Source organism: Coturnix japonica, chromosome 4, assembly GCF_001577835.2.
Source record: "Coturnix japonica isolate 7356 chromosome 4, Coturnix japonica 2.1, whole genome shotgun sequence".
NCBI classification, from domain to species: domain Eukaryota; kingdom Metazoa; phylum Chordata; class Aves; order Galliformes; family Phasianidae; genus Coturnix; species Coturnix japonica.
Window position 1 is genome coordinate 19,926,867 of NC_029519.1, and position 72,089 is coordinate 19,998,955.

The window sequence follows — 72,089 nt, forward strand, 5'->3', positions numbered from 1 at the left end:
TGGTTTGATGGAACTCAAACCAGAAGACTCTGGAAACAGAACAGATCTAGAAATAAATTATGCTATTCCTATTCTCTGCAGGATTATTTTGGTCTGTAACTAATAGTTTGTGCTTTCAGAAATTAGTATTTCTGACATATTTGGGCTTTATTAACACTTAAAGTTAGTAGGATTATTTTGAGATCTTTTTTGATAGAGTGCCCTTAATCCACATGCAACATGTTTCTGTGAGTCATTTAATCATTGCAAATGATTTTGTGGTCCTAATGTGTAAGTAGTTTCACTGAAATGTGCCATGAATTTTTTTCACATTAAACCCAATATGGATGCATTCATACATCAAGCAGTGTGTTTCTGCCAAGATTCTTCTGCCAGATTCCCACTTAGCTTTGGACTTCTATTTTTCAGTATGATTCTTCTCTGCTAATTTTAAACTGCTCTTGATATAAGATCACTTCAGGAAGACAATCATCAGAAGTACACGCTAACTTGCTTCTGCAACCATCCATGCAACCAGAGAGCCCAAGAGACACACATCTTACAGTACTGCTCCTGAAGTTACTCTTGCTCCACACTCCTTGGCTCCTTTGCACCCTTCTCCGCTGTAAACTGCTCCTTGTATCTGTTGTTTCTCTTCTTTTCTTTAGAAAGAAATTTCTAATCCTCAGTTGCCAAAACTAGTACATCATTCAATGAATGACAGCTCATATATGTAAGAAGGAAAACTCAATTTAATTAAAAACTTCCTTAAATGTAGATAGAGAAGGTAGATAAATATGAAAATAAGTGAATGGAAAAGTCATAAAGATCACAGAGCTGATTATCTGAAGGAGATGCCAATATGAGCGCAGTGAACTCTTCTAGTAACTTATTGTCTGTCACTATCTCCAAACTAAAATACTTAAAGATTCTTTCACAATTAAGGTGTGTGCCTCTCTCCAGTAATAACTTTCCAGATAAACAAAGATTTGGACTTTTTGCCCTTAATTTTCATCTTTACATTTAGAGGGTTTTTTTGTTTGTTTGTTTGTTTTCACATCTTGTTCTTAAATTGGCCCCAAAGTTTTGCTTTTAAGTGATGACTAACTGATTGAAAAAAGCATATGTTCTTATGCTGAAGAGAGCATTGACATAAATGCCACACTGTGGCTTTGTGAACACTATGTAGAGCAGGGCCATTAGATGCTAACAAATTCTGCCAGCATTTGTTGTCCCAAGTCATTAGGACTATTTCCATCCTTGAAACAAAGTTTGCTTCCTTTGCTTCATTGCTCCTGCTTACAGAAGTTACTTCAAAGAAAATGTAAGGGAATGGTCAGCTAAAAGCCAGCATGCCTTCCCTTGTTTGTTCTGCCAAAGACCTACTTTGACTGAACTACAATAGGTCAGGCATGTCTGTAGCACTGTCCTTCTTCAACCCACCCTGAAATGACCAAAACACACACAAGGAAGAGGGATAACAAGGGTAAAACCAGAGAAAATAGAAAGTAATAGCATGATATAAAGTAGGGATATTTGACAAGTGCTAAATTGCTTTATCAAAACATTAGCAATTCCAAAATGACACAAAGTAATATTAATAGAAAATAGAATGTGCACTAATTTCACTAATGTAGGTGCATAATGTATGCATCAAATACTAAATAAGTCCTTTGGGAAAAATCTTATTTCCAATACACTTTTGATAAGAGATATATAAAACACCCTTAAAATAAACATTTTCAGAGGTCAAAACTCCCAGTGGCCTTCATATCACCTATTAGTAGTGATTACAAATTTTCGTGCTGGGTGTTACACTCTGGACTTTTAAAAATCAGATCTCAGGGTGAGGTCAGTCTAGTAACAGCTTGCTCACATAAGGTGAGCATGAAGAAAAGAGAATTAGTTTTATTACGGTTGCACAGAACTGTAGTAGGAAATCTAGAATCCTTTAATTAAATTTTGATGTGACATTAATTAATAAATATATGTAGCCACCTATAAAACTAGAATAGCTATTCATTCTTCTCCAGGATTTTTGAAGATAATTATCTTCAAACTACGAAACAAAAGATATTTCAGAAAATATTTTTCAGGCAGATTCTAATAATCAACATATGAAAGAGATTACTTGTATTTGCACTGGTTTTCGTCTGTAGTGTGTTTTACTGTTATGTTTTAAATTTATTAATTAACTTCTTAGCTGATTTTTTTCTGGTTTTCTTGCCTTTTCTTTTTTAAATCTTACATGTGTTCACTGATAAAATGTAAAGCATAGAGGCAATCCTCTATTTTTGAAGTCTTAAACTAATCCTACATTCTTAAATTCTTGACCTTCACTTCTATTGTTAAACCTCGATTCTCAGGGTTTATTCGTGAATTGTAAAACATTGATCTTTTCCCTTATGTTTTAGTTTAGCTGCAAGAAATGTGTCTGCTAATAATGGTAACAAAGAGTGTTTAAAGGCTTATCTACTTGCATTAGAGGCACCTCCTAGATAAAATGGTAATCTTAAAGAGGTCAAATCTATAGGGGAAGGAAAAGTTTGTGTATGCTACTAAACACAGATAGCTGTAAAGCAATGATAGAACATCTCATATAGACACTGAAACTTCTTTCCTTTGACTGGGGATTAAGTAAAGGTCAGATAGTAAAATAGACAGAATTAAGTTTATATCTGAAGCATTCATTTTTGTTTCTTTGTTTTGTTTTTAAACCAGAAAAACTTCATAGTTGAGATATAAGGCAAGTTTTTTTTTTTTTCCTACATGAAGATTAGACTCTACCTACATGTCTAAAAAGTTGATCTGTTTAAGAGCAGAAATTATGATTACCTTTACAGTACGGTATGATTTGCCTTTCCAGTTTTGTTTCCCATTTTGAACAGTGTTGTTACCTGTTTGACTCCAGACTACTTTCAATCTAAGAATCTCAGAAAAAAATGTAAATTATTATTATTGAGAAATGTATGTAGATTACAATGACCATCACTAAGCAACATTTTAAACCAGACTTTCTCACGGGTATAAATACCTTCATGAGCAGATCTCCAATCAGCTTCAAAGTTACTCATGAGTAAGCCTTCACAAAACTTATCCCTGCTTGTCAGAATATTTGTCTTAATCTAATTATTTTATTTAGGGGTGAAACATTTTGAACTTGTTTGACTAAATATGAACTATATAAAGGTTATAATTCCCACGATTTTGAAAAAGGTGAATATGAATTAGGAAGACCTAAGGTTTCATAATTCAAATCATGTTGGCTGATCCTTAAAAAGCACACTTTTTTTCCTGATCAGTGTATTTGAGTATGGATACCTAGACTTATAATTACCTGGCATAGAATTTCCTGTCTATACCAAAATAAAATTAACAAGCATTTTTATGGTTAAGGAACACAAACGTTCTTCAAAGAACAGACTTGAAGTAACAAGTCACCAAGACTATTAAATTCTTTCTGAAACAATTAAACTACTTTAAAAACAGGTAAGATTTATTTTACTTTATTTACTTATTTTGCATCTCTTCTATTCTGATATACTGTCTTTTCCAATCTAACTTAATTAGTGGGATGTTTATATCTCTCAGTACTAGTAGCTAGCTTTTCTTACTTGTTTTTCCACTTACTGCTTTTAACTACCACCTTCTTTTTCCTCAATGACGTATTTATATGCCACTCTATATTTGTTTCACTACTCCTAGCCAAACTTATATAGTTTCATTTTATTAAATACATTTCTCATTTCCATGTTTATCTTGAAGGTAGAGATATCTTTTCCTTACACTTAGATCAAATTTAGACTGCTCAATTTTTAAGAAGGGTGAAGAAAATTGTACATAATATTTCAGAGTAAGTCTCTCCAAAACAAAACAAATTCCTTCTTAAAAATAGTTGTCTGATGCTTCCAAAGGCTTTGCATTTGTGACTTCAAGTAATCTCTGACTAACAAAGAGAATCTAAATTATTTCTTCACTTCTACCTGTAGTACTTCCATCATGTTACACAAAACGTTGCTAAATTTACATTTTGAACATTGAACTACTGAATTTTGTTCTACTATTGAAATGCTTAACAAAACTCACATCACATCCATTTCTGTACTATCAACTTGAGTGCATCATAAAATTTCCACTGCCTAGGCATTATAACACATGAACAAAAAGAATTTAGCTAATTTTTATGCTTGTGCTAATATTTATGCTTGAGTTTCATTACCATCCTTCTAATAATCCAGCAACTGTCTAACCAACACAATCTCATTAACCATCTTGTGTTGTTGTCTTTCTCCATATGGTATTATATCAAATGTTTGGCTGAAATTAGATTAAATCTATTGAATTTCCCTGTCTAGACAATCATTCAGTTGTCTTATCTAAGTACAAAGTCAGCCTGACAAAATATAACTTTGATAAACTGATGTACTATTTTCCAATAGTTATTCATTTAAAGCTATACTTTAGGTATTTATTCAGAAGTCTTCAATACTATTGAGAAAAGACTAATCAGCTTGCATGTACTTTTTTATAGGCTAGGTACTATATTTTTCAGTCATATAATGTTACACCAGCCTGGCAGGCTCATTATGCATCCCTGATACTAACCATTGACTTCTCAAGCCAATTGTTTTGAACGTCAGGAATTAAGAATATCCAGTTCATGCACTATTCAAACACACACAATTTTGTCACTTTTCTCTAAAAAAACTTTGATTGAGACTGATTCATTTTATCTGGCCCTTGTTCACTGTGTAGCGTACCAGTACTCTCCTGTCCTGTATTTTCATTTATATTTCTCCCTTTAATGACTACAGAACCTACTTCATCAGCTGGAGGCACAACCTTTAAACAGTCTTCCTTAAACTGTTGGTTGAAAAAACACTTTCCTCGATGCTTAAATGCATTGACAGTGGTTATTGCAGACAGATGAAAGAATAAGGCAAATTCTCTAGCTTAACACATTCTTCCACTATTCTGGGAAGAAAATCTAAAAACATTTTTTTTTTGCATGCTATAGAACTCAGACTTCAATACTATCTTCCTCTCTCCTTTCAAAACAAATACATGTAACTAAAAATCGGTAGTGTTCTTCATATACTCCAGTAAATCTATAATACGGCAGACTCATTTTCAAAAATGTCACCCTTACAAACAAGGTGTTGATTCATTTTTGGTTTAATGGTATTCAATGAATTCTTTAATGCAAGGCTGGAATTGAAATAAGTGTATTTTACCTTTTAGAGCTCAGAATTATCCACAAGAAAGTTCATTTCTCAGGATTGCATGGTGAAGTGCAACCATGCTGGACTTCCCTGCCCCTTCTTTCCCCCATTGTTTTTTTTTCCTGGTTTTCAGTATACTGAAAAGGTAATACTTAAGCAGTTGTATAAATCTTCATTTATAATGATCTCATTCTAATGACACTCTAATAAAAATATAGGCTGCAAGTTGTGCTTTGAAAATCTGGGGAATCAGTGCTTTCATAGAATAATCTTAAAAAAAAACCCACTTCTTAATTATTAAATTTTATTATATTTTGGGGAACTGGTTGATTTTATTTTGAAGATCCAGTAAAGCAATGAAAAATATCCTTTGGCAGCATACCCTTTTATGTTATCCAGCGTTTCCAATTCTATTTTCATATTATTAATTAGAGTAATCAGGTTAACTTGGGCATTTTTCTTCCTATTCATTTTAAGCAAGATAACATGCTCTAGTAGAAAGAATGAATACTTATAAATCACATTAATGTATGGAACAAAAGACATTAGAAGTATTACTTTGAAGTTAATATATCTTTTTAAAAGCAAGTCTCATATCTTCTCCTGAAGGATAGTAAGAAGATACTTTAATGATTTAAGACCAGATATTCAGGGAAGTCGGATCTATTTGCCTTTTGTAGGATGTTAGGGGGAAGTTCTTTACTAGGAGAGTGGTTAGGTTCTGGAACAGGCTGCCCAGGGAGGTTGTGGATGCCCCGTCCTTGGAGGTGTTCAAGACCAGGTTGGACAAGGCCCTGGGCAACCTGATCTAGTAAAGGTGTATGTTTGGTGGCCCTGCTAGGCTGGGGGGCTGGAACTACATGATCCTTGAGGTCCCTTCCAACCCGGTTCATTCTGTGAAAAGCACTGGTGGCAAGGTTGGCCTTATGTATCTTTTCTCATCCTCTAGTTTCCTGACCTGCTTTGACAAATGTATACAAGACTTTATGGCATTAAAATGATGGCACGAGTTTGAAAACTATTATTCTTCTGATCAGAAATAAGTTCTTATGGTCAGGCTATCAAAACAGCCAATAAAACTACAGCAAACAATTTTAGCTACTTGAATATTCTTAAATGCCACTACAGGAATGGCCTGCAGTTATTTGTGCTGCACACATATAGTTTTATTGTCGTAAATATTGCTGTCAAAATATTTAATGAATATACTTCATCCACAGTGCTACTTCTAAACATCATGACCTAAATCAAAGTACAACAATTCTAGACTACTAATGTCATCAAGAATCAAATTTTATTTTTCTCTGCTTTTGCTAGATAAAGAACAGAGTGAAAGGGAATAAACCAAAGAGCTAGTGTGCCCCCAAACAGAAACTGTTATTTATCCCTTTAAAAAGATTAGAGTGCATGAACTGAAACAGCAGAGCTAGTGACGTAACTGCAGAAGTAACTGAAAGTCAGCTTCCCTAAAACTGAGGCATGGGAAAAACAACCACGCATAACAATACCATCTACATTTTAAATAATAATAGTACTGTAGGCTAGGAAGAAAATTTCATGCCACAGCCTATGTGTTTCCTCAAATGTCAGGTGTACACCTTGGAAAGGTATAATGAACATCTTTCCGTGTCGTTGAGGAGGAACAGGAAATGAGTCCTCTCTGGATACTTAAGGGCTCCTTTCAACAACCTGTACTCTTAGTCCTTACACTGATGCTGAGCTATGCCTGGCAGAGCTTCAATTTAATATCCATGTCAAGAATGAAAAATTATCTGACAAGATTTAACTTCTACAGATTGCATTTATAGGCTGTGAATAAGTAATCCAACGTGTTCTTGATTGATTAGAATTTGAAAAATTGCAATATAAATGTGACAACTTCTTCACAATAATTTCCTTGTTTGGACACTTGTCAGGTAAAGTGACTACTGTGGAAATAATGTAGCATCTCAACACACACCACCTTTGTGTTTAGGCTTCTTACTGTATCATCTTTCAGGCTGGAAGGGGCACTGAGCAGCCCTACCTAGCATATCTAGATGTCCATGTTCATTTAAGGGGAGTTGGTCTGGATGAGCTTTAAAGTTTCCCCTCAACTCAAGTCTGTGACTCTTCTATCCCCTTAGTATTTATTTACTTCATTCACAATGAATAGGATATGTAGTGTGATTTATATGTATATATTTTTATAGGTATATGTATGTACATGTGTGCCTATATATGTGTTTATAATATGTGTAATTCTACAGTGATTTCCTGGTTTGACAGGATGTAGTTTCTATACATTTTCTTAGTATAGGTTTCTAATCTTATTTTAATAGATGTTGAGATCTTAATTTAAAGAAGGAACAAGCAGAAGCTATGTGCATTTGATTTTGTGGAAGGCAGGGGTTTGACAAACAGATGTGAAAAAAGTAGTAGAAGAGTGGGAAAAAAGATTCTCATTCACATACTTTTTTTTCTTTTTCTTTTTTTTTTTTTTTTTAATTGAAATTCTGGATAATTCCTATGTATCCTACTTACATTTAGGCACAGCTCACATTTACTATGCATTTTGAAACAGATTTGTAGAACCAAAGCCTCCTTTATCCTTAGTCTTGCTGTCTTAGTCTCTATTCTGATGAAGCCACAAAAACAGAATGCCAAAAAGCCTTACCTTTGTGTTGTATTATCAAATATATACACTGGTTTTTGCTGCCAACTCTTCTGCCTTGATTCTGAGATCCAATATGCTGACAGCTCACATTGGCAAGGCAGCTATTTTCCTCATGCACAGGTAAATGAAGTGTAAAAGTTTTCCTAGTAATTTAGTCATGCAATTATTTAGACCATGTTGCAACCCCTCAGTTATTTAGAAGAGGTTTTTCACTGAAACTCAATGAGTAATAAGAGAATGATAATGCTGAGGATCACACTTTGAAACACAAAGTTGACTTAGTTTACCTATTCAGTTACATGTATGTAGAAATGAGAAATACTTAGAATAAAAACAAATAATCATGTGTTTGTTTATATTTTAATATCGGAATATCACAGTGTATTTCTCAAACCTACATACTTGCTAACGTGTCTTTCACTTTCAAATGTTAATAAATATGTTTTCTGTTTTAATCTGTGTACATAAAAATTAACAGTACAGACTAGGAGTTTCAGTATTCAAAATTAGTTCCATAACTTAAATTAATAAAATCTTATTTTTTAATGCTTTTGAAAATATGAGGGAAAGAGAAATGATTGAATTCAATATACCTATCTACTGAAGCTTCACTCACCAACAGCCAAACAGATTAAATATAACACATTTTAAAAATACACTGCCAAACTACTGGCTGAGTAGATATATCACTGGACATATAGAAATGCTTTTCTTTTTTTAGAAAGGAAAATTAAAATCAGAAGCAGGAGTACAATTTTCTCACAAGTTCTACCATAGTTCCTGACAGTCAACTTCTCTGCTGAATCGGTTAGCAACCATTCATTTCTCAAGCAGATACCATGCACTGAATCCAAAAAGCAAGTACAGTACCATGAAAAACAAGATAACGGTCAAAATGACAAAATGACAGAAACATTCATAGCCACGCTCCTTATAAACAAGACCTCTAGTCAAACACTAATGCCAGATGGTGATTGTCTCAGAAAGAAATAGAGGACTGCCTGAATTCTTTGACTGGAAATGCCAAGTTATTAAAATTGCAATACTATGGCAAATGTAGTTTACTCAGAGTACTACGTTTTTACTTTTATCAGTCATCATCTGTGACAAAGGTACCGATGTCACCTCTCCTCGGGCTTCAGCAAGATGAAGACATTAGTCTTCAGTCCTTTTTTATAGGTAACCTGTAGAGGTGAACAACGTTTACACAGAAATAACCATAAACTGGTGCAATCAGCTATGAAGAAATGCCCCAAAGCTTGGGCAAAGCAGCTATGCAGTTCTCCAATTTAATTGGTTCTGCTGAAGGAGATACACTGTATTGCTTTTTATTTCTTCATGGAGTTGTGTTTGATATTCCAGTGCTCTCTAAACTGTATGAAAGCATGTCTTAAAAAACAACATGTTATTAAAAACAACATGTTATATAGCCACAACTGTGACTAAAGGATCACAAATGCTGCTTTCAGTGAAGCAGGCTATACAAGTTCAATACTTCAGAACAAGGTAGATATTTAATAAGTTAAATAAATGCTCATAACATTGGTGTAAATGGTTAATTGTTTCCTGTTTCGGACACACAGAAACGCATAGATTTTAAACTAAATTCAGGAATAAACCTACACTCCAAAAAAAGCCAATACACTCTCATACAGCACTTACCAAGGAAAATTAACACATGGCAGAATCTTAGTGCAGAGTAGTTTACTTAGACCTGCAATATTTCCTAATCCATCCTCACTTAGTATAAACACCAAGGGGACTACATGTGGAATACCTAACACACTGAGAATTCTCATGTAATTTATGGAACATATCATCATTAATACTCTAAATGCACTTTTTAACAGGTTTCCTAAAACTTGATATTGATATGTATGATATGTATTTGACAGTTGTCTGTAATATGAAACTATATATCTAAATTACTGATGTATAAGTAAATATATGAATGCTTTTGAAGTAGACTGTGAGATCTAATGCAGTTTTCTATGACATACAATAGAACATCCATCACATCCATGAGGGCTTTTCCAAGAAATGATTAAATCTTAAGGATTATGCATTTAGCAGAAAGTGCAGCAAAAAAGATCCCCGTGGTTAGGATTAGTATGAGTGGGAACTACATGGGTGATTCTTAGCATACAGCAACTTAGTTATGACAAATGTTGGTGTACATCAACCTTTATTACAGTCTAGAAGACATCTGCTATACAGAGGCAGATTTAACTCAGATATACCTCCTTCTTCAATAGCTGCACACATGGCAGAACAGTTGGGACCCAGAACGCAAATAAGTCGCAGACAATGCTTAAACTGGTATTTGCTAACTCTCAAGCCCCTAGGAATTCAGAGGAATCTACACAAGTAATATAGAAGCTATTCCAATGAAGGAGTGGTTAAAACTTTCAAACAAACAATTTAGATGGCTAAACTGAACTGAAATGAAGAAAATCCTACAGACTTAGGAAACTGAAACAATTTCTCCACAACTGTACGTGAAAACAACATATGCATTTATCATAGAAATGTATAGGCTGGATTTAACAGAATTTTATCTGCAGTGTTGTACAAGACTGCAGAGATGGAGGTCTGTTAGATTTAGGAGCTAAATTGCTGATTACAGGAAATCACTTTTTTTTTTCTTTTAGAACACAAAAGCAAAAGAAAAGTTGCAATACTAAATTAATTTTGAAAATACATGTCATAAAACTGATTTTTTCCTCTCATTCTATCTACTATCTACATGGTAGGCCAAAATCAGTTCTGTGGGCTTAGGACAATAACATGATTTTGCTTTGTTTAAGAGTTACCAAAATGTTTGCTTTAATGAAAACTTTTTTTTTTTTTTTTTAAATTGCAGTTCAATTTATCATTTGTTCTCTAAGATAACAAAAGGCAATTTGTAGTTGGGGAATTCCCTGTTTATAATGTGCAAGAGATACTAACTCAAGTCCCTGAGGGAACAGTAGATAGAACTACTTAGTTGTGGTATGATAACTAACCAAATCTTAATAGAATATTGTATTGACATATCAGTATAAACACTCCTGATGGACAACTAGAGAGAAGGTAGAGAACATCTTTTCCTAAGATTTCATTTAGTTCATAAAGCACTGTACAGAACAGACAATAAAGCTATTTACTTTCAGGTAAGATGTTCACTGCAGCCATATTTCTCCATTTCAGAGATAGTGAAGCAGAGACACAGAGCTAAAATTTTACTGTTGATGGCTTTTCTTTCTTCCTATTTACTTTTTTTGCTAACTTGATGCTTTATTTTCAGCCTCAGTAAACGAAGCTGATGGTTTTCAAAGGAAAAGACTTTTTGGAAGCTGAGGAAAATAATATATATATATATATATATATATTTCAGATAACAAATGAGAGAAAACTCTCAAATGCAATTTGTTGGTTTTGTTTCTCATAAGGATATACCTAAGTAGGTGCACTCTTAGCAGCAGCTGATCAGACTTACTGATTTGCAATTCATTGTTTAAAGGCATTGTTACCAGATATAGAAAGCTGCTGTTCTCATTGGATTTTGAGATAAAAGTTATTCTCTGGTCTTTCTATTATTGTTCAAATTAAATATTCTTCAAACATCTCTCTTAAAATTCCCTCTTTGTTAGAAATATTTCATACTTGGAAAGATGAGTGAAACAGCTCTGTCACTATTTCATTTGTCACCCTCCCATATCATCTGAATTAAAGGAAAGGGCAGATCCTGAGGGAGAGCCAAAAAATAATAGCTCTTCTTATTTTGCAAATGAACAGAAAAAAAAAAAAAAAAAAGATCAAAGTGCCAAGGTTTAATAGAAGAAAAAGTTTAATTGAGAGAAATGCTAACCTTCTCTCAGCTCTAATAATTTTGAAGGCATTTAGGCACCCTTTAAATCTTTCTATGCTCTAAAATGTCTGAGTTTAGCATGAATAAGTGGATGCTGTGGTCTCTCCTTTTTACATCAGTTTCATCAAATCTGTACTTCAACAGAAAGCAGAATTTAATTTAAGAAAATAAAAGAAAGAAGACTTGCTCTTCTTTTTAGTTAGACGAAATGTCAGAATCCTTTCTACTTGAAAAAAATAGAGACTGTTCTAGAAATGTCATCTATGCAGTTTGAGTTCACGTAAGGAATGTGAGAAATGTTATACATCCTACTTAGATTGACTTGGAATTTTTTTTGTTTGTGCTTTTCTTTTTCCTGTGCTCTAACTTTTGGTATTATTTCTGCATCTGACATTACTAAAAACAACAACAACAACAAAAAATAAATAACAGCAAGAAACAGATCTATGTGAACAGGGAAACTTCACATAGAATCAGAGAATTCATAGTTACCAGGGTTGGAAAAGGCCACCCGTGATCATCTTGTCCAACTATGCTCCCACCACCAATATTTTCCCACTAACTACATCTCTTAGTACAAAATCTAAAGGTTTCTTCAACACCTTCAGGGATGGTATGGACTTTTTTTTTCTCCCCACAGAATTATAAAATTCTTAGAGTTGAAAGGGACCTTTAAAGGTCATCCAGTTCAACTCTCCTGCGGGGCACTGAAGCTAGATCATGTTGCCCCTGGGCCTTAAACAGCCTCACCTGGATAGTCTCCAGGGGTGGGGAATCCACCACATCTTTAGGCAACCTGTTTCATCCAGTGCCTAACCACTCTCACTGTAAAATTTTTTACAACTAAACTAAATCTACCCTCTTGAATGATTTGCCCTTGTTGTATCACAACAGGCCCTGCTAAAGAGTCTGCCCCCTTCTTTCCTGTAGCTTCCCTTTAGATATTGAAAGGTCTTTTTGGTTGTGGAACCAGGGGGATGAGAGTTATTGATTTGATTGTCTCTACCTCTATTGCTTACTTTGGCTGACACTAGGGACTACACTACTCTCCTTGCTACGAAATTCTGGCTCTTTCAGGATATTCTGATGGTGCGTTACTAAATTTTTACAGATACATTTCTATGTGTGCACTTGAATAGCTGCAGAGCACAATGTCTTTCTAGCATTCAGTAAGGAACATTTGTCAATACTGAAAAGTTTTATTTGCTATTAGATACTTAGCATTTCTCAGAAATACTGTATCTACTACTATAAACAGTTTAGTCCATAAATAAAAGAGCACTCAGAATTGTGGAGGATACTATGTTAACAAGCAAAATACTTAAATAAGAGGAAATGTCCCAGAAATAGTGCAACAAAAGAGGTTGAAGTCAAAATAAATGAGGAAGTAGAACAAATATCACTTATACATTCTTTAAGATATATGTTACCTCTTCCATCAGAGATCAAGCTAGACTTATGCAGAATTTCCCTGATTTTCCCAGCCAAGTTTCGGCAAAAGACTATATCATAGTGTAGCTCAGACAGCAAGATACAAAAGAGACAAGACAGGAAACAGCCCAGATCCTAACAGTAGAGCTCTCCCTCAGTTTACAAAAGCATGTAAATTAAAATAAAACCTTGATTTAGTTATTAAAAGGCAGGACCTCCATCTTTCCTCTGTTATTTAAAACTTGCCAAGCACTCAGAATGAAGCCGTTTACTTTACTCATTAAGCATATATTTTACTTAAATACAAAATAATGTAACTGCATGAATTCCTATGTAAAATAAATTTCCATAACATTACCAAACACGTTAACATTATCAAACACACATTTCTGGATACAATATCAGAGACTAGGAATCACAGAATGTCAGGGAATTGAAGGGACCTCAAAAAATGACCTAGTGAAATCTCTTTCCAGATCACGAACATCTAAATCAGGTCATACAGGAATCATTATAAAGGAAACAGATTTTTTTAAAAATAAATAAATAAATAGATAAATAAATAAATAGATAGATAAATAGATAAAAGAGTTGGATTTCACGTGTGAAGTTCACTCACATATGAGTATCACCAGAACTCATTTTCTTCATGCTACCATTTCCTCACCATTATATTTCACTTAAATTGTCCAAATGTTAAGTTTGTGAAATTTTAATTACTTCTGTTTTCTATGAAATCTAGATGTTACGCAGCCACAGCAGAAGCCTTGTTCCCATAAAAGCAAAAAAACAGTGAAGACTATGGAGAGCTTACCATAAACTTTTTCTGAACTGCAAGTTCAGAGAGAACTCTGAAGACCTGAGGTGATGAGAGCTGGACCAGGAAAAGTATTTCTTTAAGCAGCAGCATCTGCAGCGAAAGAACAGCTGAGAATCAGTAAAAAGCATGTCATGACAAAGCAAAATCCCTGTCCTGTTGTCTCTAATTTTGCAACTTATATAACTGTATGTATACCCAGCTTCAAAGCCCACCATTAAGCTTCGGGGAGGCAGTCCAAAGTGTCAACTTTCCATGGCACTGTCTTCCTCAAACAGTGAATTTTCTTTCAGGATGGTTTCAGTTTTTCTTTTTGTTTTTGTTTGTGTGTGTGTGGTTTCTGTTTTTTTCCCCTCCTATTTTGACATATTACTGACACCTATAAGAGTTTTGTTTATCTAATACATTGAATTTAATAAAGAGATATATTAATTTAAGATCCAAAGATAATTAAGTACATTTAGAATACTGGGAACTGCTCTGCCATGGCCAGTACCTATCAATGATGTCTGTGAATTCATTTTGCTAAATTCCACTGAAACCTCTCAACTTCATTTTTTTAATACCATCATAAATAATCAGTAGTTTGCTCATTTCATCTCTCTTCTAGATCATTCATGCAAACACTACATTAAACCAGAATGGTTCTCTTTCAGTACTCAAGCACATCACTCTTAATATTTCACCCTTTTCAAAGGTGATAAGTTAGTTATTCAGACTTTATTTTCCATGTTTCATTCTGCTTCTGACCTGTGACATAATTTTAGCTGCCCCCTTACAACTAGTCATTTTTAATGGCTTCTTATGAAAGATTTGCCAAAGGCTTTTTGAAAGCTTGCACTTCTACCTACCTCCTTCTCTCACCATTTTATTGACACCCTCAAGGAACCTTACTACATTAAATCAGAAGCAAATTTTTTTCCATTATAAAAACCAACTTCCTTGTCATATTGTAACCCATTAGGTGTTCCATAATTTTATTTTTAAATTCTTACTTTACTTCAACTGAATTATTTTCTAAAGATAGATGATTTCAAGGATCTCTGCATTCTCCTTTCAAGGGCAGATTAAGTATTCTCTACCACTGAAACTTAATTTAATCAATCTTTGGGGTTAGGTTTGTTGGTTTTAGAAAAGTTTAAGTCCCTTCAATGCGTTCCTCTAGAACTTTTGGATGTATCCTGGAAATTGCTGCTGCTTAATTCATAAGTTGTTTGCAGAATTCCTGCTTTTGATACTTCACTCTCCAGTAGTGTCTTGTCTTAAACTGCTGAAAAAAATAGCATTATTTTTCTCAAAACCAAACATGAATACTTCCAGAAGATGTGTTTAATAGGCAGGCATTTAAAAATAGCACCGCTGTTCCCTTTGATCACATAACAATATTTTTAGTTACATGGAAAAAAAAAAAAGAAGGGGACAGTATTATTTCCCTCCTTTTCCATTTCTCTGGCAAGTAATCCTCAAGTTTCTTTTACATGATGCACCATAAATGAAGAAAGACAGTTATGAGAGTTCTTTTGACAAGTACTGGTAGTACTCACATTTGCTCTATTACGTTGCATGTATTATTGGATTAATATTGCACAAATCACACATGTCACCAAATAGCTGTTTTATTCATTGGGAAAATAAATTAGTCAAAAATTCAGTATTTAATCTGTGTGAGCACATTCATTTTCCTAAAATATCTTTAAAAGTCTTTTTTTTTTTTTTTTTCTTCCCTCTAGCACTGGTGAAATTAGTTGTGGAGAGGAAAAATGCCTTACACATTTCCATTGGAAAAAATTTAATAACCCAATTACTAGAGTGCCATCACATATCTACCTTTCAAAGTATTTCTTGTCACTTACTTAATATTTCATAACATTCAAGCCAAAACAGAACATGCATATTTATTTCAAGTTGGTTTAGGAATATTATATCCTGTTCAAATTGCATTAATTCTAACAATAATTATACTGTGTATCACCTAAAGAATATCATATCTTGCACAATAAAAAGCAAGTTCTGAACATGATAAAATCTTGTTAAAGGCTTACTCTTCCCCAACACAAACTTACAAATTATTTTAAAATAAATGCATTATTCATCACTTCTATTCAGAGTGCATTGGAACAGCGACCTAAACTATAAGCTATGCATGTTAATTTAATGACTTCTTTTGGAAAAGATAGAACTGAAATATGTTTTGGAAATGTCACATCTTGCAGTACCTTAGGAAAGATTTTGCAACAAAGAAGAGTCAAAAGACATTATTTCTGACTAACCTACAACTACTACTACAACACAAAGTAGTATTGCACTCAAAATGTTACTGATTATGGAAGTTACAGTAATGCATTTTCAAAAAAAAAACCACAAACTTAATAAGAAATATATATTTTACCCCTTTCTATTGTCATAAAGAAACCGTTGCTAGAAACTTTTAAATTGTTTAATATGTTTAAATTAATGTTTAAATGTTTAAATTGTTCTTTGGATTTCAGGAGTTATAATTAAATAAAGGCAAGCTACTGAACAAGGATAAGCCTTTGAAAAATGTATCACATTCATTCATCCATAGTACAACTCTCTCCATGGGCCAAGTTTATTTGTGTAGGGTCTTGAAACACAAGACTAGCACAACACTATCTGCTGTCTGTGTATTCTCTTTCAAAATGAGATGTAGCTGGTCTGGGAGTCAACTTCCCGGAGAGCTTTAAAGCTCCCTAAACACCCGAGAACCTATTGTTCATTAGCCTCTATTTGAAGGTCTACTACAGTCATGTAACACAAGTTAGACTACAGTGCTATACGGGCCTAGTACTACTTTCAACTGCAGCAGCACAAACTAGAACAGAATTCACTTTCAGCTCCTATTGCCATTAAATGCTAAAAGCCTTGGAAGACAACAAGACTCCGCCATTGAAAAACAAGCATTGTAATCTCTGATATTTCTATAATGTCTGACAAAGGAGTGCTAGATGGACTTAAATTTGTTGTTTCAAGGTTCCTGGTCTCCCTTATTGTTTGTATGCTTTTTAAAGAGTTGATTAAAAAAAGCTCAAGAAGTAACCACTTGGAACAAATGAAAGCCTTTTATTTCTCTGTTTAAAACAGCAGTAATGTCAATTATATCTCAGAGAGAGGCATATTATCAATCACAAAAGTATAAGAGAACCTGCATCTAATTTATGAACTGAGCCATAATAAGAGCGTTACAAAATAAAAATCACTGTGGCTGAAGATTAAACCATTTTAGTGAGTGAAATAGTAACTCAGTATGGGGACCATTTCTAATTACTGTTGTCAGTTTTTAATACAACCACCAGGATTAGAAAATATAGCACTGGTCACAGCAAGTTTTCTTCAATAATTACTTTGGTGTTGGGAAAAGGCATTCTTTATGAGGCAAGCAAGAATCCATTGTTTATCCTCAGTGTAAGGTACAACACAATCCAGCAAGGTCTTTAACCCTAAATCAAGACTTTAACCCTAAATACATAAGCAATTTCACTGCACTGAAAAGTCTGCCTGCAGATAATCTTACAAAAGAATTGACATGTTGGCTTCTTTAGATGAAATCAAGACATTTTTTCTCCATCTGTTGTAAAGTGTAAAGGAAAACTGATTACATATAAAATAGCATGGTAAGGTCCACTGGTACCAAATCACAATGTCTTCTTTAGCTGCAAAGGAGCCTGGTGCTCTCACCCTTCATTCTTCTAGACAGTCACAATTTGTCAATCAAAATGTGTTGGTAGAAAGCCTGTAACTATTCCCAGATTAATAGACATTTTTGCCAGAGCTCTTAAACACAACATTTCCCACCAGACCAGATGGAAAAGGGCCATTTATTTATTTAGAAGTACTGAAACTTTACTGCAAGGCTTATTTATTTTTGCTCTGTTTGACTGTAAGTCTACTGTTACAGGTATGTCAAGCACCACCCTGGCTAACAACTTGCATTCCAACTCCACAAGTATGAATGTGCCTCTGGCAACCATAATCTTCTATCACAGAAGTATGCACTGGGTATTGAATTAACATTAAAGACAATATAAAAACATTAAGATAGATTTTGCAACACACAGTATGGGTCACAATAGGATTGAATTTGCAAGCACGAAAGAAAAGATATGCTAAATGAATGTTTTACATGAGCCCATACATTCCACAGAATGCCTCATAAGAATCATAGAGTGACTGAGTTAGAAGAGACTCTCAAAGGCCATCTAGTCCAACTCCCCTGCAATGGACAGTGACATGTACATCAAGCGCTCAGAGCCCTATCCAGCCTGATGGATGATTTTATTGGTTCAGTTGTTAGCCAGCCTGTATAAAAAGCCAGATATTAGTCACTTTTTTCCTCTTATATGCACATTCTATACCTTGGACTTATTGTGACATGCTTTCATAATCCTGAAACATGTTGTTATACTCAGTCTGTTGTAATATATGAAACTACTAAAACTGATCATGCAAATTAGAATGCAGTAGGCAGAAGAAAAAATCCCAGGTGAAAAGTTCCAGATCATTAGAAGTGAAAGAATCCCTCAAAAATGCAACTGCAAAAGGAAGGCATACGAGATTCTTTTCTTATTCATAGTGCTGCTCCATTTGTAAAACACTAAGTATGGAATTCTAGTGAACCTATTATTGCTGCCATTTACAGTCTGAAAAAAAACATACTAATTGCAGATGATTAAGAGAGTATTCAAAACATATTCACTGTTTCTCCATGAGTTTTTCTCCTCAGTGTTATCATATCATAGTTAATAATTTCCAGTGCATTTTTGATTTTAATGAGCTTCTTTAATGAGGAAACCTATTAACATTCACACTTGGGAATTAAAGGTCACCCCAGCCTATGAGCAAATGAATCTTATTCCCTTTGGAAACTATTAGAAAACCTGTATATGCCTTTGCTGATAATCATTGTAGCATGAGAAGATCAGAAAGTTTGATGTTACTATGCAAACAAGATGCTTGCCACACCTCGTGATTTACCTCCTAATTAGTCTCCTTTGTTTTACCACAAGAGGCTGCTGTTTCATCATCTGCACTGGCAGACTGCAACTCCAAGGCAATGCCTTCAGCTATATCCTTCTAACAAGATTTCAATTTAAAAAAAATAGTTGTGTAAATTTGTGCAAGAACACAAATGTCTTCAGTGCAACAGAAGTTTAAAAGAAAAGAATCACACAATTTTCACTCTTGATTGTTACCATGGTAACACAAGCAAGAAGAATATACTCTCTTTTTATATACCAGAAAAGAGAAAATAGCCACTAATTGTAATTGGTAGAGGACCTTCTAATGTGGCTTGTTCTTCCACCCATAATTTGGGCAATAAATGCTGATAAAGCATCAGACTACCTTGTATAACATATCCTTTCAATGTTTTTATTTAAACACAATCTAGATGTCCAATACTCCAGAAAGCATCCATGAGTAAAGAGTGGCTGAAGTGATAATATAGCCAATTCAGAGAGTAAACACAGAAAGAGTAGGACAGTAATGGAGGAAAGTTTGCAGCAAGAAAAACAAAACAAAAGCGAGGTGAGTAGGCTGAACCTTACCTGAGTTTCAGACAGGAATACAATTTTGATAGCAGAATATATAGGAAGGTTTGGAGCATAATAATCAGAATAAGTCAGGAAACTTGCCACAATTTTCTACTTTCTCCTAAAAATCTATTTCAAGATAAATCCACTGTGATCTCCAAATGCTTTGTAATATTCTTGCCTGCAGGTCACTGCAACCTAAGTCTCTGAGGTTAACTTTATTTGATTTCCCTCTCTACCTTATTTAACCTATGAGGATTCTCTTTAAGTAATCCAGTTTCCTTTGTTTTCCCCCCACCACTATATCTGTGCTTTGAGTTCTCTACTTAAACTTCCCTTCCTCATATGTGGCAGTCAAACACATTTCTTCCTCTATGAGGACTTGCCACTTTCATTTAAGCTTCAAGCTTCAGGTTGACAAGCATGCAAACACAAGCTTAATTTTAGGTTTAAACTTCAGGGAGATTAAATGTCGTTCCAGTGGTTCCTCTGAATTAGGACTTCAGATTCACAGTTACACATGCTCTTACAAGATGTTTAGACAAACTAACAGATTTATATGCATACATTATATATATACACACACACACACTATTCATATATTATATATATAATATATGTATGCACTATATAAAGAGATAAAGAGTTTATTCCATACCTCCATTCCTTCTTACTTATCTCCAAAAAAGCATTAGTAGTTGACAATTTATTTTCAAGAACCAATTCAGCAGATGATTGAAGATGTGCACTGAACATGAGATAGAGATAGCTTTATTTGTTTGCTTTTACTAGTATTTATTAAATGGAGAAAAAAAAAACCCTAATATTAGTAATCATTCAGATGAAACAGCCAGCTAAGCCCAATAGCTGCTCTTACAGCTTCATATTAAGTAATGCAATAATGGCTGTTATTCCTGAACTTTGTACATAGCTGTTTTCTAGGTCATTGGACATATCACCAAAATAAAAGCATATATTTACTTTATATTTGCATATAATGCATAATATCATATTACTCATATTTGCACATAACATTTGGCAAAAAAGAAAAACAACACAGCAATATAATTTGAGTCAGAAAAATCTCTAACTGTAAATCTTCGTCTTGTTATATTCACTAGATTTCTCTTCCAGAATAGATTTATTTTATTTTTACCTTTGCATCTTGATGTTCTTGTTTTGCTTTTAAAACACCATATGTGAATTGGCAAATTGGTTATTTGCCCCTCATAGTGAATACACTTAGATATGAGAAGTAAAATTAAAACCCTTTTGAACTTGAGCATGGCTTACCTACATTGCATGGTAAAATGAATGTAGGACCTAATCACAGAATATCCTTATTTTGAAGGGACCTACAAGAATCATCAAGTTCACCTCCAGACAAGAGCATAAAAACGTCAGACCCTATCCCTTAGATGGCTGTCCAAATCATGTGTCCAACATAACGTTAAGCGTTGCTTAAGTTGCACAGAATACGATTGCATTAGAAACACATCTCACAAGATATCAACTATTAGAAAGAGAACTCCTGCATTTTTCAAGGCATATTATTTAGCAGCTAAAGGAAAATCTGACTACAGTAACAAAAGGATAAAAATCATAATTCTCTATTACAAAAAAAAAAAAAAAAAGAACGGACTTTGAGATTTTTATTCTTGAAGCAGGTTCAATCTTTGCACTCAGTAGCTCTAGGTCAATAAATGCAATAGATATTTGACATTTTCCTTCACTGTAGCAATAAGACATCCTGCATACACACATGATCGCTAAATAAATAAATAAATAATGCCAGAAGAATAAACTTGTTTTCCCTGTTTTCCCCACTAAAATATTTCCATTAGCAATATGAATAAATTGTTGAAAACGGTAAAGAGGAATAAATGAATTATAAACTTGTAGTCGAGGCTGAAGGTGATTTAAAACTCAAGTGGATCTACATATTAATATATTTTTTTCCCCCAGTGTGAAGTGAAATAACAACTTTATGCCATACTGCAAAATTGATCAAATGGACCTTTATGGACATCCAGTTTTCAGTTTTTCAGTGAGGGCTTTTCACCCTTTGCCTGACATAATTGTTCTACATAGGATTGCCTCAACTACAGTTATATTAATATTTTTATCCTAGTAATCCCAAGTCAATTTTTAAGAGCATTTGTATGAGAAATAGATAGCACATTAAGAACTCCACCAGCATCCACTTTCGCACTGATACTCCAAGCAGATATACTTCAGTATTTGGCACCAGTTTAGAATAGATATAACACAAGGCAGTCAGAAACCCACATTAACTTCCCAGCAACTTTCAAAATTACACTTACATGAGAACAGAAAACTGAGTCATTTTCTATTAAGAATAAAAATGACTTCATTTTGTTTAAAGGAAGAAAAATGAAAGAGGAAGAAGAAATGACCTCTGACAGATATCAGTGAAAATGCATGCATCTAACATGACCATTCTGACAAGGAACAGGAGCTGTAGGTAGGACAGACTCTCTCCAGTTACACATAATCAAAAATGACATCTGAAGGCTTGCTCTCACAGACTCTGTTTTGAGGCAAAAATAAACACTCAAATGGGAAAGAACTTTTTAAAAAAAAACAGCTATATTGTCAGATGCACAAAATTTTTATTCTTTAAAAGTCAAGACTTCATTTATAGAAGCTTTCACAGAATTGAACGGAAATATAGACAGTTTCTTCAAAATTGAATAATCTCTTGAATAAAAGGAAATCCTGAACTCACCAATCATAGGGGTTGGAAGAGTCCTCCGGAGATCACTGAATCTAATTCACTGCTAAAGCAGGTTCTCTGTACTGTTACAGGAAAGCGTCCAGGTTTTTAATATCTCCAGAGGAAGAGACTCTACATACACTCTGGATAGTAGAGAATGTGGCCTAATCCACTTGACTTCTGTCTTTAGATATTTACAAGCTTTGATAGGTTCCCTGTCAGCCTTTTGTTCTCCAGGCAGTTCAGTCCCAAATCTCTCAGATGTTCCTCATAAGGGAGATGTTCTGGGGTCACAGTCACCTTTGCAGCCCAGTGCTGGACTTGAAGATCCCCATCATTCTTGATCTGGAAAGCAAAGAACTGGACACAATACTCCAGATGTAGCTGCATAAGCACAGTACATGAAGAGGATCACCTTCCCCTTTGTAATGCACCCCAAATTCTGAGCAGACCATGGACATATTCTAGTATTTTTACTTGGGGAAAAAAAAAAAAAATACACATAGTACTCATAAAACACCTGCATTTCTCATTATGAAGAATTAATTGTGTCTCCAGCATAGCTGGCTATGAAAGCCCTCTGGACAAAAGAAGGAGAAACATTTTTAGCCTTTTTCCTTGTCCCTAGTTTTCTATATTTAGTTGTCCCTTATAGAAGTCTGAAATATTCTGAAAATTCTGAAAGGAGCACCAAGCATTGTGTTCAACAAAAATCACTAGTTCATTTCAATGAGAAATGACAAACATCCCTCAAAATCCCATCTGTATTTCTTTATTTGTCATCAGCTGCTCAAACTTATAGTGATCTGCACAGACTTAACAGTGCTGCCAGTCAGGAAGGTATTTGGTAATGCATGATCTTTTAGTACACAGAAAGTGACTCTCAAAGTTCAAGCCAGAGGCACACAGATTTATTGATTTGCATTCAGACCATTATTCCCTCCTCTATTTATCTTATCAACAGAAAGGGGCCTGATAGCTATCAGTTAAGCAGGTGCACAGGGAGATGTTTCTGGCTGCAGTCAGTTTTTTATCTAGTTTTGAGCCATATAAAGAAACTGCAAATTCAAGAGTAAGAGGTTTATAGATGAGGAATCTGAACTTTTAAATTTCCTCACCTGTAAGATTTCATCCAAAAAATGTTCTATACAATAGCTTTAGCATAATAAATCTGGGCTTTCACCTTGCTATTTTTGTTTAAAAACAAAAATAAAACAAAACTGTGAAACCAGGCTAGAACTGGCAACCAAAGGTAAAGACAGATTTTGCTGCCATAACTTAAAAATACCCCCCCCCCCCCCCTTTTTTTTTTGTTTGTTTGTTTTTAAATTATTGTAAGTATACTTTAGACTTACTGGGAGTCAATGTTATTTACATTTGGAAATTATTCTTGAACTCAAACCTGAGTGAGTTTCTTAAAGACAAATATTTAAATTTAGGATTGACAATAGTACAAACTTGCTATTACAAAGGAAATTAACAATAATTACAATACAGAATTATGTGTTAGACTGCACATTCTTCTCTCAAATCTCCCCTTAAACACCCTCAGAATAATTAATCTACTTTAAGGTCTACAGTAAATATTATGAATGTCAGACCCTCAAAGGTCACTGTAACCTGGAAAAACAAGTGCATTTCTTTAGTGGATGAGTAAAGATTATTAAAAAATTGGAGAGCTACTGTGAAGTAGTCAAGGAAACCAATGTAAACCAGTCCCAGCAGAGACAGATGCTGTCTTCTACACCCTTATATGCATTAGCTATTGATTAATTGTTTATCCTGATTTCCTTCCTTCCTAAACTTCTTTTATGAAACATGACATTATACAGGATATGAAGCAGACTATTAAATTTATTTCTTTATTGCAAATTTATTCAGACGGATTAGCTAAAACCTTCATTGCAATATACAACTGAATTCATTATGCCTCTGCTAGAGTTTAACTCAACCATAAATGTATGGAATAAACTATTGATCTTGAAATTAGACTGATTTGCTTTCCTTGAACAGCTCAACTTTTCTGTCCCAATCAGTGCAGGTAAGAACAGCTTCAGCTAAAGATTTAATTGATAGAAACACTTTCCCGGTAAAACAAACCGCAAAAACAAACAACAACAACAAAAAGGGACAATACACATGTTGATGAAATGCTTGTAGTTATGGAATAGATCAATTTACTGAGCACCAAATTAGTTCTTAATCTCTTTTTTTCTAGCTTAAAATTGCTTTTATTTTTTTAATTTGTAATTTATTTTCTAACAAATTGGTAAATTCTCTTATTCAGAACAATGCAGTTACAAAGACTAGACAGTTCTATGTTTGTTTTTTTTTCATAATATAGGACATCTTTGGAATAAACTAAAAGAAAACAATATATACTTTTAATTGACACATTAATTCTTTATTGGATCTGTTTGCTTTTGCCTAAATCTATTTTAAAAAAAAAATAAAAAAATCTCCATTTTATTTTGAGCCTAGCTCTGAGGCTTTCATGGCTTTAAATTTTCCAGACTCTGAATATACTAAAATATTGCATATTCATCAATATTTTGGACAGAAAAAGTCATCTCTCACCTTACCTCTAAAAATATCCTCCTCACAATTGGTAAAATATAATGGGAAAATCACACTAATGTAAGTTTTTCATCTGTGAAGGTTATAGGCAGTACAGGGAAGGGGACATTACCTCATTTTCATGAATTAAAAGTTTTACTGTATCTCTAGATACAACACATCTTACAAGTTACCTTCATTTTTGACAACACAATATCACAATGACTACCATTCGTATGCATTTACATAATGAAAAATTTAAGAATCCTGGGACTGATACTCAAGAATACTGATTTTATTTCTCCTAGTCTGGTATGTTGCTACATTGTGGCTTTAGGAGAAAAACACTGATGATATAGAATCATAGAATTACTCAGATTGGAAAAGACTTCAACGATCAAGTCCAACTGCAGCCTAACCATATTACCCTAACTCTAACAACCTAAATCATATCTCTGAGCACCACTTCCAAATAGCTCTTAAACACATCCAGGGATGGTGACTCAACCACCTCCCTGGGGAGCCTATTTCAGTGTTTAACTACCCTTTCCGTAAAGAAGTGTTTCCTAACGTCCAACCTAAACTTACCCTGATGAATAAGCTTTTGCTGAGCCGTGTCCTACAAAGCCAAGTATATTACAATTTGTAGCTTCTTGAACTGTCCTGCCAATAAGGGGACCCAGGTTGGAGTACAGGGGTGAATAGGCACAAGTAGTCAAGTTAGGACAGAAGCAGGGACTACTGCTGCACAGGGACTGGTTGTGCATCAGCCAGTGAGCTACTGCATTGTGCATTACTTGTTTTGTAAGTACATATTATTATAATTACTATTATTGTTTTCCTTTTCTGTTTTAGTAAATAGTTTTTATCTCAGTCTAAGAGTCCTACTGCTCCTTCCCCCCCCCCCCCTTCAATTCTCTATCCTGTCCCCCAGCATGGGATGCAGGAGTGAAAGGCTGTGTGGCACTAAGCTTCTTGCCGAGTTAAACCACAATAATTATTCACAGCCAAGTCAGACTGCAGAAGATAAAAAAAAAATTTGATTCGACACTATAAAAATCTAAATTCTATATGCCATGTTACCCCAGTAATTTATATTTTTGAAGCAGTCACAATCTATAGAAAGCAGCAAAACTAGTCAGGAGTGTTGGAGTTTTGGAGAAAAATGACAATTTTTTCTAAGGAACTATCTTTGTCAGCTCAGATTCCAGTGCAATTTTTCTGTGGAGATATATATTTTATAATGCAATATTTTCTACACAATAGTAGCTACACAACTAATCCAATCATTGAGCTTAAAGGGAAAAGTTCTGCACACACAGTATACCTGAGATTCACTTCAGAAACTAGTCTAAACAAAAACCAGGATAATTTGGAAGTATCAGAATGACAATCACAATTACATTAGTTGTTACCAAGTACTTTAATGAAAATAATCCTGCATATCAATAAATAAAAACATACTTTTGATCTGTTTAAATACAAGGTTAGCTCACACACTATAGAACTAATTTATGAACTGAACATCTGTAGGCAAGCCACAAACAATGCAACCAAAAAGAAAATCAGTAATTCTGTTTTGAATAAACTTGCTTTCCCTGAGCTACTTTAATTTCTCAAGTGTCATTAAAACTTTCTCTTGCTTGTTAACTTTACGTAAGACCTTATCACATTCATACCTAACAACATTAGCATACTGTATTAGTATACTAACATTCATGTACTGTCACCAATTCCAATTTAGGACTTTTACATTATACCAGTCACTTTTATTCTCATGAAATAAATTGCTTCCAAGCTATTGGGGTTAACTGTTTTTCTCCATGCAATATTATTTTTTTTTTTTCCTCCCAAATTCCTTCACACAAACAAGCGGCTGCAAGTCGCTTAGTCTCCAACTAAGAAAATGACAGAGTAAGAGCCTGCTCAAAGAAATCTCTGCTGTGATTTTGAGGAAGGACACCAGCAAGAAGACAGCTTGAGTAGCATAAAACTACAGCTAAATTAGAGGGTAGTGACAGCTGATGTGTTGAAACACACAACACACTTTTCCAGCCAAGCTCAATTCATGAGTGTGTCTTACCTGGTTAGATTTGGGCAAAGTACTTATTTCACATCATCACCTTCAAAAAGGGCAAATGTCTCCTGTTGTGTTTGCTTTCATATTCCTGTTTGTAACTGTTGTTTAAGTCGGTATTTAATTTAAGAAATCAATTTCCTATATAACACATAATAAAACACAGCTTAAAAAAAAAAGAAAAAAAAGAAAGACTTAGTAATAAAAATGAGCACTGGAACTTCCAGCCACAGCCCCTCACCAGGTGCTCAATCACTAGTTTGTGTTGTGACCTAACAATTCCTCTACAGTAATATTGCAGACTTTTTTCTCTTGTAATGCTGAAATATTTATTCTATAGTTAATACTACAATTTGATGTAAGAGATTTTAAAGATTTTTGAAATGATTTTGAAAATCTGCAGCATCTAATTAAAGTTCCATGTTACTCAGAGCAGCAAAACTACTGAGAATGTAAATTTCACAGTTCCAAAAACCAATGCATTTTCAATACTTACATTACGCTGCATAGAAAAATCAGTATCATTTCTTAAACTATCTATAACATCACTTGCTTACCTTGGTGAGTGTTCAGAAACCTCAGTGTGAATGCTGGGAAATGTATCTTGAGGCATTTTTAGCAGAAGAAATAGAAACTGCATGAGCAATTCCTTTTATAATTGCTCAGTACTTAAAAGTGTAGCAGTACATTTCTTTTTACATAGCTTTTCAAAGCAAAAAGAACATAAAGCATTAGAAAAAAAATTGTGGTTTGCATCATCCTCAGAAACCATGAAAACAATAACATTCTTCTCCCTAAAACACCCTCTCTCAATCTTCCTGCATGTAGGTTTATTTTTGTTTTTTCACCCTACTATAGTCTTAGTTATTTTTTACATCACAGGTACACAAAACCTTAAGCAAAAGAAAACAAAAATATATAAATAAAAATAAAACTAATCAACATCTCCCTGATTTTCCAAAAGATATCGCCCTTTTACAGAGCCTGTTTACACTGCAAAAACTCTGGCTATGTGTATACTTCAGAATGTACCTTTCCAGTATTACTTATAAGCATGAATTCATTACAGATCTTCTGTCATCACATGTAAGGAGAAAAAATGTGTTTCTGTTTACTCGTGGAGTAGAACTGATTTGGACCCACAGGAATACACCAGTATACTGAAGATCTCACAAGTTACTGAAAAGGGCAAAGGTCAATGATGTACAAAGTCAAATAAATGATCCCACTGCTCCCCTCCTCTCTTACTCCTCCACAGCTGCAGCAAATCCGAAACAACATAGCTATGAACAAGAAAAAGAGGAAGGAAGCAAGAAAAATGAGAACAGGTTTCCTGATGGGTTAAGAAACCACACCATGTGAAAAACCCAGGTGTAGTGGACATGCTAAGTCACAGCCTGAACCAGTGATTGAACACTTGGTGGGAATGCAGGGCCAGCCCAGGGCAGGGGAGCTCAAGTTCACGCAATGCAGCTGAGTGTCTGGAGAGGGTGGAACCAGGATCCACAGCTTTCCAGACTTCATTTAAGGGTTGGCAGTGGAGATGAGAGTATTTTTTGTTGGAGATCTCTACCTACCTGGGGTTTATCAAAGGGAAACAGCTTTTTTCCTTTTTTTTTTTTTAATATATATCTGTGGTTGCTGTGCTTGGGACTGTTTACATTTTCTGTAGCTGAAGGCTTTGCTACCCTGACATTCTATCCTGACATACTTCAAACTTTTCATCCTGTTATAGCACTACAGTAGGGTCTACAGATATGTGTCAGTGAGTAGGTGAATAGAGAGATTAAGACAGCTGTCAGGTTAGACAGCAGGTTTTTTTAGTCAAAGCTTTCCCCATACAGTTCCTGCTGGCCAGGCTTGCAGCAGTAGCTTTACCCTGTGGCTCCTGTACTGTATTTGAAGTTCTTCCTGTTATGTTTTGGGGAATCAGCATTGAAGAAGTTCCCTAGCATTTTACAGCATGTTTTCAAGACACGATCCTCATCTAAACTGAGGCACTTCCTACAAATAAGTTTTATTTCTACACTCCATTTAAAATTCTCATGTAACACTGATCAAGATAATCAATGCAAGCTATATTCATTGTCTTCTTTTAGGTCATGGTGAAGTTATGAGTTATGGTAAGTGTGGATTTCTAAAGCCAACTGAAAAAACAAACTGTACAACACCACTGAATAATTTATCAACCCAGTATATATATGAAGCTACACTGAAACAATCACTGTGACAGGCTTGACGCCTCTGAGCTGTCTTCTGCAGAGCCCTGGCCACAACATGGCTGGAGAGGGTGAGTGGCAGGGAGGAAAGGCTCAGAAGGAAAAATCCTGCCTTTAGCCAGTTAAAAGGAATGAAGTTTAAAGGAAAGGAAAAAGAATTCTATTCAGTGTAAGGCCACTATTTTTTTTTCCTAACCTTTCATTACTTTAATAGGAAAAGATAAATAACATTTTAATATATGCAGTATAGAATACATTTCATAGAGATACACGACCTGTGTGTGAAAAAAGTTGTTACTAGTAAAGGTGTTTTCTACATGGGCAATTGTAATCATAACAGAGACTCCATTCAGAAAGTATGTACAGAAAGAAGCTAGATAAACAGGGATGTCTCTAAATGATTTTTGCTTTCTTGATAAGAGGACAATCTGTGTGAATGCTAAATTCAGCTTACTTACCTTGTTGCAAGGTATAGATTAGTAGAAATATGGCACTCATTTCAAACGGAATTTGAAGGTGTGAAGTCATTGCAAAACCTAGAACAGATTTCAAGAAGCTACAAATGCCTTGCTCACCTCCCACCTAATGAAACCCAGAAACACTCTTACTACAGACCTATATAATCTATGACTTATTTAAGGTTTATGACTTTGGCACTGATTTTATAACTTGACATTAAAACCAAAAAAGAATAGCCAGCATCTTTATCTTTGCTATCCAGGCAGAGAACTAACCTGGAAAACTGTGAGCTTGCTTCTCAGAAAATAGATGCTTAAAGGAAACTTCTCACATTTAGCATTATAGAAGTATGCAATTTACTCTTTCTTTCTCCTGGACTATCCTTTCTATCACTTGTATTTTAAAATGGACTATTAATATATATAAAGAGAAATAGAGAAAGCATGCTTCAAATAAATATTTGTCGTATTCAGTGTCTGAAAAAGCAAACTGCTTGATTAAAAATTTCCAAAGCAGCTAATGGACAATTACTTAAGAATTACATGTTAACCAGTGGCACAGCCAGTTACAGTGAGCAGATTACTGTTTTCTTTTAGGAATGAGTCACCATGGAATATCCTGCGATCAGGTTTTTTTTTTCCTCTGATTTTACGTAGAGAAGACTTATTTGTGTAACAGACTTGATTATCCAATTGCCATTTCACAAGGTCTGTCATAATTACATAACTTAAGCAATTTGAGAGGTTCCAGCCAACCAAGGCCTACGGATCAACTAACTCCAGTGAATATCAGAATGTGGCATCAGAATGCTTTGTAACATTACAGTTTAGGCCAGAGTCAAATTTTCATTACAGAGAAATAAATTCTAAGCTGTGAGTTTGATTCATGTTAGACAGTAAAAATGTAACAGCAACTCAGCAAGGGACTTTAAAAACACTGAGACCATTATGCTTGTTCATTAAAATGAAACATTAAAGAATGCAGTACAGTTTTTCATAATAGTAAAACCAGGAAGCCAGAACAGTTTAAAATAAAAGTTTTCCCAAAAGGTAGAGAATGCAACTGAAAGTGGAAATTCTTCTATCAGAGTAGTTATTTTGGAGTATAACTGGATCCTGCAAAAGTAACACTGAAGGGACACTAACAACAGCATAGTCTTATAACTGCAGACAAAGCAATGAATATATCTCAAATTAAACATTTTTTCCAATTAAATTCTATAAAATATGAAGTAAATGACCCTAGCTGAATATAAGAGAAGTACTTCTTTTTTCTGGAGCTTCTCATAGTAGAAGCATTTTTACAAACTGAATTACTGCTTCAGAAAAAACAAACAAACAAAAAAAAACCACTCCCTTCCATATAAGCCTGCTAGTTTCTTTGATGTTCAGACACAGAAGAATTCAATGTGAATGGTGTTCTGTCCATGATGTGAGGCCACATTATGACAGTAGTACTCCCAAGTACTAAGACAGATGGCAGGCAATGGATGCCTGTATCTGATATTTTTAGCACTATACATTATGTATGATCATTTGATGGACTCTTACATAAAGGAATAACAGCAACAATTTCTGAAAGTGTTTAAGATGTATGAAAGCTTTATCACTGAAATGCTGAATGGCAGCAGGTCAAGAATAAAAATTTTAAGGTCACCTTTGGAGAAAATTTGTTTGCATAACTTTTTCAGGTAATAACAGAAGTAGAATCTTTTAGAAGATTTAATAATATTTGCAAACTTTTTCTTTTAGGATTCATATCATGTATGGTGTTCCAGTTCGAACATGTAAGAAACGTATGTCTTAATACTAAAAATGAAGTCCATTATTCTTGCAGAATAGCTTACTAAAAAAAGAATTATTCATTTATGAAAAACAGTGATTTTTTCCCCTCAAAATTAAAGGCAGTCAAAATCATTTGATATGCTTCTTGGTGCTTTCTTTAGTGTTCACCTTATTATTAATACTTTTCTTCTTTCTTAATCTTTCTAACTTCATCCTCTTTTTGGAATTTGAAATCTCATACATAATCTCACAAAAATTGAATTAGTAGAAGTCTGAGATTAGTGGCAGTTAAAGAACTACATGGGCAATTAATTCTGTAGTTAATTTGGTTGATAACTAGACAAACTTTTAAAGAAGGTAAATTCAAGAAGACATCTGATGATGACTGCCATAGGAGGGTGAAGAAAGAGAAACTGCTTCTTTCTACTAGTTAGTACTCCATGCCATTTTTAAACTGGTATTATGATCTCTGCCTAGGAATAATGCCAGCCTAACAGATGGCCATAAGTACTGCCATTCAGAGGAAACCAGTGTGTGCATGAGCTTTGAGGATTTGGGTAATGTTCTTATACAGGGGATGTCTGAACTGAAATTGCAGCCAGACGTTCTTTACAGTTTTAAGGGTGTAAAGGTATACAAATGAGAAGATTAATTTCTTTTTTTCTTACAGTCCTGACATCAGACTACTGAAAGATCCAGTTTTAGACTTTGTCAGATCCAAATCTGCATAGATTGCTTCTCAAGGCCAATTATTTTAGGCTGCCGACCCAACGAGACCAGCTACGCACTTGTCCTGTGAGTGATCCTACACTGGCCTTTTGGTTTGGAGTACACACAGGCTGAAAACTCCTCAGGAACCCACACAATTTATGCTGCACCATATAATTTTCTGACCCTAGGTCATAATCCAGTTAGGAAACTGGAAGGAAAGCAGTCGGGTTGATAATAACTCAATTTTCATCCAATAAGCAGTCTTCATACAACTTGTTTAAGTGTCTCTTTGAATAAAAAGTGTCACTACAAAAAAATGGGGGGGTGTTTCTTTATCTGCTCTGACCAATTGTAGCATAAGATGAGATGTACTGCACTCTACCTTAACACATGTCATACAAGTAAGATTAGACCTGGATTTCTTGGTTTCTTTTACTTTCAAATGTCTACAATAGTAACAGTCTTAAAACATATTTTAATTGATAACATAAGACATGTGCTTTGTCTCACTTGATTTCATACTAACTCTGTTACCATTTCTGATATTTTAATTCATGTGATCACATAGTACTTTTTAATCTGTTTTTCATGTTATGATTTCAGTCACACCTTTAAAAAGTACAAAGTATCTTGCAAGACACATTCCAAGAATGTGGAGCTTGTTCTTTTGGTACATTTTTCCTTATGTTCACAGCTTTCCCCAAAACAAACCAAAACAAGAAAATTAGAAACAATATTTTAAAACTAGTTCAAGATATCACAGCCATCTTAAATGTGTTAATCATTCATAGCTACATGGTGATCATACAGCACTACTGTCTAAACATGAACTGTGGCACTTAAGTTTGAAGACAGAAAAAGACCATCTAAAAGTGGGCAGAAGGGTCTATTTAGCTATGTTAACTTGTTAAAAGGTGCTTAGAACAGAAGTGAACTTACTATGGAAATTACAGATTTCAAATGCTGCTATAGATCTCCATTAGTTTTTTTATTACATCATCAACACAACACCCCTTTACTCAGACTTTGGCAAGTATAAGAAATTCACCCTTATTTTGAGGGGTCTGGAGCCCCTCAAATTGAATATTGATTCAAATTGGTCTGAAGCACAGCCTAAATTGAAGGCTCAGTTCTATACTGGTAGAGTAGTGAGTCATTTAGCAATGCTGTTTCCCATAGCTGACTCATTGTGCATTAAAATACACAAGTTTTTAATTGCTCTGAAGAGCACAAAATAAGATGGTCCTTTAAGTATATATTACTTCACTAGTAAGCATAACAATTCATTTGCACAGTTGTAACAGCTCAAAGACAAAAAAGACAAAAACCTCTCAAGCTCACAAACCTTGCTCAAAAGCTATATTACTGTTTGTGTTACTGTACAATTGTAAAGTTGACAAATGACCATAGGTTATGCAGAAAGAAGATAAACAACAAATGCTCAACGATGTTGAAGATCACAATAAGATACTCACCAATGCCAATGCTCGCTGCAAAACTCCACACAGAAGCAATCTCCAGAAAGGGAACCTGCCTTAGTGGTGCTCAGCCCTTAAATGAGATCTAGGAGAGGTGGAGTCAAGCTTCACCCCTTCCAGGAGCACAGCTGAATTACCTTCTCCTGTGCTCCTGCAGCTGACCCATCACTTGCCTCAGATTGTTAATCAGAGGTTCAAGCTGTGATCAACAGTTTCCCATATAGTTACCATTGCTTATAGATCTTGTACCTCCAAAACTTTCTGTGAAGGAATGAGGAACTGACGTAAAAAGTAGGAATGACAGCAAACAGCTCCTGTTTCCCCCTCTCATTGTTTCTGGAACAATACAAATACTATTGCAACCTTCTACACATTACTGGCATGATAAAAGTTCTGTGTGACACATACTGTGCATGATCTCATTTTTCCATACCCAAATCAATTTAGGAAACAACATCAAGTCGCCTTCTAGTAACATTTATGGAATGTTGACAAACCAAAGAAAAAAATCATAGTTGAACTGAGATTATTTTCAAATGATATACTTTTCCACGGTGAGCTAATGTGACTTGGTTGAAAGCAGACCATTTCAAAGGAATATGAATTTTTATCTAAAGTAACTAGGAAAAAATTTTATGATCAAGATGACATTTTAGACAACATAAAAGGCTGTAATAAAAGAGACTTACAAATCCCGTTAAGTGCACTCAGTTCCAGGCAGTCAAATATTCTGGTCTTTGTCTTTTAAATGAAAGGGGGGGATGTTCTAATAATTTTTCTTTCCCACCAAAAGTTATTTTGATTAATTTTTGTACTTAATTTTGAATGTAAAGTTTTCCTCACCTCCAATGGCATAACATGAAACTGCCTCAGTTTTTCTTCTGTACAATAAAAAAGTGCAATTCAGTGAAGATCTTTATTGACACTGCCAATAAGCATTTCTTATTTCTTCTGTGACTGATAACATTTCTAGACATCAGTTCACTGAGAAACAGAGGGATATTCAAAACTTGTTAGAATGTAATCGTGGTCAACTTGGTCTAGCCAGACACTGCCTGACCAGAGGAGTGAGACCAGAACATCTCAGAAGGTCCCTTCCAATCTCAACTCTTTAAGGTTTCTGTGAAAAGTGTGGTGGAATTCTGTGGTATGTGCAGAATGTATCATTTAGTTTACTGAGCTCTGTCAAAACAAGTTGCATGCCCTGAGGGACATTTTTAGGAAAAACTAAAATTCACATTTCATATCACGCTGTATTCCCTCTCCATTAAAATAATATCGCAGATTTTTTCCCAGCTTAAGACTGTGCATGTTAAAATAGTGTAGCTTGAGCTAAAAGACAGACTCCTTTTCCTTTTACAATACTTACCAACTCTCAAAGGACTGAGGAGAAATTCTTGCAGTGTCAAAAGTTTGTAGTTCACTTTTTTCAACTAATTGACATTATGTCACATGAACCCAACTTGCAGTGGAATAATTAAAAACAGAAAATGGAAATTAGTTTGCTCCTATTTAAAGCTCCCAGTAGGAAAGACACAGACAAGTCTGTACAACATAGTACCTTGTTAAGAAAGGTCAAGCCTTTGGGCTGCATTCAGAGTGAGGCACAGAATGTCATCAACCTCAAAGGCACATGGCCTTTACTTCTGTAAATTTAAATGTTTGGATTATGTTTCAGTGGCTTCAAACAATAGGAACTCTCAATGAAGTTAAACTTTCCATTGTCATAAATGAGGGTAGTTGGGACTTGAAAACAGGCATTGTAATTTTTGCCCTCCCCTGACTGAAAGGAGGATGAATAGAGAACTAAAGTCAAACAGAAATAAAGGTAATCTATCTCTTGCTGGAGGAAGACTTTCTGGCAAGTGTAGAAATAATACTGAGAAATCACTCCTAATATTCATCTTACCACCTTTTCTAAATGTCGCAATGCATATGATATCTAAAAGCAGATTTGATTTATTGATTAGGAATTTAAGGTCATGATGTTTCATGGGCTTGTGCAGAAAGAGAGCATCTGAGAAATACTGTTATACACAGAAGCTATTTATCATGGAAGAAGGCTGTCTCTATTGCTATAACCTAAAAGAAAAAGTGTATCTTTTGAGTTTTTAAATAAGCCTGTGAAAATGACTGAACGGCACATACCTAGGTCCAGAAAGATTCCTTTGAAACCTAGTCTTAGATCTTTTAAGCATGTTACTTTATGCTACCTGTATGTAGATTAGTCACAGGCAGGAATTGTCAGGTTTTTAAGGGATTAGTAAGGCATATAAAAAACCAACTGTATAACATCTTTTGCATAGATATTATACAAATTTGGATGACTTTTTTTTTTTTCCAAATAGTTTTAAAGAGTAGCTTTAATGAGTCTCCCTGTTTTATATATGTCAAAAATCTGAATGCATAGAAAGCATTTAGCATGTAAACATCACTTTTCAAAAGTGGATTTACATTTCTTCTTATCATATAATTTTATTTAAAGCCCAAAACAAATATTCTCAAAGCAAGTTAGATTTTGAAATTTCCCAAAGCAATGGTTAAATATATACAATGAAATCTGTAGGATTTTTAAAGACTTTGTTCATTTTACAGCAAATATTTCATACCACTGGATTTATCATCCTTTTTGAAACAGCTCCTCAGAGTCTCAGTTCATTTGCTTCTCGATGTTTAACCTTCAGTATCCACTTCTGTCTTTGGGCGCAAACTCATCTCATATTTAGAGGACCAAGAAAGAAGTGAGACCAGATTGTATAAGAACTTTTTCCCCTCAAGTTGTGAAAACAGTTTGTGAATTAATTATCATTGAAGCTAAGTAGCAAGTAGCAAGAGTTTGACACTGCCTTTTTAACAAAGTGTAATAATACAATAGGAAAATGTTAGAATGTTTCTTTCCCAACAAGACAAAGCCTAGCTGAGAAAAGACGATGTGATTGTCATACACAAACTAATGTAGTGTGTGCTGAGTTTACTAGATTCAGGAGCTATGTGCAAACCACATATACAAACAGTTATAAACTTGGAGATAACTGCACCCAATATTAAGATGACTTCATTTAGGTGACTGCATAAGTGCTAGGAGTTTAGTTTAACGTTTGACACAGGGGGACAGAACACCAGTAAATATTAGTGCCTGTCTTGAATCTCACATGGGATTTCTTTCCTCACATTTCTTACCAGGTCCCAGCTGAGATTTCAGACCTCACATTTATCTGAGCAGAACAAAATGATGCTAAATATGTTGAGGAAAAGTGCAGATTTTAAATGATAGAGAAATTGAAATGTTTTGTTTCCTCTCATAGTGATAAATCAATAAGTATTTACTTATTCCAGGCATGATAGAGAAGGCATTGATCTATATTGCAAGTAGATAGTTCTTATTTCACTGACTCCCTAATACTATAATATATAATATATAATATTATACTATAATATATAATATATAATAACTATAATATGCAGCACAAGGCCATATCAGTCCATTGCAGTACCCTCAATAAGCTATTGTATCAATAGAAGGGAGTACACAACATGCAGAGTTGCAGAAAGAGAAACACACTACTTCCTCCAAGTCTTTTCTTTAAGGCATTCTGCTCAACGTGTACAATCCCCAGAGCAGGTCTATGTTGTGAAAATCTTACCATTGTTTCTTGCTTAGTCCTTCAGGAATCAGCAGAGACTCTATGCAGCCAGTGGATCTTGAAACACTCTACTATGACAAAAGGAGATGCAAAGATTTTTGCTTAAGTAAACCTGAAACCTAACTACAGCAGTACTTACATGACAGTATCAGCATAAATCAACACTTGCTAATTGACAAGTCCCTTGAGTAGATTTGCCCATCTGTGCTGAAAAGCTATACTGCCACTCACTCTCTCTCAGTATTTTATGCAGGCATAGTGATTAACAGAAGTAGAGGTGTGGAGAGAAGTGGTATAGAAAAAGATAAGGACAGTGCCATAGTTTAGACTGTTCTACCGCAATTCATCTACCCAAGGGAATAAGAAAGAGGAGACAATTAAGAGGATGAACTTGCCAAACCATTGGTAACTATTATAAGAGTTGGTATATTGAAAAATCTGTATTGTAACACTAATTTATACATTATTGTGTGTGTTCATCTCTAACTCTTACTTACTCAATTACTTGAGTAATTACTAACTCTTACTTACTCTTACTTACTCAATTAGTAAGTAAGGACTTACTAACTGGTTTTCTTCCATCTCCAGATTTACTTCTTCAAAAGGACTGGAAAAGAAATTCTAAGAAATAGATACAACAGTGGCTAGTGAATTGTCAGCGATGCTAACATCTGAAAACTGGTTGAAACTTTCTTACTGTTAAGCACTTTGTCAATGGTTTGTGGGCTGGTTCAGCCTGGCTCCTGTACCAGTGGGGTGGAGGGATTTCACAAAATCCACACCTCCAGAAGAGGGAAACGGGATGCCAAAATAATTAAAAACAGCAGCAACGATCTGAGAAGATACAAATTAATTTGCTAAATATGGTATCAGAATGCAAGATAACACACTATAATACAATATAATTAGAACTGAAGGTAATAAATCAAATATAGTGAGAGAGTATCTGAAAGATGTAGGCCTTACAGTAATACTGATGTAATGCATGCAGACAGGATGGGTAGCAGCAAGGAGATGCGAAGGAGAAGAGCAATGAAGAGAAAAGCCCGATCAGGTGACATTGCCAGGAGTTTTATCTCCTCTCTGACCACAAAGCCCCCCTGGGGAATGTAGTTCTTCTCTTCTGGACATGTACCTGGAACTGGAGCACTAACACTTTAACTCCCAGTGATGTTACATGATGTTACGATGTGGAATACCAGTAAGCAAAAATTAAAAAAAAACACAACACACCTAATAGCAATAGAATAACCTTTAATCTGAAGGACAACTTCAGAAACATCACGGTGCTTTCACAGAGTCTGACTAATGCCACAGTCAACAAGTTAAACTAATAATTCTGGTAGCTACTATTTTGTCATACAGAGTGAGAATTATAGATGTTATGGAAGATAGAAATGTTATAATATCAGATTTACAGATGCATACTAGGAAACACAGAGGCTATATTTTCAGAAGCATGGTTTTCTTCAACTTTTGCCTTAGAGTTGTGATTTCACAATAATTCTAAATAATAGAAACAACAGTAGTGAGGTATAGATGGCAGTAAATAGAGAGCAGTGTAATGAGTTAGCTCTAGAAAAAAAAATTAAAAATCTTGTAAAGTTAAGGGGATTGATGATAACTCATATTTGACTTGGAAAGAGAAGACAAATAACAGTTTCCTCATCAGTACACTACATGTAAATAATATGTATATATACCCTACCTAATCCCATCTCCAACAAATCATCCAGCTGAGACAGTAAACAAAACTACCAAGATGTAAAAGAGGAGAATGATTGTTCAGCACACTGCCACTTCTGCATTTGAAATATACTATTTAAAAGAAATACAAAAACAAAAAAAGAGAGCAAGAAGAGAGGAGATGAAAGAAGAGAGAGAAAAAAAACCACAACAGCTTCAGTTGAAATAACAACAAAAATATGCCTCCTCTCCCCTTTGGTTTGTTGCACAAAAAGTCAGTCACCTACCAAGCAAGAAAAAAAACGATTCATTTGAGACTTCGCCAAATATACCAAAACCTAAATAAATTAAAATGAGGTAGCAGTTACTCCACTTAGAGACCACAAATGAGATGGAAGTAGTTAAGGCCCAGAGAAAGAAGCTACACCAGATGTAAAAAATAAAAGAGGCTTCCAAGGGGTTTACTCATTGAAAAGTGACTGAAGTAAGATGAGATGTGACAAATCTAGATGTGGGTAAATGGAAACAGTATCAATAAAATGTGCAAAGCTATTTCAACCAGAAACTGAAATTATACATGAAAACTGTTCTGCATCAAAGCAGGAGAATAAATGGGGTGTAGAAAGATGCTTTGTGTAAGATGTCATTTCAATAAGTAGAAAGAAAGAAACAGAAGTTCTAAAGCAAAATACATACATACATACATAAATCAGTACATAGTCAGTACATTATCATTCCAAAATGTACAAGACACTAAAATATGAAAACATTTATTCATCTTTGTACAGCGACTGTTATACCTGGGTTCTAACAATAATCAGATTCATCACTAGGAACTATGTTAATTAATAATTAATTAACTATGTTAATGAGACATATTCTGCTTTTCCTTCAGCTGAATCAGAAGAAGCATTCCCATTTTAGCAGATAAGAATGAAGATCTATCAGGCTAGAAATAAAACAGAAATTGATGTAAATTCAGTTTTAAAATAAAGGTAACTCCATCCTAAGTGAAAGATGCATACTGTGATTCCTGCCATAAGCTATGCTTGACCTTTAAAACAAACGATTATTTTATACTAGATTAATAAAAGATCCTACAGGAGCAATTTAACAGCTGCAAGTAATCCACCACTAAAGGTATGTAAAGTTACTCTTAACATGTTTTTTGCATTACACTTCAAAGATCTGGGGAAGAGAAGTACAACACCAGATAAATTCATTTTGTTTTGATGATCAAAATAGTCAGAGTACAAACCACAAATAAAAACTACAAAATGGAATTAACTAGCTTTTCCTGTACATCATATGGAGAAGAATAATTTGTTGTTTTTATTAAATAAGTTGGAAAGGATCCACTTGTGGTTAAATATCTTTGCTGTGTAGATGACACTTGTAATGATCACTCTCAGCACCTGAAAAACTTGATAAATCCCATCAAGATGTCCAGTCTTGCACTGGGGAATCTTGCTGATGGTGGACTGTCTTTTGACCAAGAGGCACACTTCCATTTTGCAACTAGTCATAATTAAATGCTGTTTCTGCTTTTCAGTGTCCCTAATTTGCTGGAGAAGGTCACAAAGTGCAAAAAGTAGAATTGATCAGTTTGTGGCTAACAGATAAATGCACTTTGAGTTGCATGTGAATAAAAATCTTCCTTGGAGACTTTTTTGAGCTAAAAGTCTGACTCTGGTTATGTTTTTATACTGTCAAAAATAAACACACTTTAAGCTCCATCTGAGATTAAGAAAAGAAGTTTACTTTTCTTCCTCAAGAACTTCTAGTTCTGAAAATCAGCATGCAGAAAAGATCCCTCTGTATGTTGATAATACTGTTGGAAACACAACTGAAGCAATGGACACATTTTTTACTTTGAGTCCTTTTATATTGTTGTTTTTCTTTACTCTTTGTCTAATAGATGTTTCTTGTCTCAGGAAAAGTGCTTCCCCTCCATCCCCTTCCATAACTATTTCATTGATCTTTTCTCACTCTGCTTTTTACTTGTTTCATTATCATGGAACTGAAAATCTTTAACAACCATAAAAAATTCTAATGAAAATTTTCATTAGATAATTTTAATTCTAGATAATTCTAAAAATTCTAAAAATTTCTAATGAAAGAAAACTTCTTTCTCTAATTCTGATGTACAAAATTTCCATAATGTAAGAAATTTCCATACTGATAGAGATCTATCCTTGTTCTGTCCTGGTTACCAAAAGTCATATTCTGTCTGCAACAGTAAAAAGCGCATGATGTAGAGACAAAGTCAACATCAGGGAGGGAGGATGATTAATAACTGAATGATTAATATTAAGCTAGCTAACTTTAAATATCTGACTCATTTCACCTGAGCTTTCCTAACGTCTGCTCTTTCATTTTGTGCCTGTTTGTTTGCCCACTTTATTGGTGGTGTTGATCTGACCATACTGTCAGTGGATGAAAGTCGTGAAGTTGCATTTTCTTCTTCATTTTTTAAAGAAAATATTGGTCTTCTTTTATTTTTAATAAAAAGTCTGAAGTATCAAAGTTCAAAGACTGGGAGGCTTTAAATGTCTGTGGAGCAAAGTAACTGACTGGGTCACTGCTGAAATAAAAAATCTAGTATGAAAAGCAAATATCAGAGAACATGCCTGTTTTTGTGAATTCCTTTCAACACTTATTCTCAGACAACACAAGGGAAATCCTGAATGCCACAAATTTCTTCAAGTGATTTAAATTCAAAACATTATGTTGAGATCAATTTCAATACTCTGTTATCCTGGCATAGTATACATTTATTTTATATATATATCTAAAACAAAACAAAACAAAGAACAAACAAACAAAAAAAACACTTAAAATGTGATGTGTATATTTAAGATTCCCAGATTTTATTTTTTTTGAGAGGGGGGTGGGTAACTACAAATGTATTTCTCTTCTCTGAGGCTTTCTGTTAAGCACAAACCTCAGAACTATGCCAACATAGTCAGGATTCTAACAAAAACTCTAATTTCAAAATGAGAATAGATCACGAATAGTGATATTTGCTCAAGGAAATATCAATGCTTTGTAACTTTTTAATGTATAAATAGTATTTTTATTTAATGTATTTTTTTTTTTTTTTTTTTTTTTTTTTTTTTTTTTTTTTTTTTTTTTTTTTTTTTTTACTTAATGTATAAATAATATTTAATATACCAAAGTATAACATGCTGGTGAGTCCTCACCTGGAATACTGCATGCAGATGTGGAAGGAGAGGAGAGCACCTATTGGAGCGGATCCAGAGGAGAGCCACAGAAATGAACAGATGTTTCTATTCATTATGGGGGAGCTGGATTAGATGGCTCTTAAGGTCCTTTCCATTTCAAACCATTCTATGATTCTACAACATATATATATGTTATATATAATAGATATATAGATAGACACACAGACAGACATAGATTTTTCCCAGTGGCTAAAGAGTGAAGTATGGTCTGTGCTTCTCTGTTACCTAAGCACTTGACATTTGAGATCAGTGATTCCACAGCTCTGCAACCCACCTCTGATCTATTACAAATGCAGTTCCTATAATTTTGCAAAGCACCCTACTTACATCATGCCCTCTTGCAAAGCACATCACTCATTCACATTTTTCTCATTTATTATCAGCAATTTGACTGACAGAAGCTGCAGCTGCATGTCTTTCCTAAAAGTTCCATGTATTTCACTTTTCCTTTTTATCTGAAGACACATTTTAATAACCTGAGAACTGCTTTGTGTTTGTGAAATGCATATCAAAACCTCTAGTATTTATAAATGCATAGTAAAGGATTAATATAATATTGGATACAGAGAATTTGTGCTATGATTGCAAAGCTTGCTTACACAGATGTAAGACATATAAGCTAAAAGAAATAAAACTAAATGCTGATGTTCAGTCTTTTAGAATCAAGCCCAACCATCTGCTTTTCTCAGACTATCCATGGACATGGAGACAAATTGTTTCTTACCTACAGACCTTCCCATCTGCAATGCACATACAAAAGCAAAATGTAAAAAGGAAAAGACACATAAAAGATTGCTTCCATTAGAAAAAGGTTAAAAACCCTACCCAAATACAACAAAAACAATGACTGAATCACTCAGGCACAGAGAGAACTTCCATCATGTTTCAGTCTAAGCTCTTTTAACTTCTGCGTTTAATGCTTCACAGCTAATTCTTTTCTACTTGTGCAATACAGCATTTAAAGTTTCGAGAGGAAGACAAAGAGAACAAACACAAACAGCCTACTCTAACATTTGTTTTGATACAGAAGGTTTAATAAGGTAAGATTGTAAGTAAGGCTGATAAGTGTAATTATATTGAATTAAATTTTTTTTTTCTAATAATAAAATGATCAGAGAATTTTAACTCATACTTAAAGACATCTGTTTACAGTACATTTCTTAGGGAAAGACAAAATATGAGACATTTAACTCATTTTCCCCCCTTTATTCTTAATATATGGATGAGCATTCTGTGCTCTATGGCTTGTTTTTCACAAATAAAATTCCAAGCAGTTCCTCTAATATCCAGAGATTCATGGAGACCACATTCATTGGGACAGCTTTCACTTAGCAAATTTAACAACTTAAATTCAAGTGTTAATTGAAAACAGACACCCAGATATATTTTTCAGTCCTTTTGAGTTTTGTTCTTTTATTTTTGCTGAACATAGGAGGGCTTTGAAAACTAAGTTCTCTTATCTCTTGAATACATAAGATTAGTCACAAGAACTATTACGCATGTGAAGTAAGGCAAAAAATTCTCTCTCTCTCTTTTTTTTTTTTTTTTCCCATTGCAGAAGCCTGTCAGTGTGAGTACTGAGCTGCACAAACTACACTGTGTATATAAGGTTTTCAGAAGTAGAGACTTCTGCATGGAACTGTGGACAAGGTGTTTAGTTGTAAGTCAACATCAAACATGCAGTTCGAATAGTCATGCATAAATGAGATGAGAAGTATAAAATCTGATAAAAGTCATAAGCACTTTTGATAAAGCCAAAACAGGATCAAAGGCGAGAATACTCTTGACTGCAGTCAGTAGATTGGAAGAGCAACTCAATCAAAATATGGCTGAGTCTAGTTTCTTTTTAAGATGGGTGAGCACTACTTGTGAAGCTGGTGGAAGTATAATGCAAACCTCTCCTTCTCTTCCCAATATTCACTTCCTCACACAAATCTATTGAAGGCCTCTCAAAGTATTCCCAGTACATATATGCATACACTGTTCGTTATTAATTTGATGTAACAATTTCTGGCAAGTCATGCCTACCAATTATCTGAAAATTCCAGATTTTCCAAGAAGACAAGTAGTTTTGAGTATGCTAAAATGACTTTTTCACAAAGCTTTTTAAAACACATGAGCCAAGTTGCTTTAACAAGCTGTGTAGAATTAAACTATTTAAAGCTTGTGACTGGTTCAAACCTAAATGAGCAGCTAGCTGTGCACATCTCCATAAAGGACAGAGCTCACAAAGTGGCTGAGGTAGTTCAACACAGTATTAAGATGGTGTATTAAGTAGTTAGCATCTCCAGGACATCTGCTGCAGGTGAACTAAAGACATCATTGCTTGCTGCTCACAGCAGGACTTGTATGCTTCCCGCCTCAGAAATGTTCTGAGGTGCAAACCTTGCTACAAATCAACTGAATATTGTTTGCACTGTAGCAAGCATATAATCTTGCAAATGAGAATGGGATGCTAGTTTTCAAGTGCTGTTTATGAGACTTTCTGCACTAGATGGGGACCATACATCATTCACAACATGTCACTTAGATTCTGTTAAAAACATAAATTAGTATTTGCCAATAAAAACAAAAGAAGAAAATCTATTTTATTAGTCCCTTGGAGAAGCTAAACAAATTATGCAACATCACACTTCCACCTAGTAGAAAGTAATAAATAATGTATGTAGAAATGGGAAATAAAAGTGGAAGTGTTGAAGAAAGACAGAATATATCATAAGAATGCTGTTCGCTCTACGGGATACAAGGCTCTGTCGCTTTTTCTATTCTGAACCTGCATGCTCTGGGAATCATCTTCACCTTAGAGCAATTCTTTTCTCTTGACATAGTACCCTGCAGTGAACGTGCTCTGCTTCTTCTATTTTTGTCCATCCATATAATGAGCAAGGAAATCCTAAATGCCACTTGTATTGCTGAGATTAAATGGGAAACTGCCTCATATAAAATGCCAGCATAAAAGACTATTTAAACTAAAGCACAAGTGTCCTGTGTTAGTAGACACTCTAACTTATACATCAGTTCAGAGCATCAGAAATCTAGTTTTGTGTTTGTTTATTTTTTTCCCCATAGGACACATAGAAACTTTCTTCACTTTTTTGAGAGAAAGCTCATACTCAGTGCCTCTAGCCCCGGTGATTCTGGTACAATCTGCTAATGCATATTCCAAGCTGTTTCCCAGTGCTCCAGCATTACTCGTTAGCAACACCAGTCACCCCAGCAGTGATGTAAATGTCAGTTGAGAGCTCTGTAGCAGCTCACTACCATGGCTAACTTCTGCAAGACTGCCGTGGCAAATGACAGGGCATAAATTAGATCTGATGACATTTCTGCCTCTAAAGTGTTGGCTCCTGCATATTGCTGCTGCTGCTTTGATCTTCATAGACTCATCCATTTCTTCAAATACGTTCCAAACCTATTTGAGCTGAGTTCTGTTTGCTATTAATCAAGTTAGGAGAAAACAGAAAAATATCACATTCACATTTTCCTCTTGTATATTCAGCTTTAATGACAAGGCAGAATATAGGCTGCCAATCATGTGAAGAGTGCTTTGGCTAGCAAAGGCAAGATGTCCTTTTGTCTTAATGATAAGCTACAGTTTACTAGAAAGGATGCTGGAGGTTTTCAGCTCTGCAATGTGAGGAATAAAGTTTCAGAACAGAAAGTAATTTTTTTCAAAATTACCTTTATATTTATGCTTGGTAGTTGTATGCACAGAAGATCCAATTACCCTTGTCTATAGATCAAACAATTTCTTATCTCAAAAAGCCAAACGTTTAAGCGAAGTAATGAACAGAAGAGACTGCTCTCCCTTACTCTGATAATTTACACTTAATTTCACCCTAAATGTTGAGGTGTTACAAACTTCTGTTCACTGTTGCATTTAGATAGGATGGATAAAATGCATGAAGAAAGAGATCTTGAGAGAACAGATAACCTTGTACTGTAAAACATAAGCAGTTAACCAAGATGAACTACTTCATTAGCTAGAATTTTCTTAGCTTATTATTTACAATCTGATTTGTTTTTCTAGCTAGTTTGCAAAAATAGAAGATAGTTTAAAATAAATAAATAAATAAATCAGTAAATATTTCCAGAATGAACTATGTTTGCACTGGGACAAAAAAATCATAGCTTGAAGCACACAAAAATAAGCAGTCCAAACAGAACTAATATTGGATCGGATATTGGAACTGGCTCTTATGAGTTATTTTGACATGTAATATTCAGCTTTACTTTCTACTCTTTTTGTACTTCAAAGAAATAGCATGACTTAACTTTTGTATAAAATCTGAATTAAGTAAGAAAAATTTAGTCAAAAATAGTATAGTCTAACTTTTAGTTTTTTAATTTTAAATACTGTAGTATTTGTTGGCACCTTAAAATCAATAAAAATTAATTATTTTTACTTAGCTCTCTGAACTTCTTGTACAGTGAAAAATTTTTGCTTGAAGAAAATTTTCAAGTTATTCTTACTTTAACTAGTTTCAGAAAAGTCATAGATGAGGAGGATTACAGAATTATACAAAGATTAGTTACAAAAAGAATACAAAACCTTTATAACAATAACTACTATTTAACATACATTTATGCATGCCCCAATAAATTCAAATCATCTTTACACCTCTCACATAAGCTAAAATTAATGACTAAAATATAAAATGTTAAAGTGTTTACAGAAATAGGAGGCAAAACCCTATTACTAAAAGCACTGAAGAAAATTACAACTATGGGTTTAGCCTAAGTTGTAATATAATCACTTTAGAGAAATGAATTCATAAAAGTACAAATCCTTATATGCATTGTCTCATTTGCTGGAATTGGCTTGCGTGCAGTTGCTTGAGGCAATCTGTTGATGTCACAAGACAGTTGATTACAATAAACTGCTGCATAGAGAAGGCAAACAATATTTTATATGAATTTTATATGCAGTACATGAATGGGCATCAACTGGTATAAACAATGCACAAAAAATAATTACACATGTTCTCATAGCAGGTTTTTTGTTGGTTTTTGTTTTGTTTTATTTTGGCTTTTTTTTTTTTTTTTTTTTTTCCTACATTCCATTTTTCAGGAGCTAGCAAGTCCCACCTTCAATTTAAATAACTCAGTGGGAAAAAGTAGGTTATAATGGATGGTGGAGGTTTTCTGACCTTGTGCCTGAAATAACTTGATTTTTCTCATAGATACCCCAGAGGGATAGGCTGTATTCATCATAAATGTTGCTAATATTCCACCTATTCTTTCTAGATAGAGTAGATCTCTGTTTCTGAGAGCAAATAGAATAAAGAAGGCTGGAGTCTTTGTAGCATACTCATTTGTTATAGGTTGCCAGAAATTATGATCTATAACAACCTGCAGCCACCATCAGCTAGGTATGAATATAAACACATAATTGCTCCTGAAATTCAAGATGAGGAGTAAAAAAAATCATAATCAGGGGACATTTGTGACTTTGTGAATTCTGGAAGCTCCTCTGATTCACACCACTGGTGTCTATAAGCTGACATAAGAGAATCTATACTGCACTGCATGACAAGAGCACACAGACAATTTAAAATAAATTCTGACAAAATAGGTCTCATAAACTGCTTCAAGAAAATAAATAAAAACTAAGATTGCTCTGTATTTTCAATATGAGAGGGAAAATATCTTCATAAAATCCTTTCCCAAATTGCATTGTATCTCTTCATATTTTATTAAGATTTTAAGATGAAAAGGAAGCCAAAGTTATTATTTTTTAGCATTACCTCATTATTACATTTTTTCTGTTTCACTGTAATGTCATATTTCTGTGACCAAAAAGAAATTACAATTATTGTTTTGTCTTGACAAAATGCAATTGAATTCTGTGTACAAGTCAACATCTATAATTTTTAGATGTATTGAGGGATTATAAAAATTTTCAAAAATTATTTAAGCTGAATTTGGAACAAGTTGTACAGGGTTTAGCATATGCTCATACACTTTTGAGAACTTCTATCAACATTCATTCATTTTTCATGTATAAGGCATTGTCAAGAGCATCTGCTTCTTAATAGGTCAAATGCCATAAATTCCCTCTGTTCCTACAGTTAGGAATAGAGAACTGCTGGCTTACCTTGACAACCAAAGTTATTTGTGCGAGAACAATCACTGATAGGCTATGCTGTGGTTCTGTACTTACAACTGTATCATCAGTATGTAGCATATTTCGTTCTTGGTCAAAGGGCACTGGCAATCTCCTTCTCAATGGTATAATATTTTCTCTTGCTCCAAACTTTCCTGCGTACTCACATTATCAGTATTCATTACAGAACAGGAGAAAAAGGCTTGGATTTACCTCCAAGTACTCCTACATTTTTCTCATCAAAACATACATTTTTTTGTTTACATAACTCAAAATCCCGTTTTATCTTCTGGAAGAAATGTGAAACTTTTTTGGTTTACACCATGGGAGAAAAACACAAGAAGTTACAATTGTTTGGAATTTTGATTCTTATTGTCAGTTGTAAGTATCTTTCCCATTAGTCCATTTTTAAAAGGATATTTTTTTTGAAAGCTTAGTTTAACAGGATGAAAGAAAATTCATCTTCTGTTCAAATCTCTTTCTACATGTAGGTGGAATATCAACAACCTAACACCCTTCTGCCCTCCAGGTTATCATTTCTTACACTCAGTATCTTTTTCATCAGTTCTTCCTAATCATAACCTAAATAACAACAAAAAAGGGATCACATAAGCATAGTAAAACATAGTTTTGGAAGGGACTCTGTCTGTAACTCGGTACAGGCTTCCTCTGCAAGTAAGGATGGCACAGGTAGACCAGCTTTCTCAGAATCTCACAGAGGAGTTTTGAAACTCTCCATAGCATCTCTGAGCAGCTTGTCCAAAGGGTTCTATCTCAACAAGGAATATTTTTCTTTATGTACTAGCATTCTATTGCAGATTGTGACCAACACTTTCTGCTCTTTAACAGTGGACATCTGAGAAAAAAGTGGGTCTGTCTTCCCTGTAACATCCCCTGTGTTCATTTTTTCACTTTCTAACAAGCTAGAGGATCAAAGTCCATTTGACTCCTCTTTGCATGCTTTGTGTTCCAACCCAAAAAACCATCTTAGTGGCCCTTCCTCTAGTTTAACACCTCTTTTTCACTGAGGAGCCTCAGACTGGACACAGTGATCTGCAGCTTGCTATCAGACCCTTGAAGAAAGAATATAGATTTTGGAAACAAATTGGAATCAGGAACCAGCTCAGAACCTGAAGTCACCAGTATACCAACATAAAATAGTTCCAGCAAGGACCAACATCATTTGCTCTCTGTACCTTCTGAACATTCCCCACTGCATTTGGCTCATTGCTGCAATTCTTCTCTGCCCATTCTTGCACAGAAATCTTCAGCTACCTTTGTCCCTGCATGCAGTCTTTAAACTTACTACCTACAAAGCTGCTTTTTCTGGAATTTCTTTAACTTCAAAATAAATCCTTGATATCTGGGATAGAATAGGAAGCTGGAAATCACTGATTGCATCCTTTGTGCCTAAAAGTTACACAATTATTTGAAACTGAAAGCCGTATGTCTTGCCCAGCAGAGTACTCTGCTGTTAAAAAATGAAGTCTGACAACCCTCTTTATCCCTCTGTTCTCCATCTCAGTCACCCCAGTTTTCCCACAGATTAAATGCACATGCCTTATTCTTCATTCCCACAAGTCCTTTTTCTGCATAGGATTTAAGCATAAGTTCATATTCTGCCATTCATACAAGAAGCTAATCCTTATTAAATCTAACCATACAGTATATGTAATCACATGCAACCCTGAACCCAAAACAATATGTGATAATTCACAACCTTGTATCCCTTTTTTCCCCCAAAATCTGAGAATGAAATAATTTTCCAATACTTGCACTGGATATTGTCTTTTATATACTTAACACTGCTGTATTTTTAATCACAGAAGCCTTGCCAAACTACTTTTACCATCCTGTTCCCCCAGAATCAAGGCCTCACGCTGAAGACTGCATATATGGTGTAACTAATCACCGTAATGAATAATTTGCTTTTAATTCTTCTTATTATTATCTATTTTAATTACTAACTTTTCTAAGCAGGAGTTTCTTTGTTCATTTATTTTAAAATGCTATTTCTTTCTTATTTCTTCACTTATAAAGTGCCTAGCATAATTGAGTTTCATGAGTTTTTTTATGCACAACCAAGCTAAGTCTAAACAGGTAATAACGGCAGTAAATGATGTACGAAAATGTGTCATCCTATCCATGTCCGCAATTAAATCTACTGTGTGATATTCGTGTGGTGCTAAGAATGATCCTTTTTTATCTTATTCAATCTGTTCATTTGATGGCTAAGTCAAATAAACAAATTCACTGAATCATGAGGTGCAAGATTACAGAAACTTCTTAAACCTCTCACATGTTTATTTTAAGCAAATAGTGTAGATCTTTTCAAACTACTTCTTCTAGCCTTTTAATATGCAGTTATGAAAAAATAAAGGCACACTTGGTATGTATACTGGTTAATTTTGATTTCCTATTGGAAAAAAATTGCTACAGTTCTAAGAAAAGTAAAAAAAAACCTTGATGTTTTCTGGAGTGCTTTGGTATAGGTCTGATAAAAATACAAAGACTGATGGGCACTGAAGAATTCTGTTTATTAGTCATGTCTTGTGCTTTGAATCTTCCCCTTGTTACATTCTGAAGGAAACTACAGCAGACTGATGGCTGTCTTTGTGTTTCTCTCCTATTTAATTTGTTTCAAATTTTTGTAGTAAAATGTTAAGAAACATTAAGCTCAAAGAGAGCAAAATATAATGCTTGAAGATTCTGAACTCATTTACAGTAAAGAGAATCTTTAAAGAACCACATTTTATTAAGAAGGAAAATTTACTGTCTGTAATATTTCTAGGGTAATTATGCCCTGTTTGGAATTCACTATCATCTTTCAAGGAAGAAATTTCTGTGAAGTTCCTAACTTGGAGTTTGAACTGGCACAGATTTTAAATGCTGATCTGATAAAATATGTACTTTGTATTTGGGATTGTTAGTGGTAGGAAGCCCATGCTGTGAAAGGAGTTGAACTGACAACAGGAAACTACTGAAATCCTAACAATATAACTCTCTCCTAGAATATGTCATATGTTTCTTTTTATTCAAAGGAAAAATTGCTTTAATTCTCTTGGCAACAGCTTTACTTCGCCAACACAACTCTGTAGAACAAACTCTAGGAGTAAATATGCTGAATCATTATATTTTCCTGCTATACAGTTACACCATTTTATTGTTTGGAGTCAGCTAGCAGCCTTTTGCTGTCAAAAGTGTGAGGAGAAAAAAGAGAAGAAAAGCATCTTCCTAGAGAAGGAGTAACACTTATTCTGTTTGAGAACTTTACTTGCCAAAGAAAAGCTTACTAAAAAACAGGTTTCAACTTTAATCTTGCTAATAACATGTTGAAAAGTCTTTACTAGTAGGCTGGATTTTAGTTCATTTCTTATAAAAAAAGACAGAATCTGAACATTTTAATTCTTATACACTGTAAAAAAAATAAAAAAAAAATCAAAACAAAACAAGCAAACTAACAAAAAACAACAAGAAAGATGCTTTAAATAGAGTTCCTCAACTGTTGTTAATAATGAAATAGATAAAGCAAAGTTGCTTGTTGACTCTTATTCTCCAGGAGTCTCATCATTAATGTCAGCTACCAGAGTTTATGATATACAACATGTTGCCAAGGTGATAGTGCTACAGACAGCTTTTAGAAAGATGTAAAAAGAGCATCCTACAGGCCATGCTAGATGATAGTTATCCAAGGTAAATTTGTATTTTTCATTCAGGCTTGTTTTCAGACATTACAGAGTTGGACTTGACTTCTGAAGGTCCCTTCCAACCCCTACAGTTCTGTGGTTCTGTGATCTTTATGGATCCCTTCCAGCTTGGGATGTTCTTTAGAGCTGTTGAAATATATTCAGTCCCCTCACAGAGCAGAGCACTCCAAAATATAGATATTTGGACTGCAACTTCACTTTTCAATTAAAATTTTTAGGCTATGCAACTGCAACACATTGCCTTATAATCTCAGATTTGGGGACAAATGTGGTGACAATTTTGAAACCTGTGATAGATGCCCAATGGGACCACAGTACAATGGGCACACAGCTCAGTATCAGGAGTCAGAAGCCATCTATAATCAGTATTCTAAGGTGTGCAGCTCCTTACATCTTCAGGTGGTTAGCAGCATTTTGGATTGAATGTGGAAGACACTGTCTGAGTTGAAGCAACTGCATCAGAATAAAATGAAATTTTATGTTGCTTTTTGGAATCAACATTCAGGAAATGGTTTCTTAAGTTATTGTCTTTCACTCAAAAAAATGAGTAGTGATCAGTCCTTTTTTCATAACAAAAGCAAACAACAAAAACAACAACAAAAGAAGACTACTGTGACCATACCAAAAGGGTCAATATCTTAAATACCAGGTTTTGTAAGAATAGTGAGTAGTCTTGTAATACTGCATATTTTATCCTTTCATTATAACGTATTTGCCTAAACTTACAAAAGTTCAGCAACAGACGAGCTAATAATTAGAATCATTTGTGAAAAATAATGACTTAAGCAGATTAACTACATTCATGGTTATTTTTCAGAAAAGTGAAAAGAGGTGAGTGAGAGGTATATGGGACTTCTTATTTTTAGTCTCTCTACCAATATTAAGTAACCACACTGGGATGAATAACAAACTATAAAGAAAGAATTGGAAAATAAGCCATACAAAGAAAGAAAAAGGGAGAAGTAAAGCTATTTAAATCAGCAAGTAGAAGATTAAGAAATGAATCAATCTAAGTTTATATCTACAGTAGGAACAAAGACTTGCTAAAGACTTCTCCAGTATAGCACAGAAAGCTACATCAAAGAGTGTAAGAGCGGGAATACAAAGTAACCATGCTTTTGTTTCTTCCTATGATTTACAGTAATCATAGGAACTTCTTAAAAGTGATTGGAATTGATTCTCTGCCATTGATAATAATAACTGATGGGATAGATTTCTCTTTTTTTGCCTTCTCTTTAAAGGACATGATGTCATTCAAGGATACACATAAGTTCTATTTAAAGTTACAGAACAGCTACAAACATACACTGTCCTTCTTACATTAGGTCTTTCACACACACAGAGAGAGAGATACAAAACACATTTATTGCTTTATGTGCAAGCAATGGTATATTTTCTTTGCCTTTAAAGAACAATAATATTATCAGAAATCCTGAAATTAGGTTATAATTTGGAAAGAAGCATAAACATTATACACACATCCATTTTCCTTCCTTCTGTTCAGGGACTACTTGGCACGAAAAAAACAACAACTATCTACAGTGCTTCCCACAACAAATATTCCATGTTTCTGACCATTTGCCACCCACAGCTATTCCATAACCATTTAATGTTCCATAAAATGGCTACTTTAAATAGCAGAGCTTGATTCTTCCTTCACACGTGCCAGCTGCAAGCTATGAGCTGCAAGTGGGAGCAGTAAGGTGAAATTCAGTACTCTAATCACTCTTTTCAAGCTGATAATATGCCAGTGCAGAAGACATAGAACAACAAATAGAAACCATATCTACTCACTGCATATATAGACCTTCTGTATTGATAACTTATTTTTCTTCATTGCATATTTTTTTCTCCATAATCTACATCCTTAAATTCCCCCATGAGCTTCAAAATACATTATTATCCAAGGGAAGTCAGCACTGACAAAACAGTAAAATGCTAAAACTCAAGTGTCTTTCAGCTTCAGTTTATCATAGTTTCTTACTTGGCAGCGTTTCAATATGAAGGTAAAGACAACTAAATCCCACTACCTAAGCACTTTATGCATTTATATTCTGCCTTCAATCTCAGAATGAGCATCATTTCCTATAAGCACAATTTTGAAGAAGATAAATGACAAAAAAGAATGACAAAATTGAGAAAATGTTAATGTTAATTTTTACTGTGATCCTTCCAACAAATTTGCTCAGCTAGAAGCTTCACATTGTCAGAGTGGTTTTAAAACTTCTGTTGACTCAGCACGTCTCAAAGTTTACACCAGAAGGTATTGTACTCATTATTGCTATTTCTCCCTTTCTTTTTCTGACTGTCATAAACAAGACACAAAATTGACTATTCTTTGAACTATATGTACTCAAGGGGAAGGTTTCTCAGGTTGGCTTAAATATTTGCATCCTGCTAATTTGCCATAACTTCATCTGCTGTGATCAGCTGAGGTCATTCTAATTACTGATTCCTATTGAGAGTCTGAAAACTCTCATTACTTTAATGTATAATGGTCAAATCAAAATAAAACTAGGTTTTTGGGTTTTAGCTTTTTGATTGCTACTTTTAATTTAATAGATAACCCCTAGCAAATAATTTCTTCTAGCTAGGAAAATAAAACTGTACAGAATGATGGGAAGCAATATCCATGAGAGGTAGAAAATATTACTTTGTCATCTCAAGGCTAGAATGGAGAAAAAAATAACTTTTTTTTTTTTTTTTTTTTTAAAGAATGTGATGTGGGAGACCAGTTGTATTGTATTTAGCCCATAGGAAAAATGTCACTGAATAATGAAATCCAGTGTAGATTTTTACCTGCAGCACTCCCCACACAGTTGATAAAAAGTACAGAAAATATAAATCAAATGCTGATCTTAGCCCAAGAACACTGGTTAGAGAATAACTGCAGTCTGGGGCTAGATGAGGAGTGAACTGAAAGTCAAGCATGAGAGAATGTGCTTGTGCAATAGGCTGTGCCTAAACTCAAGAATTAGGCCATGTTTTTCAGAAATAAAAGGTTTCTCTTTCAGTCACACAGAAGATATTTTCAATATAAATGACTTTTAATTACACATTTATTCTTGCTGCGGACGGTAAGCAGGCATACCTGTGAATTAAGGAAAGTAGGTTAACAGTTATGTGCATTCATGGGGTGGTGAATCAACAGTTACTGCTCTGACCTTACTGGTCAGGACCAGATTTTGGCCCCTGATACCAGATGACTTTCTACAGACTTAGACGGTCAGTACAGGCAGTTACTACAGACAGTGGTCTCCTGTTTCTAAAAACATTGTTAGCTAACCTATCTCTGGAATGCAAGGTAGCAAGCTCATACAGTGAAACCACAAACTGATGAAGAAGCAGCAGATTGGTGGATGGAGTTGTACCTGATGACTGGCCAGAGGGAGTCAAACATCCTCCAACTTGACACAGGTTAAAGGGTACACAGTGAGAAAGACATACAGCCTTCATCAAAAGACCACCAGGGTCCACCAAGAGATACCATGCATGCGTAAAAGGACTGAGACTTGGGTCAGGGAAAAATATCTATCATTTTTGGGACTCATATTAACACAACATTTCCTTGGAAATCTAATGCATGTGTAAGGAGCTTGTTCTTTAAGTGCGTGCCTTTCTTGCCCTCTGGTATGCAGGCTAGGTAGGAATACCCCCTCTGCATCTGGCATGTGTGCAGTGTTGATTAAACATACCTGCTTCATAACTCTGTGGTTACAGAGTTTGATTTCCACATGTCACCTGACAGCCTCTAGCTGTACTTAAGAAACATTACACTATAAGTGACTTTTATTTCACAAGTGAAGAAAGTCAATAATTCATGCATCGTGTAACCACAGATCACATTCACAGGTATTTCTACATGTCAACTAAAATTTATCTATGGCATGCACTGTATTTTTTAGGGAGTTTTATTCCACAGTTCATACTTATCTGTTTTTTTTGTTTTTTTTTTAAACTATAATTCCTCTATTCTTTCTCTAGTCTTTAAGATTCCAATATCATTTGATAAGGCTTCATTTTCTACTACCCATTCATTCTAGTTTACAAGTAATTTCAATATTAGAGAGGAAGGTACTTTTCAAGAACAGGCAAGTACTGTGGTTATTTTCAAGTTCTTCTCTAAGAAACATAGCAACAATAAACAAAGGACAGAAATCAGTGTTTTAAAATGTAATTTATGTCCATGGTCCTGCAAAGATCATTATGATCAATTACTGTCAAGCAACTTTACTCTGACTGTCTTTGGCCGTAGATTTGGAGAAATTGCTAAGATATTCAATTTCCTGAAATACAATTTTATGATGCCTATAAAACAAGATAGATGCTTTTCATAAATCTAAGAAAAAGAATGATTGCAATGCTAGTATTTTCCACTCAGACACAACTGTTTTGTCTTGATACTTAAAAAAGTAAGAGGTGAGTCAGTTTTTCATAGCATCTGAATCAATTTTGGTGAGCTATGTAATAAAATATTTTAAAATTTTTCACTTTCAAGTGTCAGTGAGCTACACTATCTCTAAAATATTTTTATCTTCAGTTGCAACAATGTTTTCCATTTAGTATTGTCAAGTTCCATAGTTTTTAAAGTGATAATTTGCTTTAGGAAGAAAGATAATTGTTATGCAAGAAAATCTGTAGGCAAACTGAGAATATGAATGAAAAAAGTAATAAAAATATCAACAGAAAAAAAAAAAAAAAAAGCATCTAAAAGATCCCTGCACACTCCACTGGAAATTTGAAACTGCTCATAGTTTCTATTCCTATCTTTGCTAATTTGCTCAAGAGTACTGACATTGAAGACTTGGACTTTAGAATGCTGCTGAAATTACATACTGCAGAAACATATCAGACACAAGAAATAACGTCAGACTCCATTATGTAAAATGGTAGGAAGAATAAGTCCTGTCCAGGCAAGAATTAGGGACACGCCATTATAAGGATGAAAATGTTACTAAGGAAGTCTGGAGGAGTGAGCATAAATTGACATAAAAGTAAAAAAAATAGTGTACATTAAAAAATATCTTGAAGTAAAATCCTAAAATAAATTGTGCTTAGTGACTGTCCGATGTTTAGAAATCCACAACAAAAACAAATAATAGATCAAATTACATACTTCTGCAGGACCTGAAGACATGGGATTGTGAACTCATGTATACCTGTTGCAGATTTCTGACTCCTCAGTTGTTTGGTATTTAAATATTGCACCTTTCTATAGTGTGCTAAATATATATCTTTAGATGATTGTAAAGGTGACCATAAGAAGTGATACTTATTTCACCTAAATGTCTCTGAATAAATATCTTTTCAGCAATTAAAAAAAAGAAAAACAAAACCAAATGAACAGAAAAACATCACATTGATGGAACATGTCAAAAGGGTAAACAAAGGAATTTACATCTGAATGAGAAAAGGAACTTGCAAGTTAAATGGAAGACCAAAGCAAAGCAAGACAGGTAATACTTTAGTATGAAACTTGCAAAAAGTATAAAAACTAATAATAAAAATGGTTTTCAGAGATAGAAGTAGGATGACTGAAAAGTCAGTGGATCCAGTAAATTACCAAGATACAAAAGGATCACCGAAGAAAGATGAGAGTACTGCAGAAGAGGTAAGTGAATCCTTTCATCAGTGTTCTCTATGGAGAAGGTCAGAAAGGTTCCCTTCCTCACAGGGAATGAGATGAATAAGCTATTGCAAAAGAAGGAAAATGTCAATAGAAGAGGTTTTAGCACAAATTAATAAATCAAGAAGTAGCAATTGTCAGGATCAGATAAGTTGTGCAAGAGCAAGAGAACTCCAGTATGAAGTTACTGAGTTTCAAACTGAGATATATATACTATTGCTCAAATCAGACATTGTGACAAGAGGAATGAAAGAATGAAAAGATATAACACTTGAGAGAGGATAACTATAATGACTAAAAGGGCTACAGACTATTATACCGGTTTTCCTATCAGGAATCAGGTAGGGATTAGGACATACACCAGAATGCACTGATGTGAAATATTTAGAAAAATTCCATATGTCTTTTATACTCAAAATTCCCACAAAAGCTATCAGCTTACATAGAAAAAGTTAATTAATTGGTATCATTCACTAGGATTTCCAGAAGACTTCTGGCAAGATTACTTCCCAAAGTCTCTCGCAGAAGCTGTACTTACTCGGGATAAGACAGAAGTCTCTCCTACTAATAGCTAATTAAAAAATAAGAAATCCAAGAGAATAAATGCCCATTAATTAGTCAAGGGGTCTGTGCCGTTGTCACTGTCTGGTGACTGTTCCTGTATTTCAGCAATTCAGGAAGAGGTTTTGTTACCACTGAACAGAAATGTTTGATTTCAATTCATGCATGTAGGGCAAGAGATGTAGATGAGAGCATCATGATAAATTTCTCAGAAAGCTGAACTATTCTGGATTCAATTCAGAGACAAATATTTGATGTTTCCAATCTATGGAACGAGGTTCTAACTCCTTCATTACACTCCAGGATTCACAGCTTTTAAATAATGTTTCAGGCCAATTTATCCAGTGTATAAGCTATTTGAGAAAAAGTTAGAACAGTTAAGTCTGCAATTTTAGAATGCACTACTGTTTCACATTAATTCTTTGTGTCGACTTTAGCTTACCATAAACTGAGTCAGTACAACATTACCTTCCCTATGTATGTCCTCCAGGTAAACAAACAAACAAACAAAAAAAAACACACACACAAACACCAAAACAAGTGTAAAACAACAACAACAAAACAAAAACAAACAAAAAACAAACAAAAAACAAACACACCTCATCATTTTTCACCAAGAGAAAACAATCACTCAAAATTCTGTGAAGCATATGAAAGTATTTTTGCCAATAGTAAACTAAAAGCCAAATATGAATTTCAGAAATAAAATTAATTTGGAAAATATCACTTGTAGTATTAAAAAAATCATAGAACATTTTGGGTTGGATGAGACCTTTAAGAGAATCTAATTTAAATCCTCTTACTATAGGAGAGGACACCTCCCTCTAGACCAGATTGCCCATAGCCTCATCCAGCCTGGCCTTGAATGCCTCCGGGGAGGGATGTCCACACACTTGCTGGGCAACCTGTTCCAGTTAACTCTCACAGTTAGGTATTTCTTCCTGACATCTGGTCTAAATCTACCTTCTTCTAGTTTAAAGACTTTTTCCCTTGTTGTGTCACTACATGCTCTTCTAAAATGTCCATTCCCTAGCTTTCCTGTAGGTCCCCTCTTGAGGTATCGGAAAGCTACTATAAGGTCCCTTCAGAGCCTTCTCTTCTCCAGGCTACAAGTGGTGGTCCGGTCTTCTGATCTTCATGGCCCTCCTCTCAACCTGCTCCAACAGCCCCATGTCCTTCCTGTGTTGGGGGCTCCAGAACTGGACTCAGTACTCCAGGTGGAGTACATGAGAGCAGAGCAGAGGGGCAGAATCACCTCCCTTGACCTGCTGGTTACACTTCTCTTGATGCAAAAATAGTAGAATTTTGAGCTTCTCTTCTTCATTGTTTGACCCAAAGTGTTCTTTTTTTTTTTATTCCATTTCTTTAATTTCTTGTTTTCCATTAACTGCATCCTTTTTAGGTCAGCTATATCAATATGATTTCATACTCCTACTTATTTTTAAGTTATTCAAACTAAAAAAGCAACATAGAAAAAGCCTTTATGCAGACTGATAAAAAGCTGCCACGGATATTCATTACAGAATTTTATAGGGTCCTTTTACAAAGAAATCCTGACAAGCCTTCCAGTTAATTTAATAATAAAAGCATCCACTGGAATAATATACAGCATTGTTTTCAACCCAGTGTTTATTCTGTTCAAATTGCAATTAGTATCAAGGTAACAAGAAGCACTGTCAAATCCCAAAGGTAAACACTGTGTACTGAACAGATAAATGTACTGAAGATGACAGTCAATTTTTATGGAAGCAGGGAAAAAAACACCCCTTGCATTCTCCTGAAAAACAGTTTTGACAGACTAAGAAAAATTACTTCTAAAAAAGCTTTGCAAAAATACAGATGCATAAATTAAAGAGAAATACAACATCTTGAGAAAGAGCAAAATATCCATAGTACCTTATTTCCATCCCTATGAACCCTGATACTCTAAACTCAGTAGAGGAATCAGCATGTACTATACTACTGTAGAAAACATTACTATGATTCATAAACATGAAATACATCACAATAAACTCAATAGGTTTTTTTATAGAGAGTTGATATAGTAAGCTGTTATAAACAATGATAGTGCGGTGATTAGAAACAATAGATTTCTCTTAAACTTGAATGATCATATATTTAATTTATGTTGCTCATGTGGTTTCTAACAGTTATCAGGTTAGAGCTTGTTTGCTCCAAGTAAAAAGACTGCACCATGTGATGATCTAGACAACATCAGTCTGTTAATTCAAACACAAGTCTGAAATGTTCAGGTGGGGTGATTTTAAGTGGATTAACTTTTCTAAGTGTGATAATTTTTCTGTTAATCTCACACCACAGAAAATGCCATTGCAAGCTAGGGATTGTGATTTGATGTAGTTGGAGTGAAGGGAGCAAGGATTTCATGGATATGGAAGCAACTTCATTAAAATAAATAAATAAATAAATAAACACGTATATACATGTGTATATATATGTATAAATGATTAAAAGGAAAGTTTTCCACATATAAAAGCATCCTTAGGACAAAAGCCAACAAATAAATCATCTGATTACTTTATCATGTCTTTGTTGTATTCCTTAAGTGCTTTATTCCTATACACAGCTTAAAAGAAGGAAAAATAGGAATTTATGATCTTTTACATATGACTGATAACATGTATATCAAAATCATAAATTCAGAACTAGAAAGATTTTGCTCTAGGGAAAGTATAAAAAACACTGCAGCAAACAATACAGCTCAAGTCTAACTAGGTAGAAGTCAAGCAGAAATGTCAATGAAGAATATTGGTTCTTTTTGAGCAGGTTATTGCTGCCTATATTTTCATATATTTCTTTTTATAGCTGGATTTCCTAAATCAATGTTTATTCTGCTCTGGGCTGTTTATGACACTATTTAAGAAGAATTTAAAAACATTATCTTATTTCTAGTAGATTATAAAAGAATATAAAACAAATATTATAGTGTATCTTGGGGTGGAGTTTCCTATTTAAAATACAAGTCTGGAAATAATAATAAAATCTAAAGTAACATTAAGAAGAAGTGTCTCTTAAATATAATGTTCTACGTTGTTGGAGCCCAGCTATAGAAGTTGGTTACGATGGCAGGACAGAGTTTCACCACAGCTCCAAAACTGCTTCTTAGTAATATAAAGGATGTTTCTCCCTCGAGAACAAAAGGAACAGATATACATTAGCCTAATTTTAGTCTTCTCTTAGCTGTATTAGATAATTTTATTTTGATTTTTATACAAGAAAACTTAATGAAACCTTCCCAAATTAATCAACATCTTTGTTAGAAGAGGACAGAAATTTTCTCAATGAGTGGCTTCTATGATATCAATATGAAATACATCACATAACTATCCAGTTAATTACATGTCATGTTACCAAAATATGCCATTTTATAAGTCCTTGTTGATTTTTTAATTTTTTTTTAATTTTTTTTTTTTAATTAGGAAGATGAAAAACAGGTTACAAAGCACAATGAGTTTAATAAGGACTAAAAGGAAGTTTTCCAGCCCCAGGTTAATTTCACTCTTTGTTATCTACTGCTTGCTATTTTGCTTTAGTAATTGCATATTTTATATCTGCTTAGCACCTTCGTTGTATATCTCTCTAAGATAATCACAACTAAATCACCAAAGAAAGGAGAAAACAATACATTAATCTCGCTCACATAATAATTAAACCAAACCAAACCAAAACAAACAAAATTGATACAACAAAGCATACTTTTCAGGACAGCTTTCAGGATACAAAAGACTCTAGAGGTCTAGAAGTATGTAACAACTTAAAATATTACCAGGAAGCCTATTTTCTATGGTAAAAATAAAAAAATCCTACCAAACGTATGAAAGAGTTTGTAAAAAACTATTATCTTGGTCTTTGAAATATAAGTTTTGTGCATTTGAGAAATACTTGACATTAGTATTGTACTACACAAAACAGCCTTTGAAAGCAAAAGTAAATAAAACAATTTCTTGTTTTAATTGTGTCAGTAGTCTGAAAAATATGAAGTGAAGGTTACACAGAAAATGAGTAGTTGATATAACCTGATGTAGTACAGAAGATAAGGAAGAGACGGATAACCTCTTAACTGTTTGTTATAAATAAACATGAGCCCCCACATGTAAAAAGATAATATAAAAGTCTTCAATTTAAATAAAATTTGACTTAATTCAGACCCATTCTAACACCAAGGAAGTGTACATTACCAGTAGAAATACTCAAATATTTGCAGTATGCTACATGTGAAGACCTCCAGTCCAGCTACAGATCATAATAGTTTTATTTAATCATAGTACTGAACTGAATATATTTATTTTTAATATCAACATGAAAGTATTTCAGTGAATTTAATAAAGCAACAAACAATCCCTTCATTCTAGTACAATCATTCTAGTACAATAAAATTACAAATTATTTCAAATTTCTGAAAGATGCCTTTCAATAAACTCAAGACAAAAGGAGGACTACATGAACCTCAAAGCCACATCATATTGGGAATGCTTATTTTCAGAAAGTCCAAATATTATCTGCAGTAATGGACACTGGATCAAGAAGTTTAACCATATCTTGAAAATAAGGGAAAATTTGCAGAACCTTCTAAATGCTTTGAAGTAAAAACATTAGACACTGAGAAAAAGTAAATTCCAAGCAGTTCAGTTTAGAAATTTATAAATGGGGCAATCCTCACATGTTTCCTTTCAGAATATACTAAAATGTTCAGGTAATTATTGTGAACATAATCACATTTATAATTTTACATTTACTCTGTAAATTACCAGACATCATTGAAACCTGACCAACTAGCCTTCAGCATGTCATTTCTTTCAAAGTATGAGTTGCCTCACTCACCAGAACCACTGTTTGTTTCTTTGAGACACAGAAAAATACTTGTGCCGAACACAATACACTTCCATTGAATCTTTACAGATTTTACTCTTCTACTAACTCTAACAATAGTTTCTAGCATTGCATGAATTCTTGTTTTCAGTTTTGTCCAGAGAAAATTGTCAAGAGGTGGCAATCTACACTTCATGCTCTACAGCATCCCCTAACCATAGCTCTCAGTCCATTTCTAATTCAGCTTTAGCTTTTCAATTGCCTAGTCACTTTGCAGTCTAACACACATTTTGTTTTGTTGTTTTTTATTTCTTCTTTTTTCTCCAATAGACAAAGCATTTGTCTTCTGGAAAATATCTGGTGGAAAAAGTGTCCTTACATTATGAATTCTAGCCAGATAAGACACAAAGAAAAATTACCGATTGATTGAGGTAAGCAGTGGGAGAAAAGGTTTACAAAGAACTACGTTAACAACCTTCCCATATTATTATCCTACCTCAGTTCAAGCCATCCTTTACCTGACTTGTTTCAAAACATTTATTAGCTCCCTCTCAATAAATACAGTCATCTTTTAAATACTTGTCTTGACAATAAAATGATATCACTGTCATTTAAAAAGACTTTTAGTAACAATCACAACTTCAATCCATAGCCCAGTTAAATGTAAGAGAAATGACCAATTGTCAAAGAACTGCAAGTCTGAAGGTAGGCAAAAAAAACATCTCAAATAGTTAAAGTTACTATCAAGCTACCTTGAAACTGATGTATATTTTTTTCAGAAGAGTAGAACAGTTTCAGTTCCATGAATTACCTCTATATTACCTCTATTAGGAAAAACAAACAAACAACAACAACAAAACAAACAACTAACAATAAAGTTGTAATTATGGAATAGACAATTAAAGATAAAATTAAGTAAAGATAAAATTCTAACAAAAAGAGGTTTAGAGATTTTCAGTGGGATATGGGCTACACTTGAATCAATATAAGATATTGTTGTGCACTGAGGTCCAATTAGTTTACAGTGATATAATAACAAGTGTTAACTCAAATTATTTGAATCACCGTTCCATGCAGGTTCTACTACTAAGTGAGATGGTAAGAAATATTACTTATTTGATAGCATATATCTTTTTATTTGCTCAATATTATTTCTTTTTGGGTATAAAAATTCTCTGTATTCATTTTTTTTCTGTTTTAAAACTGAGTGGTTGCCTGCAGCTCATTAACAACTTAAGTTCTTTATTTCTATTCAAGTTCAGTAGTAAGTAAGATATGAGCTTCGCACAGTTACAAAAATTATGTTTTTTGTTACGGTTACAAAATCATGTTTGAAGTAATAGATCCTACTTGGAACCATGATGTAGCACAACAGAGTATGGAATGAAGCCCCCCCCCCCCAAAAAAAAAAAAAAAAGTAAATTGGAATTCTCTGTATATTTAACAAGTCTGGATCTCCAAAATCATTAACCTGAACTGTGATGTGTACATAGAGGATACAGATTGGTTTCTCAAAAACACTACCTAATATGTAGGAAGCCACCTGAATATGTTAAAATCTCAGCCTGAGGACTGACAATCTCTAACGAAAAGGTCAGTTTTCAAATGAGAGATTTTTTTCTCTTATATGCCAATAATGAATGAGCAAATTGTATTTCACAATCGTAGCTCAACTAGAACATGGAAATTAATTGTGCCAATCAGTCAGCAAGTAGTAACCTGTCACAAATGCCTGCACATATTAACTATGAAATGAGTCAAAGGAATAAATATTCAGCAGGAAAACCTTAGTGCATTGCGGATAGTTATGTCTGCTTCCAGCACAGCTGCACTTGCTGCGCCAAACAGAGATGCAAGTCTAAAGCCAAAGTGGGATTAATTAAGCAAGGGCTGCAGGATCACCACAGGCTGATCCCCTCTTCACAAATGAGATGAAGCCTTCAATTCCTCCCACACCCTGGACAAAATAGATATTCTACAGCAGGCTGTGCTTGGAAAGATAGATCCAAAAGCATGTTATTTGGGTAACCTCTTACAATGAAACCATGGATTAATCTGCTCGTTAACGTTTGCCATTGTAGACAAGCACTTATAAATCCCACATACATTACTGCTGCCCACTGCGACCAGCTACAATAACCAGCTCCCTGAAATAAATTTAAAAGTAGCCCTTTATTTGAATTGACTATAGGGAACAGAATGGCTACTGCAGCAGTACTTAAAATTTGGAAAAAAGATTTTGGAGAGGAGAACTGAAGAAAAACAAGTATTTTCTGTATTTTTTTGTTATTGTTGTTGTTTTGTTTTTAATTAAGAGTAGGAGGGGAGTGTTTTGAAAAGGTTGTAATTTATTTTATTACATATGGTTACATGTAAACTATATATACAAGACATAATATTTGTCTTAAACATGTTCTAGCAAAGTAACACCTTTCAGATATGCTCTAAATTCTGTATTTCTGTTGATAGAGCTGCTCAGCATATGTACCATTGCTGCTGAGGGGGAAACAGTGGGCTCAGAGAACCACCAGAAATAAATTCCTACTATCTTGAATACTACAGACACATAACATGAAATCAGTGGAAGAATAAATCCTTCTTGAAAAGAGGGCAAGCAAAAAGAATGCAGACACCATAGGAAGCACAAGTAGATAGGCTGATGTTAAAGGCAATCTGCTCAATGTCTGATGAAGGGCAGCAAATATCTCTAAATGTAAAAATAACTTAGGAAAGATCTCAGGGAGAGATTCATCTGAGCCAAGGATAATGCATCCTGTTAAATAACTATTATTTTGTTTTGTACTGTTTTTTTCTTTTCTCTCTTCATAATCTGTTTTCTAGTCACATAGTCAAGACTATTATTGTGATTTCTTTATTCACTTCTTTTTTGCTAACTCTGACCAATAGCAACAAATGCTGCATAGTCTACATCTAGAAGAACCTGGACAAAGCCTTACCTACCAGGACAGTGAAAGGGAAGGCACTAAAAGGATGAAGAATACAAACGGTGCAAGCAAGAAGAGGAATTTCATCATGACATCTGGGACACAATGCCAGTCAGAGCAGTCATTTCTCTAGGTGAAGACTGTCTTTAACAAGGAAACACAATATATGCTTTTACAAAAGGCCAGCAGGGATCTCTTAAAAAGAATCAACTAACAAGGTCCAGTAAGTTGTAACATGAAAATTCTGAAAGTGAACCAGGGCCTTTCTTTCTATAGTTTGATTGGAATGCAATCTCTGAATTAAAAACAATAACAACTACAACAACAAACACAACAAGAACAACAAAAAACAATTCTGTGATAAAATCTTATCAGGTTTCACAAACGTGGCTTCCTTTTTTGTTATAACACGGCATGGAATACATGAAATGCTTTGAGAGCAATCTGGTCTTATTCAAGTCAACGGAAAATTTGAAAATATGTTTAGTGGAGCCAAGATGAAAGTCTAAGTGCAGTTCCATCAATTTCAGCAGGACTACTAATTGTCTGAAGCTATGCGTGAGCATGAATCTTCAAAGGAGCAGGGCTCTGAACAATTTGCTTGTGTGTATTTATCAGTAAAGATGACAACAATGTTTTGAAGTGGGCTGCAATGCTGACAGGTGTTTGAAATGAAATTAAGTGCACTATTTCACTCTTGCTGAACATCACGTATGTGCAGTTTAACTGAAATGAGCCTTTTGGAACAGCAGGTATAATTCCCCCACTGTGAAGCAAATTAGATGACTACAAGCAATAGCAGCATCCTGCAATAGAAACAAAGAACAATGGATGCTTAGGCTTCATAACCAGGAAACTGAATGTGCTGAGAACCACCTCTCAAGATGAGGCTCTTACACTTTCAGACCTGTAGTACTCAAGGTTCTCAATTTTATGGAGTAGAAAGTACTGCAGTCTGAGAGTGAACGTTCAGAAGATTTTTCTGTACAGCATGAGATTTCCTCAAGCACTCGGACACTTCTCAGCTTGCATGGGGCAACTTAATTCCCTCTCTGCACTGTTTATGACATCAGTGACATCATGGGAAGGCCCCAAATCACAGAATCATCAAGGTTGGAAAAGATGTAAAAGATCTGTAATAAACCTGAGCATTTTAGGAACAAGATAGAGATGTATCTACCAGCACACAAAGCTAGCATAAAATCACCCCCAATGCAAAAAAAATACCAAATATATATATATATATATATAATATATATATAATATATATATATATAAATAAATATATATATATTTTTAATCTAGATCAATCTCATTTATAACTGTTAGTCAATGACTTATCTAATCAAATCTCTAATGAATATTACTACTGATTTCCTCTATTGTTTCACTACAATTTCTACATTTCTATTATAATTGGTTGCATTAGATAGCAGGTATACCAATAACTTAAATTGAAATACACCATAAATACATCAGTTTTTAAATAAAACTCATAACCCATCATTTAAATTACTGCAGTTTAACATCTCACATTAGGTATTATATATATATATATTTTTTTTCTTTTTTTCTTTTTTAAAGAAATGGGAGAAAGAAATAGTAAAATACATTTTTATGTAGTGGTTATTCACAACCATTTCTTTGTTTAGTCTATTAACTTCAAATCTCAGAATTTAATGAAAATGTAACATTTAGTCCATAACATTCAGTCAGGTTAAGTTTGTATGTAAAAATTCCTTAATGAAATGGCAATGTGATTTACCCTTTCAATTTTCTGCTGCTTAAAGTCCAGTAGAAAATATACAAAGGTTACTACATTTAAATATTCCCAAGTCTTACATTTGTAATTATTTCCCAAGAAGTAAAATCAATTGGGTTTCCATGATTAAATGTTCATTTTTCTAATAAAATTTTTGAAATTTTACAAACAGTGTTCAACTCTTTTAAGTGTTTTTATCCCCTACATAAAGACATTTGAAGGACTGACTCTAATAGTGGATAAGAAAATTAATGAAAACAGCATAGCTTAAATGAGCTTTGCAGAATACTTAGGATAAATGAATCTCATTTTTGTAGTGATGAACACCTGAGACATGATTTGGATCCTAAGATATATCCAGCTGTTTAGTGAACAGCAACTATATTTCATTATTTATGTAATTGATCAAAACAGCCAGAATTTCAAATCAGGAAAGAACACACTGACTGAATTGTTGATGAATTGCATATTAATTGATATCTAATAATGAAGACTCAACTACATCACCCTAAATCATAATAGTGTCTATCCTCCCCTTCCTCATCTTCCTGACTAAGATTTGTAATAAAATGGTTGGACCAACATTTGAACTGTTGTTTCTTAATCTCACAGTGGGTATATGTACATCAAAGACCTTCATGTCCCTCCTATAAATTGGAGCAAAATAACAGAACAGTGTGAAATACAGGCTTGAAATATGGAAGCAAATAGCCTAGCAATTGGACTTGAGTCTAAACCCAGTGAGAACAGGTACAAACTGAAATGCACTCCACTGCTTTAACAGATAGAAACAAAAATATTCACAGATATTCCAAGAATATACTATAGTAGTTTAAAAACATATTCTAGGATTTGAAGTGTTTTAGTGCATGTTTCTTTAAAGCAGCACCATTAAAGATTTTGTTTTTCAAAAATAAATATGTTACAATTTCTAGTAGCTCTAAGCACTCTACTCAGGGTTTGTGATTTACTTCAGCAGCCAAACAGATTTTTTGATGGCTCACAGAATTCTCTAGGCTAAGAACCAGCAGGCAACCTGGAGTATAGCATAGAATAAAGTCAGGCTTTTGTATATTAAGAAACAGACCTTTACAAGGAACCTAATTACATTACACAATGCACAGAGCAACTAAATGGTCTGGAAAATGAGAAGTCTTTGAAAATGTTGAGTTTTACCTGTACCACATGTTGGAGTACGGATGCAATTTAACAACACAACTTATACCATTATCATGATCCATAACAAACATTCATTACCCAAAACATTTTTTTCTTTTAACTCCTGAAAGAAAAGTGTTCATAAGAGATAAATTTCTGAGGAGAAATTTGAGACAGTTTTTCTAAATGTTTTTGAATTGGATTAAGAGGTATTTTCAGGCTCACACACAGACTTAGTTTGTGTATAGGGATCTCCAGGAGCCCCCTTCTCATAAAATATTTTCTTCCTCAAAATAACACTTTTATGTCATGTGGTTACCAAATAACATATTTCAACATTTTTCCATAATCACAGAGACTCAGAATGTCAGGGACTGGAATGAACTGTGTAACATCATCTAGTCCAATCCCACCGCTGGAGCAGGAATGTCTAGATCAGGTCACACGGGAATGCGTCAAGGTGGGTTTTGACTGTTTCCACAGAAGGTGACCATACAAGTCTCCCAAAGGAAAGTTAAATAACCATTCTGGTCTCATGGAAGGTCTTAGTAAAAATGAAGAAATTTGGTTTTAGGTAAAAAAGATCAGTAGTGCAGGTTCCGTCTTCGATTGCTGGCACTTGAACTGGGATAACTAACTTGCAGAACAAATGCTAAATCACAACTAAGTAGCTTTATGAGTAGAAAAAAAACCTGAGTAAAATATGTAGAAAGTAACACTGTGTGTTGGCAGTAATAAAGTTACAGAAAACTTGTGTATGAAGAATCTTTAATGAAGACTGACCATGATAACCAGCATAAGCAGAGAAGAACATAGAATGGCCTGGGTTGAAAAGGACCTCAAAGATCACCTCAAAGATTCCCTTCCCCTCTAATGTAAATTATGCCTCTTGAAGACTACCAAAACACACGCAGAGAAAATGTTATTTTGCAACTATTTCTGCATAACATGCAAATTTTGGAGCTGTAATGGGAACTTCTTTTTGGGAGATAGGCAATCCCAAGTTACCAGGTAGAAGACTAAAATTTTATAATTGTTTAATGCACCAGTTTTCAAACACTGTAGAAATTGTACTCAGCTTCAGTATTAACTAACCACATACTTGGAAATCAGTACCTTCAAATAGGTGTACAAGTAGGAAAATATCATAGTATGGATAATAAATTATTTATCATTGTAAAACTGAATTTTACTGACATCACCTGATTCTCAGCTGATGTGGACAACTTCTGCAAACAGCTGAAACCACCACAAATAAGAGAATGCTTGATTTCCAAGACTTGAAGTACACACCAATCATTTTCCAAAGGAAAGGCCAGTTTTTAGACTGGAGTGTATTTTCCTTCTTTCACAAAACAGTCCATAATTAGATAAATTAAATTCAGGATCCTACTTCAGCTTGAATAAGAAAATTAAAATTGGATTGCAACTAGTGCAAATTATCTGAAAAAAAAGAATGTTAGATTAGATGCCTTTCAAAATTTAATTGCTTTTATGGAAATCGTAGTAAAGTATACTTTACAGAAAAGTGTCTGTCCTTTTGTTTCTGTCTACATTTTCACAGAATATTTCAATCAACTCAGAAAGAACAGCAGTCATTTCTGGTGCACATAAAGTCAGAGAAATAATTTGGGGAAAAAAAATTGAAAAAAATTTAATACAATATCTTTTTTTCTAAAGAAAAAAATTACAAGAGAAGATGCATTCACTGCTGGTTAGAACAGTAATTAAAGTTGTTTTTCTGTACAACAGATGAACAGACTATTAGCTTTTGCTGTCATCCACCAGGAAGCTTCTAGCATGAAGTAGAAATAAACAAAGATTAATCTGAAGTGAATCCAAAACCAAGAACCATTATAAATATCAATAATACTACATACAGAGTTCTCAGAATAGGAGTTAAAAAAAAAAAAAAGAAAGTTAAAAATTATTTTCTCATTATAAAGCAATATGAAATATTTTGATGCACATTTAAAAATCAACTAATGAAAAGTATGAATTATCTTTCTACAGCCTTGAACAGTTTACAGAATGAATTTCTCTGATACTTAACATTAAATTCAGAAAATAAAATAAAATAAAATCTGAAGCCAGGTAATCTAATCTCTGTCACAGAAGCAGAACATTACCCGTGCTGGAATAGCACCTGGGGTCCTACCTAGGTCTGGGTCGTGCTCTGGATGCAGCTTCTGGTGACAATGAGCACTTTCAGAACATACTTGCAGTGTGTTTTGTTTGTTTTGTTCCTCGTTCGTAAATACATTTCAGTAAAAAAAGTTTTGTTCTGAGAATATATGCTTTTTTTTTTTAATAATTTTTTTTTTATGATATTCAGCTCATATTTGAAGAACTAGTGGCCCTACAAGTCAGCTCATGGCTAGAGTTATTTATTTATTTTTACAGTCTGTGTTTAAAACTTGCTCTGAACCTTGTAATGAGACTTCAGTTCTTACAAGCATTTTTATATGTATGGGTAATCGAGGGAGCAAATAGATTACGTGATGCCTTAATGAGAATGTTTTCTATCATAGCAATTAATTCCAATAATGCATTGTACCACCAACTGTTGCTGGATTGGATCTGAACTCTTGGCTGTGTGAATAAAATAATAATAATATCTGATTATGACAGAGCACATAGATTTTTCAAATAGTTTCTAAATAACATATAATCAATGCATTTTACAGTTTAAAATTATAGATAAAACTAAGAATATGTAGACATAGCAGAGCAGTTTGAGATTATAATTCTGGTACAAAAAAAATGGGAAACCCTAATTTCTAGTATAAACTGGACAGTAGATATAGCACTGAAAATGAAAAGCACACAACCATGTTGTTCTATAATTTTCTTAAAAACAATTATTCTAACCTAAACACTCATTATAAGAATACTCAGCCATGCACACAAAGAGGGAGGAAGAGAGATGATATCTTTTCCTTTTTGCCAGCACAGAAATAGGCATCATTACCTTTTGTCATAGACATACTTGTCTTTAATGGGTTATTTTCTGTCCTTTAAAGGGAAAGGAAGCAAAAAGGGACGCAGAACTGATTGAGTTCTGAACCCTTTAGGCAAGAAAGCATAGCAGAGTTCTATCAGTATGATATGACAAATATCTGCATATTTATGAAGTTTTTTATCCTCAAAGCTCATGAAAGAACACAGAAAAGATTATCTCAAAAAAAAAAAAAAAAATAGCTAGACACTTCAATTTTCTGAGATTTTCTAAGACACATTTCTAAAAGATCTTTAATATTGCATTTCTTTCCACAGCTGCATGCGAATTTACTAAGC

The 72,089-nt window shown here is 34.2% G+C and overlaps 1 long non-coding RNA gene across 1 annotated transcript; it reads right to left on the reverse strand.

Annotated features, from left to right (window-relative positions):
- Positions 1-13,328: 13,328 nt before the first annotated feature.
- On the reverse strand, positions 13,329-33,566 carry LOC107312983. The gene is made up of 3 exons (XR_001554718.2): positions 33,523-33,566; positions 22,254-22,586; positions 13,329-14,048 (listed from the first exon to the last, which is right to left on the reverse strand). It is a non-coding gene; the product is annotated as an uncharacterized LOC107312983 (long non-coding RNA).
- Positions 33,567-72,089: the final 38,523 nt, after the last annotated feature.